Raw genomic sequence first — 72,089 nt, 5'->3', positions numbered from 1 at the left:
AGTTGCTTTAAAAGTAGTCATTGGAGTTGATATTTTCACTCCTTAGTTTGAATTTAAGTATAAAATGTATATTCCAACTGCTGTTCTGCCATTGATAAAACTCCTTATTTTACCGAAAAAACATGAACGAAACATTCATACGCTGCGTCATGTAAACGTTTCTAAATTTACCTATATTGAACTCCACCACTGGTTCTATGCTATCAAACATGACTTACACTGACTACCACTTATGTTATATACATGTGATCCATATCATTACTTTACATTAAAACTTGAAACTAGCCCAAAACGATCATTCACATTATTACTGGCCCAAAACTTTTATACATGTGCTCCTTAAACGAAACGGCATTCAGAACATATTGCCTCTTCTTCACAACAGTTAACACCTATCTTCGCCTGAACATCCTAAGCTGACTCTTATTATAATTATAAGATTATTCTTACCGGTTATACATTGAACCATCATACAATGAGACACCATCCAGGACAATTCTTCCTTCCTTTCCCATGCTGAACATCACTCCTCTCCTAAAAGCCGCCTTTAACATCCTACTTAGCAGCATCTCCTCATTGCCAAAATACAAATATCCTTTGAACGTGTCGCCTTTATACGAGCATACCGGGGACGGATGGTGCGCCTGCGAGAAGGGAAGACAAACGTTGTGTTAGACGTGATTGAATGGCTATAACGTCTAAGAACACATTTACCATACAATGCATTGAATTGGAACATTAATTTGACAGGAAAATATATTGCCAGAACAACGAAACAATTCTGATTTTAATATCAGCCTCCATGATATTTCTGTTCTAAAAGTATGCTTTTCGGCATATAATAATCCCTAAAGTGTACAATTAAGACGGGAGGATAAAAGGAAAAATATAAATGATGACATTAAAAGCAAAAGTACGGGCAGGGTTAGATACATTAAAATATATTTTGCGTATGTGGAATACATTACGATATCTACAGGTTAAAGAGTTTTAAGAAAAGTAAACGCAAAACAATCATATAACGTTACTGCATATAGGTTACACTTATTTATTTTAATTACCGAAAACAAAGAAAATTGCCATTATGAATTATAAAGCTAATTCGTGTATATAATAGATGCGTAGAGGGAAATACCCATTCCGTGATCATAGCTTATTATTTGGTTCTACGGAGAAATGAAATGATTAATTCCCGACTTAATAATATATTCTTACTAAAGTTAGAAAATAAAATTTCGATGATGTAATAAGTATGTTGGTGTTTAATTTATTTTTAAGTAAAATAAAACATATATCGAGTAACATCTATACAGCAATAGATTGGACTGTAATACATGATCATGTGTATTTAAAAAATAAACTCGATTGCGATCTTATATTTTGAAATGAGCATACTGAAATCACGGAATCCAAATTGGTACATTTATATTAGTACGGAATATGATAAATGATTTTAATGAATTTTAGTAATTTGGTAAATTTGCGTAAATATGATATTTTTTCTGCCCAAAAATATAGCGACGAAATTTGTTGTAGATTTAATCTTATTTATACTGCAACAAATGATTATACATTATTAAGGTACATTAAATCCTATTTTCCTTTGTTATATTTATGAAGTTACATTTTAATCATTTAACCAAAATTATTTGATATTTATTTGATATTCATTTAACAAGGACAGCTAACAGCTATCTGATTGACATTTAATTAATTACAGTTATTGCGAAAATATATCAATATTTATTAAACTAAACATAGGCGCAAAACTGAACAGGGTATATTTCCATATTATTTTTCCAATTTATATTTTTATCTTCCTTGTTTGGATGTGTTTTTGAGGTTTGTTTATTAAGGAACAATATTTTATAATTTTATCCAGATCAAGATTTGTTTTAAATTCAATAAACAGCTACTACCGACAAATAGTTGCAACAAAAACATATTATCACGCATGGGACAACAATTCATTTTTCCTACAATATATCGAAATGTTCAACTAAATAGGAACAATTTCATTCATTCAGTGTGTGCATCATCATTTCCCGAGGCAAAACAGTCGTATTGCAGGTCGATTTTATCAATGTATATTTCCCTTAAAAGTTTTTTTGGCATAGCAATAAAATATTGGCATTTCTGATGACATCAACAAATATGACGTACGAGGTAAAGGCGTATACTTGTGACATATATTTTTCTTAGTGTGTTGTGCCTTCTTCTGTCTTCTTAGTGTTATCTTCCACAGTTTTCTAAATATCTTGATTTATGATTATTCAATCAGAATTAGTTAATTGTAACACATCTTTTCCCTTTATGCTTTCAATATAATCAAATTATCCACTTAGTATTAATGCTAATTTTCTGTATACCACAACAATACACTTGACAAACATAGAAATTCGTTTGAGGATCATAAAGATTGTTTTAATTTATAAGTCCCCATTTCTTAAAAACAAATATTTTCGGAAGGCTCCGACTCCATACTCGACATAAAGCGCTTTAACATTAGCCATTTAAAAATAATACGATGTATGATGTTTGCGTGTCATCACATTAAGATAAAAACAATACGTATTTTAGCTTATAATTTAAAAACTTTTTTCTGTATGTTTAGCCAATGAAATACGTACTTTTGCGTTCAGTGTATTGTATTATGTATATATTTCTGTTTGAATGCACTTAATGTTTTAAATGGAAACAAACAAACATTTAATAACGATATTGCAAACACGTTATATAATTGTCTACGTGTGAGTTAAATGAATTAGAAGAAAATTAGTTTCTCTTGTTTATAAAGGAAACATCTCCAGGTGGGGCTTTATAAACACGAGTGATTCATGCGCATGAGTATTTCGTGCGAATATGGATGTAAAGGCAATCAGCTTTGGGGTACCGATACGTTCAAATCGATAACATTGATTGTTAAAGTTGAGGTCGTACCGGGCAGTAGGCGGAAGTCCGTTTTTATTGCAGTGACCGGACAAAGCATGATTTTAATCCTCTTACAGAGGGTAAGTCGAATTAAAACATGTTTGTTGTATGTATTTGAAACGACGCGTACATGTATTACAAGAAGATTCAGAGTATGCAGTGGAAATATGGGACATGTAGAACTTATGAATTAAGTCAGTTTAAACTCCTTTTGTAACCAGGGAGAATTTGTTGCATCTGTTTTTAGAGGCATCAATAAATGAGTGTTAGAGGATTTTTTACGCCATTTTAATATCAAGTACTTCTAGTTTTACTTAGAAAGTGAGTGTTTCGTTGACATACTATTAAAGAATAATTAGGTGACTTTTTTTATTTTTCGGGGGGAGAAACAAGTAGGAGAACAATGCAACAAAATGAAGTCGGGGCGACACGGATCCCGCAGTTCTACCACGTGGCTGTGAACAGATGAGCTGTTTCACCTCATCGCAGCTGTTTTTCGTTGACGTCACTTCCTGTTCAAGTGCCGCGCTCCGATGGTGTTCCCCCGCCTATTGTGGTTTTCTGGTATAATATTACCTGTCAGCGTCAGCCGTAGTTTTGGCCATATAGTCAACGCATAAAAATAAGTATTATACATGAAATTTTGTCTTCTCTGAATCGAATGAGAAAGATTTGAAGCAATGCCGAATATTTCTGGATTTTTTGGTTTAGAAGATTTTAAATTCAGAATGTTGGCATTAAAGCTGCAATCTCACAGTAATACCTTTTTACAACTTTTTTTTTATTTTTTGTCTTGGAAAGAGCAAGTGTTTGCATAAATAACTGCTAACCAATAAAATAAGATTACTGACAAACAAATGAGATCGTATATTATCATATTTCCGTTCGAAAATTAATGTTTTGTGGCAAAAAATTGGATCGCAGATTTATATATCTAATTTCTAAAAATGATGTTTTATGCATATTTCTTAAACCATAAGTAATCCATTTTTTGTCAGCAGTCTTATATAACTGGTTTCCATCGATGTTTGCAAAACTTGGCTCGTTCCAAGACAAAAAAAATAATAAAAATTGTCAATACGTGTAATCTTTGAGAGAGCAGCTTTAAAAAAAATAAAAAAAACTTATTTAATTTTATTAAAAGTTGAGTTGTTAACAAACTGAGATAAAAGTTAGAATGTTTTATGTAAGTTTCAGGGGTTTGTTCTGTGTTCGCTAATTAATACAAATATTGTTTCTTTACTTGTTTTTGTAATTGACTAATTACATCTGGCTTGGCTGCCATTATATAAATGCTAGACAGATGAGTTGCTAATCTTGGCTGACACGCTATTATAATATGTTTTCCTTAGACAAAAATGGGATGTATTGATTGTGTTTAGTTCTGAAACAGTTTGAATGCATCTGATCATTTCTTAGGATATTCACATTCATTGGCTGTGAATTTAATTGATTGGTTTGTTTTGACAACAGTGATCTTTTTAACACACCTTGCGGAAATAATTCTGGATTTTTTGGTTTAGAAGATTTTAAAATTCAGAGTGTTGGAATTAAAATCAGTATTTTAAAGACTATTAATTTAATAATATCATTAAAGTCGAGTTGCTAATAAACTTTTAGATAAGTAAAACTGTTTCATGTAAGATTCAGTGATTTGTGCTTTATTTGCTTATAAATACAGATATTGGTCGTTTTATAATCAAGCATTTAGCTTGGCTGCCATTATAGTTGCTAGACAGATAGTTGCCTGTCTTGGCTGACAAGCCCTTATGATAAGTTTTCCTTAGAAAAGAAACTTGGATTTGTGGATTGTGTTTAGTTCTGTAACAATTTGAATCCGTCTGATCATTTCTTAGGGTATTGTAAAGATGTATTATTGAAAGATTGTTGTACACAATTATGATACGTTTAATGTTACTGCACTACAGAAAGATTGCATTATTAAGGAAGATAACCTGAATATCATATGAGCGGTATCGCTGATTTACGGCGGTACCTCCAGAGATGTAAAAGTAATACATGAAGACAAGAAGTAAATAATCAATGAATAATAAGGGGCAGAGAGAGTTTCAACCTCAGTGGTTTACCTATTGTCAATGATGAAGGGAGTGACTATTGAATCAGTGGCAAAAGGCGGACTTTTAAACACGCGCAAAGGTTAAAATTCTTAATGGTTCATTTTAGCACTTAATAATTGCTTATCAACAGTTTCGTTTGCTTAAAATCAAGGCTGCATTCTTATTATTGTATATGGTGGTTTATAAAGTTATAAAAGTCGACGTTGACGATTCGTGGTAAAATCGCCAGAGATAAAGCATATTGTACACTGTACACGGTGGAATCACCAGTGCTAGTTTATATATAAATATTGTTATAAAGTGAAGTTATAAAAAGCGGCATCGCTGATTGAAGGCTGAATCGCCAGAGATGAATTGCTAAAGAATACGGTGACGTCACCAGTAAAAGTTTAAAAGTAAAATTGTTGTTTTATTGATTTATACGAATGTAATAGTTCTAAGTTATAAGCCATGTTTGGTAACCGAATTAATTTATCTGAATACGTTATTAATTATGTTTTAGAAACAGTTTCTCCCGGACCTTAAACAGAAGCGGATGGCCTTGAGTATTATTCATCAATACGGAAGTTTTTCTTTCAGTTAGAAAGTTTGATTTAACTTACGGTCTAGGCAGAAGGGATATTTTGCCAGCTAAACTTTTAACTTTTGCATTATATTTATTTTCATTAATACGAAGTGCTAAAATAGCAAGTATTAAGTGACTTTGCTGGTTTCATCTGTAATGGCTGTAGTACAGAATTTTTGAATGGTATGTATTTGTTTACTTTATAAAATAAAAACAATGTGTACACATATAAAAACCTTTAGAAGATTATTATAGCTATAACTTGTTCCATGTTGGGTCAAGTTTTACTAACGATTCATTGATCTAAAATAAAGGATGAGTGTATCCAGATATATATTGGCTATACATGATTATGCTGTTTATCTATATGTTACACGAAATTGTGAAATGTATTTATTCCGGCACTTGCTGCTGAAGTTCACAATATTAAGAAATATAGTGATCATATATTAAAAAAAGCTGTTGAAACGTATGTTATCATCTATCGTTTTAAGGAGAGGATGTCGAAAAACATGGATGTTATTTTAAGTGAATCTAGTAAAAATAGATATGTGTTAAGGTTTCTTTAATATTTGTCTTCGGCATTAAGTTTGTAAACAGAGGTTTAAAATGTCATTGCCAATCAACAATGGGTATATTTGAAAAAGATCATCAAATTAAAAATAAATGATTATTTTTATCAGATTTTTCGTTCTTTTAATTCCATCGGTTTCCTAAGTGCTTCTCTGAAACTTCCAACATAATAACATTGAAAAAAGTATTAATTTTGCTGTTTTTAAGGAAAATAGAAATTTCTACGTTTGAGTAAAACAAATAAGAAGAAAACGAATTTCCCTTGTTTTTGTTTTTAATGGATTAACCACCAGGTGACGTTTTGTAAGCACGAGTGATTCATACGCACGCGTATTTCGTGCGCATATACATGTAAAAGCATCGATTCAATTGCTTGATCAATTTTATAAGAAATGTTTATGGTAAAAGTTTTCTGTTATTATGCAAATTCATTATATAAATGATCTATTCGTTTTCAATTGTCTACAAAAAACATAGCGATGTAATATACACTTGTACAACTTGATAGTACGTACACATGAATCATGTAGATGATATGTTTATTATACATCATTGTTAAGGAGCTTATGGGTAATGAGGCCCGACATCTAGTGGTACAAGAAAAATCCTGTATATCTGGATCCTAATCGGGCAGTTTCTGAGTTTTCCTAAGAAGAATGGTTTTATTTCAGTTTTTCCTCGGCCAGTCGACCACGTATGTAAGCTCCATTTTTGTCAAGCATGTTGTTATATAGGCATTCTTTGCTCAAGTTGCAAGTTCATGATGTATGCATTAATCGGTTACACAAGTTCTTCCAAGAATATTCCAAAATCATATCATTGAAATAAAATTGATTATTTCTAGAGAAGGTAATAGAATAGTTTAAGGGAATTGATTTTTCGATTATTGGGCTTGTTTCAACTGAATTATTGTAGCACACGATAGTCCTTAATTTTAATTTATGTTTTTATCTTACTGAAGATTAATGTCACTTTTACAGAAAATACATTTATTGCTTCATGTTACGCGGCTACTAACACATTATACATATCCCATACATGCACCGGTGGCTGTCAACAGGTGTGATTAAATAGATTCTAATGTTGTGTCTAATGGTTTTTTATAATAATCGACTTATGCTTTGAAATAAAACGACACATTTAGACGTGGCATTTTAACAACAATTAATTATATTTTTCTACTTTACAACTAAATAACATTACGGTACACAGAGCAGTTTGGTAATGTTTACAGGACATTTGATAATTTCAGTGTAAGATCATTTTTAATTTCATAGAAAAGCATCTGATTACGAGTGAAATAAAATACTGTCTTACAGTCTGTTTTAAACCCCAAGTAAATTTACATGTTATTGACAGTTCCACGGCGGTACCTGACAATCCCTAATAAACATACTTAGTTTTTTTAATATAGTATATATGCACTGTGCTGTTTGTGGAGTTTTGTGCTGTTGTTACATGTTTCTTGTTTGTGATTTATTTGTTTTTGTGTTCTATGACTTTGGCGTTTACCCTGTGCCATTATACGGAAGTTTTGTTCAAACTTTTGGCTACTTAGCTTGTTTCTGTATTTTTTCACAGTATTAACACTGAACTCAAAAGAAAATATGTTAGTTTTTATTTTATGCGTATTTGTTTGGTTTAATTCTTATTTAATATTTGATTTTTAACATGGGGTGAGCACCAAGCTTCATAATTGTCATGACGTGTGTGGGTATTTCAGTAGATCAGCTAACTTTCCCCGGAAGCTCGCATTATAAAGTCAGACATTTTTAAAGCATAGTTAATACGTGCTAGATCAAATTTATGCTCGAACACAGGGTTTCGTCAAATGTTTCGTACAGAAGGAAATATTTGAGCATTTCAGCTACAAAAAAACCGTTCGAAACATGGGATTGCCCTTATCCATTTTAACGGCAGGTTGAGTGTATTTACAAAATAAACATTATATTTAAACGTATGCGATTTTTTAAGATTAATTTATTATTTAGGCTTAATTCAATAGTTACCATCTCATATTCTGTTTTGTTAAAAAGGAAGTAAGATTTAAAAAGTAGTTCTAAAGTTGATTTTTTCACTCAATATAAATCAATATGTTATTGTTACTACATTTATTATTGTTAATACTATAATCCACGCTGTTAAATAATCGAAAAACAAAGTTTATTACCAGTCTCTTAAGGTGTTTATATTTCTATCGCATAATTTGTTCGATGGCGCATAGTCGACTTTATTTTGGAAACGACAACAATTGGTTTGTTAAACATCACAGCATGTGTTTAATATTTATATGGTTGTAAACAAGTCGTACATAAACCATTAATGCATACACTTACGCGATGTGTTTTGATACCGTAACTGTAAGTATCAGAAACCATATAAGTAGCATTTTACTGTAGCTACTCGGTTTGTCATTTATGCGATTTTGTCTCAGGATTTAGGGTACATGGTGGAAAGAGTATCAATGTTGATAACATTTATCTTTATAGACGGGTATACGTAAGTCTGACCACTTAGTCAAATGACATATTTCAATTTTCATAATTCATGATTGCTTATTTGTTCGTTATTATACACTTATTATCTTTTCAAGTTTGTGCACGCTATTTGTTGTTTCAAAAGGACTGTTAGATCGTTATAACTTAACACAAGTTTGACAAAAATATAATATTGTATTATTCCCCTTCCAGATGCACCTTGAGCTAGCTATTTTAAGACATTATTTTTAAGATCGTAACAAACAGTACTACTGTCCAGATTATTTGTAATAAGGACACATGCTGCTCAAAACCATTCATGTATATAACCGTGTCTTTAGTTTAAATATTGATATCTCAATTTAAGGGGCAAACCATTCTTTTCATTTGGATCTTGGCGTGGTGGGGGCAATATTGATAAAAAGAAATTTAATGCAGTATTTACCATTAATACACACAACGTAGGTTAACGTAAATACTTTCATGTTGCTATATGGTAAGAATATCAAACTGTTGTTTTTGTAAGTATACGATTGCTTGATATACTAACATGGTAAAGTAAAGAAATCAAACAAAAATATTACCGTTTGAATGCCATCCGGAAATGTAAAATCCAACAACAAGATAGGCAAATCTATACCACCACACTTTTTTGTGCTTGTTTTGATATTTGCTGTCCCAGTGGGCTGAGTCCCTTTAAACAAAAAAGGAGTAGTTACTATCATCTCAATAACGTCTTTAGACTGGCATTATCACTGTGACAATGTTTTGTTAATAGCAACACAATCCCTTCTACAACATACTAAACGGCTAAAAGGCAACGCATCTCTCTTTGCTTTAAATATATATATATATCATTATTCAATTAACGAACACACGTACCAGCTTACCTTTACCTAGTAAATATTAAAACAAGTTAACTACTTCAAGCATAATAATGCAATGTAATTTAATTCATTTTACAATTATTAAGATGGAAATGTTACAGTTCCTTGTCAGTTACTGATGATAACGAACCTGTATAGTACGTAGTCATTAACGGTTAACTTAAGTTTAAGTTTTCCTGAATGTGTGGAAACCTCGCCTGGATTATTGCTCTTTCCTAAAAATGTAATTCATCCACGACTTATTCACAGTTGGTATATCAGCTCATTTCGAGTAACATGTAAACAATATAACAAACAGAGTATGGCTACATACTTATTCAAAAGCTGTTTCGTGGAGAAATACATCAATCAACCGTAAACAAAATCTGTTTCTTTTCGTCCTTGCATTACAATTTAGCTATCTCTGCCTACCCTTTTAACTGGATGTAAGTCTTTTTTCGTTCCTTGTAACTCCGCTTCGATATCCAGTCGTGCCTAAACAGATTATAAAACAACATAAGCCATTTCAAACAGGTAAGACTAAGTATATGTGTGTATGTACATACAATCCTTGGAGTTGGTACCAGCTTCAGTGCAGCAGCTTTATGTTTGCTTTATTATTACAATGATATAATGCAACACTTCTGAAATATTTTGTTTTAAATAAGTGTTAGGGTGAATTTTTCAATCTTGTATTGTTTAGATTGGGTTACAATATATTCAAATATAATACATATAATAAAGATAACGCTCGTCAATTACATATTACAACTGTCTCCTCCGTTAATCAGAAGACACAAAACGTTGGACTTCTCAGTGTTTGATACTTTTATCATTGGTTTTCATGTTTCAAGGCAAAGGAAAACTGTGTTATATCTTTATGTTTTGTAATACAACACATTCGCACGAATACCCGGTATAAAATCACAAGGCTGATATCAAACAGACTCTTAAATAGAGATAACCACCATACCAAATAACACAGAGAGACAACAACTGTTTTAGATTACTTTACGGAGGGTTCATATTTACATTCAATCGAAAGTTCAAAGCTGTACAGACCTTTTCTGATTCGTCTAATTCATTTCTGGTCCTTTTCAACAATGCAGTGAGCTCTCGCCGTGTCTAAAATATGCAAACATAGAACATAATATGATACACGTTTTTAAAAATGATTATAGCATCGGTTACATGTGGTCAAATTTGATATTTTTATAAATAAGTGGTGGTTTTACCATTAGTACGACCTACAGTAATAGAACGGTGTTTGTGACGACGGACAATATTTGTTCGTTAACGGATCAATTCAAAACTAAAACACATAATACCTTTACCTTCTTTTATCAATATTTTACGGGATGGGACATTTTAAAAAGGGTTACCATTAATCCAGTCGAACTTCTTAAATTTCTATACCGGGTAAACGATGTGTATACACTTGGGCACGATGTTTTATTGTATTAGCCTAAGGTTGGATTACATGTGAACACATGTGAACACAGTACATTTTAAAACAAATATCAGGCAAATTAGTACATTAATAACATTCATACGATGTGTATCAAGATATATTTTGGTTACCGAAAAGTATAGAATCCCAAGCAAAATGAGATTTTTCTCCATTACTGAAAGAAGTGATATATCAAATGATATGTAAGAAAACGTGTTTTCGTTAATTATGTTTCTCCTTGGAAAATCGAACATCGTTAACTAACCTAAATATCCAGTAAGCTAAGTATCACGCCCATTTCGATACCCTAAAACAAGGAATATACCACGGCTCTGTGAACTATAAATGTGCATCTGTTTAAGCGAATTGTGCTAAACCTTTCATTTATTGATAACAACTTAAATATGGGGGTATACTGTACTGATTTGCTTCCCATGTCCCACACGTATTTGCGCCAGAAGAAAAAAAAACGAACCTTTTATGGCTCAATAAAATGTTTGAAAAAATAACAACAAACGAGCATTTATTTTTAGATGAAACATGACTAATTATGGTCGTTATGATATGTGCAATTTTCCTTTTATGTAAAGATAATTTTGTACAACAACTTACCTTTTCTGAATTATCTAGGTCTTGTTTCACTTGTTGTGCCTCATCACGTAGTGACTGTTTTGTCTGTAAACATGTTTTGAGTTTGTTACATTAGTTATCAGAACACATTACGATAAAACATATTATATGTTACCATCCATTTCGTGCAACACCTTACCGTTTCTGATTTATACAGGTCTTGTTTCACTTGTTGAAGCTCACCACGCAGTGATTTTCTTGTCTGTAAACATATATGGGTTTTGTTGCATTATTAATTAGTATAAATAGCGATAATACATGTTACATAACAATATCCTGTTTGTACAACATCTCACCTTTTCTGAATTATCCAGGTCTTGTTGTACTTGTTTCAGCTCATCACGCAGTGACTGTCTTGTCTGTAAACAAATATGGAGTTTGTTACATAATTGATCAGTATAAATTAAGATAATGCATATTATTCATATTAACATTAAATCGAAAGTTCAAACTTGTACAAATCTTTTCTGATTTGTCTAATTAATTTCTTGCCTTTTTCAGAAATGCAGTTAGCTCTCGCCGTGTCTAAAATATGCAAACATATAACATAATATGATACTCGTTTTTAAAAATGATTATTGCATCGGTCAGATGTGTCACACATTTGATATTCTTATTAATAAAAACAATGCAATCAGATACACTTCGAAAAACCATATCATAATTTAAATTTCAGTAAATTTCAGTTTTATTTAGTAAAATATAAAGTCCAGAGTAATTAATTGAATGAACAATCGACACTCTTGTTGATGGTGAGCTTGTAAATGAGTTGGAATTATGCTATCGAGCGTCTAAGCAACAAACACAGTAAGCGATACCTTGTTAACTTCTGTGACGAATGCGACAACGTCGTTGGCATGTCCATCGTCGCTTCCTGTAACTTCTTCGTGTTGTTCACAAACATCTTCCAAGTCTTCAAACACACATTTCAGAACTACTTTGTTTTCTTTAAAGTCAATCCCTTTAAACGTGTGTTTGTGTTTGATTTCTTTAAGGTGGGATCTAGCGTCCGAAACCTCTTTCTCAAAATGTCTACTCACGAGGTACAAATGCCCAGCCATTTTATTGTCAACAAAATCATCAATTTTACTTTCTTCATTGTCACACCACTTGGTTTTCTCATTACAAGTCTTAGTTATGTTGGAATAGGTGTTCACATTTTCTTCATTTATCATTCTTATTCCGTCTTTAATGTTTCTTGTCAATTCATCTACACGTTGTTTTATTTTATTTCCTAATGCCATACATTCTTCCACGCATTTATCAGCATTATTCTTGTAGCTCTCCTCACAGAGTTCTGCTTCATTTTTAATAAACACAATTTCTGCTTTTAGCTCATTGAACAGTGATTTCATCGTGTTGACTTTTTCGCAATCAATGCTTACATCTTCATGCAGCAAGTCAACGACCTCTTTCAGGCAAGAAGGATGTTCCGAATGGAAGCATCTGCCACAAAGCATGGAATCATGAATTTTACAAAGAAATATCGTTCTCTCTGTCGGATGCTGCTTACATCTCTCTTCGGTGATGTCCCGCTTAATGACCTTTGTGTTATCATTTTTTTCTTCACCCATACTGACCATGTGAGTTTGAAACACCTTTACTGTCTTGTGAACATCTATACAACTTTCTCCAACATTTCCGCAGGTTTTGCAATATCCAACTGCAATTTCGTTACAGCATATTTCACACTGAATCTGTATTGATGCCATTGGTATTTGCTAATGCAGTTTACGATAAAAGAAAGAAAAAAGTCAAAACTTTACTTCAATACGCAAGTTTGATTTGTGGGATGAAGGGACGATTATTTGTCAATTAATATATCACTTTAATCACTTTATCTTTATTTGGGTCCATGTACCACTGAAAATATAAGTACATTTATGATAAGCAAGATCACGAGAACAACAAGGTAATAGCGAGTGTTATAAAGCTAAGGAGAAGTAAGTCTGTCAAAAACAATCACGTTTAATCAGATTGTTAACCAATTGACCCAGTATCAATCGCTTTTATAATCGCGATTCAGGTTTAATATGCGTTCCTGCTTTTTTGAAACAAGTTAATAGCGAGTGTTCAATAAATCTAAGGGCAAGTAATTTTGTCAATGAAATCAAGTTTACCCTGAGTCATTAAACCGGGTTTCATTAAACTTTTGGCTAATGGGCTTGTGTTTGTCGCTTTTCATTTAATATTTAGCAGCTTATTAATTTACTTGCGCTTTAATTGCAAATAACTCAGACGTAATAAGCATTTAGACGTTTTTGAAATTGGACTGATTATCGATATTAAAGCATTTTATGAATAATGGTGCGTGTTTTTCTTCTTGTCAAAAAATAAAAAGTAAACATACAACATTGTTATATAAACATTAAATTTTCCCCTACATTTGTCACATTACACTTACAGCAAACTGATTATATGACAATGTCGTTCTATCAAAAGACAGGAAATATTCAACATGATTCTAGCCTTCTGAACTGATCAGGAACAGGTATCATACTTATACTTCTATATTTTATTTTTTATATGAATAAGTCCAGTTCATGTGCAGAAACCAGTTATTCGTCATTCGGAAGATGCATAGAAAACGTTACTATTCTGATCGTCGAACCAACGATATAGGCAGTGAAACTCGCACATATTCTACAACATTTTATTAAACTCTTACGTTGCCATCCGTAGTACCAGAACGAAAAACAATTGTTAGGCTTGGTGACCACAGACAAGACTCTTATACGCCCCGGCCAAAACTTAAAATCTGATAATTCAGATGAGAAGCAAATACGCTAACTACTGTGCTAGCCGTAGTTCTTTTGTAATTTATATAATTGTGTATTAGTATTGCATGTTATCATTACGTAAATACTTTTAAAAGTAGTCTTTACTACACCTACTACACGAGATATTTAAATCGTATTCAACGAGCCCGAAGCACGTGCGGGGCACTCATTATACTTCTCTAGGGCGTAGAGTGCAATAACCTAGTTACGTCTCATTTCGAAGAGGTCCCGTGTCCGATCCCTTGTCGGGGAAAGTCACATGGACACTCAGTACGAGTGAATTTAACCCAGAGAGCGGATTCAAGAGTGTTTAAAATAAGTTGTTAGATATCGTCACAACCGAGCAAAATAATTGTATAACTTAACCAACCTGCGTTATGTTTAGAATCGAATAACTTCATTGTTTAAGAAAAATCTACTTTTAAGCTTAAAATACTTATATGTCATCCTTTAAAAAACATTTATCTAAATATTGAACAAATCCAGTCATATTCCCCGTTCTTAACCTGTCGACAATTATGATAACGGTTAAAAACAAAACAAAACAGCAATTTAAAAATACTTCACCGAAACCAATGCTTCTGCATCTATCTTATTATATATAAAAATACTATCACTAAAATCCAAACAGTTTGCACAAGTCATTTAGTTGTCACAGCTAGCGAAGTATATTTAAGTTTTAATTTAAAATGTTAAAATGTTAACAAAATCTTATTTATCAATAGAAAAGAGTGGATCTCAAAGTTGTAATAACCCTTTAACCTCTGAAGACCGGGGAAAACTAACCTGCTTTATATTCAGAAGTAAATTACTTCCTTGATTTAAGACATATCTTCTTGATAGAATAATCCGCTTAAAACACTTATTTGATATCGTTTAAACACATATGTATCCAACCATATGCACAAACACTAAAATATTATCTTTTTAAAACATATTGACAATCATCTTACGGTTTAACACATCGATATAAACAACTGAGGTCAATTGCTGAGGGAACAGTCAACAGTTTTGTAACAGGGAATAATCAGTGTCTACATGACATTAAAGGAATGCTTTTAGATATTTTACAAAGGCTTTGGATAGTAGACTGCATTTGTATCGTTAGTGAGTTTAGTGTATCTAAATAATTTTAGATCATAGAAAGCATGAACTTTAGATGTATTATTTGTTTAAATTGAAGGATTTTTGTGTTCGATACTTTTAAATTTAGTTTTGTGAGTACACGTCTGAAGAGAAACAGAATGAAACAAGAAATAGCACATGACTCCGATGAAAGAGGGTAGAGTCGAATATTAATTAATATGTGTCTGGCGGATACAACTACACTGCTGTTTTTGAGGACAATAAAACATTGAAGGTTGAATTTCAGTCATTCGAGCTTCAAAATTACTCATTTAACTGTCGGAACACAGTGCTATGGACTGTCCAATGTAGATTTTACATACTAACCTTGATGTCAATGGTCCCGGCATTTGATCCAGTTTGCAACGTTTGACTATACTTTGCATTTGTTCTCAAAATAAAAGGAAATAAAAACCTCGTTCCTGTTCCTTGAGTGCGGAGAAGGAGTTTGTCCCGAACGAAATGTTTATTCGTGTGTGTTTTCTTACTTGGTCCGCCATAATAAATGTAGAAGATTTCCTCTGAGAACAATTCCCATAACATTATCACAAGTTATGGTCAAACAGTCATATACATAAAACGATATTCAAACGTCTTGAAATATAGACAGTCATGAACATCGGACACGTAAATAATCTTACAAGTTTACATTTTGTCAGTTCGACAAGTTTAAATAATCATGAGTTTTATACTTGTCACACAGCAGAAATGCCTTTTATACGCTTCTACAATATTGATCGAACAGCTCCCCGCAAAGGGAAGTAATAATTGCTCATACGTAAACAAATGTGTTGTCTGCTTCACTTCTATCCTGCTGTTAATATTGACTTGTTTTTCGTAATATGTTTAGTGTTTGATAGTACGGTATTGCTAGTTATAGTTTGTACTATACATGTTTGTTTGAGTAACACAAATGTTATGAATTGTTGACAAATTTGTAACCGGTATATCGAAAGTGTAACTTTCATTTACAGTAAAAAGCCAAGTATATTAACCGAAAGTAGGCTTTTTTCTGAAAGTCGACAATAAAAAAGGGTCTCTAATGGATTTAACATATTGGCCCATGAATGTAGTTTATTGAACAATAAAAACTGCGGGAGCTTTGTTACTTTTTTTACTTCTGATAACATTATGTTCCCTCAGTTTGGGCTCTTCATTTTTCTGCAGAACGTTAAACATATACATTATACAGTACATAGAGGATTTTGAATAAATCATATAACGCGCTTAATCTGGAGGCATTGGCGTCTACAACATAGCACGTACAATCAAGTGTAGACATCAAAGTCAATGCACTTTAAAACAAAGAATTATTTTTCTAGGATATATTAGTTTCATGTATTGAATCATTATACACCCCCACTGTCTTACACAATTGTTAAACTATACAATGATATGCGTTATACAATATACATAATTAAAATTACGTTATAAACGTACAATTAACGCATGTTTTCTGTCGTTAACGTCATATACGCTTTCGATTTGATTCAACAATCTTTAATCTGTTCGCAAAACTAAAGTTTTAGAATGTTACGAAGTCATGTTCATAGAACTGAGGGTTTGAAAACCCCACGCAGGAAAGGTTTATAAAACTGAGGCTTAAAAACAGCACGCAAGAGAGTTTGGAAGAATGAAAGCTTTAAAATGTTAAGCAGAGATGTTTCATATTACTTATGCTTTAGAAAGAGACGACGATTCAATGGTTTAATGTGTTTGTGGTTTAGTAAGTAACGTCATGTAAAATATTATACTGATACTTTGAAACGGTATGTATGAACAGTTTAAAGAACAGGTACTTTACTACCTAATGCAGCAATATAGCTTTATTTCGTGTGAAATGAGGCTTTAAAAAGCAAAGCAGGAAAGTAATTCATGGATAAAGACTCCTAGATGTGGAACTTTGTAACCCTACACATTCCATTGTCATCAAAGACTAGCTTTAAAACGTCAAACGTGACTGATGCTTTGGAATATTACGAAAGAGATGTTTGTAGAAACTTTGCGAAATGTTTTATAAAACTGAGACTTAACACAGTTACGCAAGAAAGTTTCATATAACAGAGGTTTTAGAACACCACCCAAGAAGTGAGGCTTTAAAATGTTACAAGAACATTAAACTATGGATTTTAAGTTCTTTCTGTACGATTTGAATATCAAAGATATATTGTAAAAAGGTGCATCACTTTTACTTTTTAAAAATAATAATTTAAACTATTCAAACAAGCACATATAATTAATGTCTACAGTGTAAAAAATTATCTCCGCATTTATAAAGAAAGCCTCATTTACACGATTCACCTAACTGCGAGACGGCTTTCATTCTAAGATAAATCTCTATTAAGTGTGTGACTTTCAAAACAAATACTTGATCTATTAAATAGAAAGGATATAATCGCTCGGCTGTGCTGTCACAAACTCAATAATTTGAAAGACAGTCGACCTGGGTGAACGCTTCAGTACATTGAATTAAAGTCAGTGCAGATTTTTACAATGACTATTTAAGAGCAGGGAACAATATAAAGTACATAAGCAAATCGCACAATCATTTAATTACAGCAAGATGTCTTACAGCGTAAAGTAATTAAAGGCGTCAAGATTACCTATAATTCATGATAAATAGTTCCCTTTAATTATATTAATTTATACATATTAACAGCAAAATGTTTATTGACATTGACTTTTCCGATTAACTAAATTGATTTCTGTTTGAAACACTCGTGTAATACTCTATGTCAAAATCCCAGGTAAATGAGAGCAGTAATGTTATATTATACCGTTCTCTTTGAGTGTCTGTAACTCCAACAATATCTCAAGTTCATGTTCTTTTCTGCAATATATAATTAAAATAATACTGATGAAATACCTGACGGTTATATTTGCAATCTCAATTTCTCTTTAAACATTTGATTGAATTAAAAAAAAATGATTAATAAAATAATATCATTATTAGAATGATATATAAAACTACCGGGCTTAGTTGTTTGATTGATGACAATGTTACCGGCAATCGATGAATTGCACAATTCAATGATCACGAAATATTCAATGATCACGAAATATTCAATGCATAAAAATACAAACTCGAGCATAAAAACACTCAATTATATTGCAAATAATAAGATATGGACGGATGTATAATTAACAGTTTTACATGTAAAACTAATTATCATAATTTATAACAAAGAATATTAAAGAATGTTTTATATTTATCATACATGTGAATACAAGTAAATAACATTTGCTTTACTTCTATAGTGATATTATAGTAGTTCTGCTTACAATTTGAAACCTTATTAGAAAAATACAAACATTTGTAAAAAATCTATGCTAGGAAATATACTAGAAAAGTTTAATGAAACGCGTTTTGATTATCATTTTATGAACTGTCATTAAAGTCATATTCCTATGCTTAAATTATTTTAAACATATCAGTGCATGGACCTTTTAGAACGGTAGCAAAATTAAGCCAATTATGTTAATTAAATCGCTTAAATACCAAACCTCAAAACACACGCTTCATACAATAGTATTCAGTCTGATTGGTCGCGTCGAGTTTGAGCCAACGGGATTCAACTGTACATTTTAACGAATTTTGCAGAAGTGATGTACCATACTTAACAGAGTCATTCAGATTCATGGTAGCCACCGATAATCCCGGTGATGTATGCAATTGATGTGTTTATATTTACCATTATCATAATCTGTCCCGCCAGTCCTGAACACGTGCATTACTTATAATATGACATTATGAAAAGTACATGGCTGACGAAATCAACATGACGCTTGCGTTCCTAGGTTAACTAAATTAATGAATTTCATGTTTAAAAAAATGCAGAATTTACGTAATTTATGCTCCAGAGATTTGACTTGTTGCTGAATGGCCAACTGTGTTGCTGCTGATGGAAATATACATTTGAGGCTTATTATCTGAACATGGCCATATAAGTGATACGCCTCCTATCAATCCCTCCCCCCACCCACAAAAAAACGACCAGTTCTGTTTTATAATGTCCAATGTACTCAAACTTTTTTTACAATATCATTTCACCAACACTACCTAAAAAAACAAAGTAAACAATGTACGAAAGGTAATTGGCCACTAAATTCCAAACACTACGAAACTCCCTTCTCTTCTTCTTTGAATGTATTTTCAAATTTCAAGCTCTAACCAGCACGCTGGCCTTGTTATCATTAAATTGCACAGCGCAAAGTAAGTCGATATGGCCTAATATATATCAATAACCGACATAACAAAACTAGGTAAGTCTGTATGGCGTAATATAGTTCAATTACCGACATAACATTACTAAGGTTAGTCGGTATGGCCTAGTACAGTTCAATAACCGGCATGAAAATTCTAAGGATAGTCGGTATGGCCCAGTACAGCTCAGTAACCGACAAAACCAAACCAAGGTAGGTCGGTATTGCCCAGTACAGCTCAGTAACCGACAAAACCAAACCAAGGATAGTCGGTTTGGCCTAATACAGTTCAATAACCTGCATGAAAAAATAAGGTAAGTTAGTTTGGCCTAATACAGTTCAATAACCGGCATGGACAAACTAAGGTAAGTCGGTTTGACCTAATACAGTTCAGTAACCGACATGACAAAACTAAGGTTAGTCATTATGGCCTAATACAGTTCAATAACCGACATAACACAACCAAGGTAGGTCGGTATTGCTCAATACAGTTCATTAACACACATATCAATACAAAGTTAAGTCGGTATGCCTCACTTCATTCAAGTAATTCAATAACCGATACAATAAAACTAAGTTAAGAATTTCTACAAACCAAGTACATGATCTAGCATTGAATATTTTAAATGAAGCGGTACTATCAAAGTCAGTGTTTAATATAAGACACCGTTTGTAACATAACTCGAATATATATAACTTTACAAATATAAACATTAAAAAGTCATACCGCAGTTTAAGCTAAATCACATAAACTTGTAATGTAACACTCTAGAACGTAAATGGGAATGTAAAATGTACAAATAAGGTAAATATTTACCTGTTCTCCCCATCCTCAATATTTGCACAAGATAAGCGGTTAAGGTATAACCCAAGGGTAAACATATCATATCATCTCGATAGAGTGCATGTAACTAGGTCAGTAATAAACTCATAGGAGAAAACTAGGGTGTTTGTAATGAAATGGATATCTTCAGTTATCTGCCCTGTAATCATTTTAATATTTTCAATTTTCGTTTTCACCTTAGATCAGAAAAAAAAAGTTTTTGTGGAGTTGTAAGTGAATCTTTTTTGTTCAATGCGTCCTAACAAACATAATGACTGATATATTGACTTATTTCTGACATGCACATTTTACTTCGCGAAAGAACATATGACTTATAACGAAGTATGTCAACTTGAGCATAAATAAAAGCATTATATACAAATGATAACAATCCAGAAACACAGCACGTAAAAAAATGTTTTTTAAACTTAAGTGTCGTATGAATTACTTCATGAATTAAAAGGCAAAATCTGCCACATTTACTTCTGATCAAATTTATATCATGCATACAATTAGCAGTCATCGCATTTTGAAATGGGTCATTCATCTTTTTTTCTTACATTCATTTATTTTTAGCATTTATGATAACTTGACAAGGAAAACTTTTTTTTTATGTTTTGCCTCAATTTCTTTAACTTAATCTGAACAACTTAAGTAGCTAACTTTCTTAATTTATCCTTATTTGACAATATGAAAATATGTTTATCTTGTTTCCAAAAAAGAATGTCGTTTAAAGTCAAGTATGTGAATCTTGCACATATGAAACCAAACCATAAACAGTTAGCTTACTTTATTCCTGTTAGAAACTTACGATGTTTCGAGAACTGGGGTCATGGTTATACGAGGCTACCATCTGCTAACGTATTATAATACTGATGCCGGCATTAATATATACATTTCTACAATAACTGATTGGATGTTACATGTGCCCATGTACTTTGAATGTTCAGCATACATACGTTGAAAAGCACCTGTTTGTGATTATATGTTTTACACGGTATATCCGTAGTTCCAAGTTTATCAAAGATGGTGGCAGTGATTGCAAGAATTAAACTTGGCGACAATAATATGATCAGGCACGGCTGAATGAGTTTTCTTTGACAAAACATACGTGTTTGTTTAAGGAATGAAATGCAGGGTTGGTGTCATTATCAGGGTATGAACGCAATTAGGCTGGTCAAAGTGTGTTGAGTCCGAAGGACTGCACGCGTACTTTGACCAGCCCAATTGCGTTCGTATTCCCGATAATGACATCAAGCCCGCAATTCATTACTTATATGTACACTAACTGTTCATTTTTCATTCAATAATTGTTAAAAAAATACTAAATCACCTCAGGCAATACAAAATCAAACAACGCTTTCAGTTATCCACGCATTTTGCCAAGATAAGTACGCGAATAAGAGGTGTGTTGTTAGTTAACATTGCCAACACTGTGTACTGGCGATGAGACAAAACAATGACAAGAGAAAGGTTATCTTTATCAGTGTCCATTTGAATGTCATTTAATCCTTACTTAATACCACAAAAAGCGCCCAAGAATGGCAAACAGGTTTTCTTTTTTAAATACAACAATGAGCATCCCATTTAGACAAAATGAAAGATTTAAAACAAATGCATTTGTCACATATCACACATATTTGTGTGCAACAACTCTACTGATGAAATGTGGCCATACACGCGTTGACCCTCAATAGCAATCGTTGTGAAACACTGACGGTTATTTATGTGTAAAATGCAATGAAATTGACTCAGAATAATGCTTTCGATATGGTCAAAAATGGTACGTTTATAGCCTGTATGCTGCTGATAGTTGAGGACATTGTGACAGCCCATATCTGATCGCTTGCATGTATTCGTAAAACGATATCACAGTTGTTAAGTTTATATCAGTTTTTCCTGAATCTTGTTACTTATGCGTTCAATTATGGAACTAATACGGAGATTGCCGAATATTTACGAAAGTCCAAAACTTTTCCTAAGCATATACACGGACTTTTAAATCTAACCCAACTAACACGTAACAATACCAATTTCCAGTTAACGAAACGGTTTTTTTTAATCAAAATTACTTTTCATGAAAACTTGTGTCCAACATATGTTTCTATGATTAAATCAAGATCTGGTGAAAAGTGGTATTTTAAAGAAAAGATAGGACAAGTTAATATCTCTAAAGATAATATACTAATAATGTATCATGGTTAGTTTTCTTTCACTGAATTAACATCTCCTCAACCTTTTATCAAATTCAGTTCGTTTTTGCACACATACGCGAGATGAAATATATGTTTATCGAATGAGGACCGATAGTATTACGATTTTACTCTAAAATGGATTGCATATGCACTTTAAAGTTAAAATATATTGAAATGATTTCATTCACGTTTGTAAAACTGACTATATTAGGATATAGTGCAGGACGCTTGCTCTGGTCAATGCCAATGACGAATGCATGAGAATGCATTTAACCAAAATGACACGGGCGTATGGTACATACACCGTGAAGACATTTCTGCAAAACCGATAGGCGCACATAACTAAAACAAAGATTTATTTAAAAACAATTGCCTTAGAGACATGCCAAGGCATTTTTGTAATCGTATAGTAGTATTGATATTAAGTAATTGTGTTATCATATTAAGACATAGTGGCATCAAATACATATTTTAGTTATTTTTTATTTAAAGATTGTGTTTAGATAATGCTTAGCAAAATATCCAATATAGCGGCTCAGGAATTCTATGATGAAATGAATACCACAAAAACAATGTAAACAATAGAGTTTGCATAATAATTTATATATAAACATATATATCTAAAGCCATGTATTATAAAACGAACGCAATATAACTGCGAATAAACAAAATCCAGATAATGCAAGCATAACAAAATATACGATTGTATTGTTATTCCACCAAGTTTAAGATTGATAGAACGCATTACCTTTTGGATGAGTGCCATATATGCTCAAATGGAAATTCCAGATCAGACTAGCGATCATGTAACTATACACGAAGCGAAATTATCAGGAAACTTACACATTACATCCGCTAATAGTCGTAGGAAATGGTATAAAGATGATATAACTAAGCTTTAAAATAAATGTATGATAATTCTTGTTGCCAAAATATTCGTAAAAAAATATACGTGTATGTATACTAAGGACTAACGATATTCTTCTTCAAGACAAGTGATATAATATTAACGGAACGATTTATTTTTGAGCCGTGGGATGGATGATGTAAAATTAGAGGGACGCCAATATTATTGTACAAATTAATGACATACTTTATGAAATTATTAACTTACATGTGGTGTTTAAAAATGATGGTATTGTCACCATAAAGTATGAACGTAGCGAACCAATACAGATTGGCGGCTTTAGTGATCAGAATTCGTTTCTTGATACCTTTGACATAAGTTTGTTTAATATATGTAAGGATTTTTGGTCCTTATGTGACCAAATTGTAACTAATTTAAACAAAAAAAAACACTCGAAAACCATGCTTTCTTTATTACTTTCGAGCTTTACAGTAAACGGTTATTTAAATGTAAACCATCTGGTGAAGACAATGACGCAGCAGTACAAAAGATTCAACCCCCGCGAAAGGCTTTGTCGCTTCCAAAGACGTTCACAATCAAAATGCGAAGTACTTGGCATATCAAAGTTTCTGGTTGGACACTATTGCGAGGCATTTTCAGGACAAATTGATCCACCATTGACTGACCTGTTCACATCGTTCACTCTCACCGTTTACCCCTCTCATTATTCATATTATGTCCATATTATCACCTACTGTATATCACCATTGATTTGCCACATATCCCCAATTTATTCATCATATCTCATTTTTATAAAATTTGAACGTATGTGTGAACGTAATAATGCACACAAGTAGAAAGATGAAGATGGTATTTCTTTGAAATAAATTAAGATTTACACATAATAAAACCGTTATATCGTTCAATTACATAAAAATATTATCTGAAGTAAAATCGAAGAGCTGTGTAACACTTGAAGTAAAACAGAATTTCAGCAAAGTAAAGAAGCTGAATTGTAGGCAGGTTTCATGGAAACTTAACCGACATTGAGAGAGTATGACAACACATAGGCTTACAACTAAAATTGCAATAATTTATAAAAGAATACAAATTTATTACAACGTTTGCTTCCATGCTTCCATACTGGTTATCTCATAAAAATCGAAAAGCAGATAAATATTTTAAGAGAAAGCACAATGACAAAAATATAAATATTTCTAAGATTACAGCTGAAAAATGTCCGTGGTAACGCAATAGCAGATTCGAAGAAGCATCGGAGTAATAAGTAAAAACGAAATGTTTCACGTTTGTAACAAACAATCGCATTTAACTAAGATTTCAAATAATCGAGTTGGTAATTGTATTTTCAGCAGTAATGAACGTCGAACATTCCGAGGATGCATTATTTTTGTGGATATGCTATATATTTACATGAAATGCAAATGTCAATTATTGTTTTATCAAACACTCGTCAACCTAGAAGTTCATAAATGGAGAGACTTAACCTAAAGATGAAAACATGCCATAATTTAGGCTAAACTTGATGTTGTGAAAACAGAGTTACACATATATTTGCAGCAATTAAACAACTTCACAAACATCTGTGCTAATATAAATATGACGATTCGCTGTTCATCAAAATAAGCACCCTCACCTGAACAAACACACTACATCAAACGGAGAAATTCTAAGAAATGGCAAAGCAGATGCCCTGCTGTTGTTTGTTTTCTTTTGACGTTTAGTGAACAAATTATTTTAGAACAATATCAGAGAAGATATTCTAAAAACATGCATTGTTGTTTTTCCTAAGATTTATTAATGAGCAAATAAATTAAATGAGACACACGTGTTTCATTATATTAGATCTATAATGATATTGTGCTTACCTACCTTATCCAGCGTTGTAACTTCATACTATGATATTTACAATTTAAGATGTTTATTTCGAAAACATCCGACTATTAAGATAAACGTGACTATGGATTATCGTCACTTACATTGCCTTTTATTCAAACTTTTGCTGTATAGTCTATAACTTCATAACAAAGTAATTGTATAGTGCTACGCATATTTTTTTAATGTTTTATGAGCACTCATACATTTCCCATTGTATAGTACTTACTGCTCCAGATTGTTAAGCGACTTTGTTTTATGAATTGTCTAATAATATATGAGTATGCTTTGTGAGTGAATGCATACAACTTTTAAGATAACACAATTTAAACGAGTTATTTTAATGTATTCAAATCACGCTATTATAGTTTAAGATAATACATTTCTTTCAATTAAAAGCGCTTATACACCATAGTCCTATTGACTTTTTGTACAAATTTTGGTCTTCAGAATTTTTTTTATTTATCTTTCTTCAACCACATCACTATGATTTTTAGGACAAATTCAAATACTACTTTGTTTATCTTACCTTATCTATTACTCGCACTATTTTTTTTATTTTTCTTCTGTAGGGCTGGTCAGTTTGTCTTCGGGGATTTCCCGTTGTTATTCTACGTCGAAGGTATCACATGACAATTGACTAAGGGACATATAGAATACGAGTAGGCCTTTATTTTACTTTACAGCTACAGAGTATGGCACAAGGGACTTTCAAATAAACTCGAATCAAAGGGCATTTCTGGTTCTCTACTTCGTTGGTTTTCAATTGACTTATATGATCGCTCCCAACGAGTTGTTATAAATGGCTCAGAGTCAACTCTATTGAAACTCGAAGCAGGTGTTCCACAAGGATCCCTCTTCGGTCCACTGCTATTTATTGTTTTTATTAACGACATTGTTAAACAGATTCAGTCAGCAATACGTCTCTTCGCGGACGATATAGGTTTATATGTCATAGTCGACGATCCTGTTACCGCCTTGGCATCTCTAAATATGGACATTCTCAAAATATCCCAATTTGCAGAAAAATGGTTAGTTTTTTTTCAATCCACTAAAAAGAGTCACTTATTATATCAAGAAAACCAAAAAAAAAAAAAAAACAATTTATCCTCAAGTTTCCATGGATAACACACAAATACAAGAGGTCACCTCACACAAACACCTCGGTCTCACTTTTTCGGCACCGGGCACGAACATATTCGTATTATAACATAAACGGCATGGAAAAGGGTTCATGCCTTAAGATCACTGAAATTTACACTCGACAGAAAGTCACTTGAAATAATGTATAAGTCATACATCAGACCCACCTTGGAATACAGTGATGTTGTCTTGGGAAATCTTACCCAACGAGATGAACATCTACTAGAACAAGTTCAACTCGAAGCACTCAGAATAATTACGGGAACTACAAAACTTGTCTCCCTCGAAAAACTTTATGAATAATCTGGGTTTGAATCACTTAAAGATACGACGAGAACACCATAGACTTACATTGTTTTACAAGATTGTAATATCATTGACACCTACATATCTTTCATATCTTGTCCCAGAACTAGTATATAATGGTTCTTCCTATAACCTCCTGAATTCTTGTTCTACAAGGAACTATTTTCGCAATACACACCTTTTTGCATCCTCTTTTATCCCTTCAACAATTACTCGTCGGAACGAACTCCCTGTACACGTCAGGGATTCCGATACACTTCCCATTTTCAAACGTAAACTTTCTTCTCTTTATAATAAACCGGATGTTCCGTCATTTTATTACGAAGGCACCCGCAAGGACACAATTAATCGCTCACGCATTCGGAGTCACTGTAGCAACCTTCGAAAGCATTTGTTTTCAAAGAATATTGTTCCAGATCCATCCTGTCAATGTGGCCAAATCGAATCAACAGAACATTATTTCTTTCATTGTCAACTCTACCATCAGCAGAGACAAGTCCTTTTCAAAGTTTCAAGCCCAAAGAACATATAATCATTTTCTATTTGGAAACACTCAATTAAACGAACATTTAAATAGAACCATATTCAAACATGTTCATAAATCTCCGACACGAAAAGATGTTTTTAGATACAAAAGGCCTACTCGGGATTTCCCCCTAAATTCGGACATGACAGGTCTAAAATTGATTCTTTCTTACTCTTCTTCCAATCAACATATCTAATTCGTTTCTAATACCTTTGTGCCAATTTAAAAAAGAAGAATGTTACTGAAAATATAATTTTCCTGCCTCAGATGTTTGCATTCATTAGAACATCAAACATATTGTTTTCTTTTACAACAGACGCAACTATTATAACCTTTGAACAACTTTGCCCTGTATTTAATTTTGGTAAAATGTTGTCTACAAGTTTGCTTCTATAAAATGACAGATAAGGAGAGAGGTAAAAATATTAGCTCTAAGCTATCTCCTAAATCCTTAATTATTATGTGTGTAATGTATGTATTTGCTAAATGTACTTATATAGAATAACAACTGTTTAAACCAAATAAATTAACTCTATGTGCTTTACCTGCCATTGTTTAAAATCAGGTCGATGTCAAACCAACAATACAATACAGAGCTTAAACACAAAACAGTTAGAGTTAAGAACATACTCCTTTTGAAAATGATTAACAATGAAATGTATGGGATAACCAGCTCAATGGGTTTTCCGTACAAAAAGGCGTATCCAGCTTCAAAGCTCAAATTAGGGGATTTAACCTTTATGCACACAAGTTCAAAGCGAATGATCATTATGAAGATTTTCCATGGGTAGTTGTACTTCGAGCAGTATAAGTTGAAATATTTATATTGGTGCTGCTACAAGTAGGAATGGAGAAAAACCACGATACAAATAAAATTAATATTAGCAGATATACAAGACCATTTACCTTATTGATGACCTGATAATGATAAAATAAAACAAAAAATACAGGTAACATTCCTGCATGTCCCTTGAAACTCTTTTTATAAACATGTTCACGATAATCGTGTCGTAAAAATGCACGGTTTTCAATTATCCTCCGTTTTGTTTATTTAAATTAGGTTCGTCCAATCCACCTATAATGGTAAACAAAATATTGTACTTGTATTGTCCAAATAAAAGATGCATCTAAAAACTCTATATTATCTATTTCATTTAGTCAAGGACCAATCATCATGCCAAGCACAACAGGAATAGTTTAGTCCACCGAAATTATTTTGATTATTATTTTGTTCGGGCTTGAGTCTTTTCAATCACTTCGGGCTTATGTTTTTTTCCAATCACTTGTTATGAACTGGTATTACCAAGTTGTCATGACAAATATATTGTACAAACTGTGTAGTATGTAATGTACCTACATATCTTCGGTAGAAATACGCACAAGCCCACCAGCACTACACTGTTGGGATGTAATCTGGGCTTGTTTATATTCTGGAGTTTAAAAAGCAACGCTTGTGAAATATTTTGATGCCAACTTCTTATGCAAGACGTGTAAGGGTTGTTTACCCAACAATCTAATTTCAAAACTGATATTTTAAAAAATGACATTATGTCAATTTGTGTATGTGATTTGGCAATGGCAATATTCCAGATGGCTGCTCTATCACTTCCTCGTACATAATAACAGTCGGTTTGTATACTCTATTTATTTCAATCATGAATTGTAATTACAATAAAAGTATAACATAATGAAAATCCCGAATCGATACAAGTCAAGTCAATATTGGTTCATTGTCGGATTTCATATAACATTTGACCATTTGCACATTGAAAGGACAGCTTCGATTTGCAATAAAGAACACTGACTATGGAGCAAACCGTTTTGTGAATTGGGATAAATTCAAGTTCCATTATTTCTTTACAGTCATTTTGTTATTATTTGTTTAAACTAGTGTTTTTGAGGTTATTCACAGTCGTGTCTGATCAAAACTATCAAAAGTTTGTCCAATGTTTACTGCATAAAAATTATGCAAACACAAAACATTTGTTGTATCCAATATGAACACATTTCCTTTCATACTTTCCGGATATATATATATGGAGTTCTGTCAGTGAAATACGGTAAGGGTGTTTTTTTCATAGTTTTACCTTAAACTAAAATGTGTAAGCATCTACTTTAAAAACTACTTTTAAAATAAACTGTAATTACTTCCCTTTGATATAAACTGTTGATCCAACTTATGAAAGGGAAATTCTTGTAAAAATATTTTATATTTTATTTGATATTAAGTAACGATTGCATATGATAAAACAGTTTTTGCTGCTTATACATCTACATAACATACCGCTAATTTAGGAAATTGACATCCAATTTTATCTGATAAAAATAAAAGTTTCATGCTGTGTCATATCAGTTCATATACAAGGATTAATATTAATATCCCATTTATCAATTTGACCAAAACTTGCAATTTATATAATGTTTTTATTTTGAAATGCATGTTGCTAACATTAATTCTATCATTAAAATAAACGAAACCAGTCATTTTCGCATAAGTAAATTTGAGCGCTGTACATTTGTTATATAAAATTACATTATTCATCGTTTTTTCACATATTCATTATTATGTTATATTACAGGTCTTGTAATTTAAAAAGCGAAAAAAAAATGTAAAACGTAAATGCAAATTAATAACTCTACTTCATCAGGATTCAAATGTTTTGTCTTTCATTATTTAGTAATGAAATTGAACTATAAAACTTTTAATTGGCACAGATTGTATTGGAGGAAATGCTTATTTTATTTAACAAGCAGGAAATTATGTTCTAACCTTATGACATTGTATAGTACATGTATTAAGAAATGTCAAGTACATCATCGAATTTGTCCTTATACATTATTTGTCAGAATTAAAAGAGTTTGATATACGTGGAAGTAACTTAATACAAAAATCATTTGGAACATGTTTTTTTTTTAATTTGGAGTTACTCAGATTTGTTTAAACCTTAGTGTACCTATTTAATTGGACCATTAGCGACATGAATGCGACATTTTTCCAGATCTAGTTGATATCGCAAACAGAGAACGGGCCACCGAAACTATTCCTGCACTTGTTTATACCGCTGTTGTGGCTTTAATTGGTATAGTTGGAAACTTAGCGGTAATTTCGTTTTATGGCTTAATAAATATTAAGCCGACGTCAACATACCTGATGATTCTGCTAACAGGCAATGATCTTTTGGTCTCAATAATTCAATTAGCCAGCATTACGTTTTGTCTGAATGAATTGAACTTCCAGTATACCTGGATATTTCGGTTGTATTTCGTCACTACATTTGCATTTAGCATGGGTTCTTTGCTTCTAATTCTGATCATAGCAATATATACCTATAGACAAGTACTTTAAGAAAAACAATTTAGTATAAAGGCATTCGTAATCATTGTGACAGGAGTGTACATGTATCCATTCATGACAGCGAGTAAATACTTCTTTTTTCTTGGCACAATTCCAGTCAATAAAACGGTCACAACGTATCATTTGATGTTACCGAAAGTGGAATTTTGACTGAAAAATACCCATTTTGGCATTGGTTTACTTTCGTTACGGATTCACTGACGTTTGTCATGGTGTTTACAGTATCCGCAGTGATATACTGGATGCTTTTCAAGAAACAGAAGGTCAGGTATGAAATGACCATGCATTCCTTCCCTACTGGTAGAACAGAATTTTCAATTAAGACAGCTACAAATTCAGAGCTTAGGATGGACAAAACGATACCGAAACGCTATGACAACACAATGCAATTAGATACGTCCACACTGGACATGAACAAACAGACCACAGATGAGCTACCACAGTAAAATAGTCAATAGTAAGTTGAAGAAAAAACGACCAAAACGAACAGGAACAGGAACATTCAACTGTTGATTACCAGAATGATGTGCAGGATAACAGTTGTCTCTGTTATATCATACGTTCCTTGCTTAACTCTATTGATTACAACATATGTTGTATCGTACGTTCCTTGCTTAACTCTATTGATTATAACAAATGTTGTGTCGTACGTTCCTTGCTAAACTCTATTGATTACAACAAATGTTGGATCGTACGTTCCTTGCTTAACTCTATTGATTACAACAAATGTTGTATCGTACGTTCCTTGCTTAACTCTATTGATTACAACACATGTTGGATCGTACGTTCCTTGCTTAACTCTATTGATTACAACAAATGTTGTATCGTACGTTCCTTGCTTTACTATATTGATTACAACAAATGTTGTGCAATCGAATGTGTTACCTCATTGGCAGAGCGTCATTTTTAGGTCATATATGGTTAATGCAAGTATCAACCCTTACATAATTGGATTATTCTAATACGGACTTCAGGCGTTTTCTGAAACGCAAGATATTTTGTTGCTGTCCAAGGTGAAAGTACTCGTTGAATTACCTTTAATGTATATCGATAAATAGTTTTTCGTATATCTATTTATATACAATATGTGCTCTGAAGTTCATTTACATTTCCTTGTGTTATTATATGTACATCATTCAAAAGTACGTGTTTTGCAATGTTATATTTTGTATGATATATTCTTAACTTCGAATCGGTTAAATATTGTCGTATTGCTTCGTGAAATTTTGAACAAAACACCACGACAAAATTTAGTCGGTTTCGAATTTGGATATTCCGATGATTTAAAGCCTTGATATCAAGAGAAAGAAAATCCATAACATAAAACTCACATCATTATCTGAGCAGGAACAATAAACATATTAATACTTCTAAATTGTGAAGACAGTTGAAAGCTAATATTGATCATCATCGAGTTCATTTCCTGTGAAGAGACTAGTAATGTGAATTTCTTAAGAGGCATAGAGAACGTTCCTGCAGTGGGTCTCGAACAAACGATATATTTGGTAAAAGTCGCAAATATTCCACTATAGCATTCCGACCCATCAGCTTCGAGTCTGATCCATATCTGATAGATTAGCGGCCTCCATCCCCACTTGCATGTACACAATTTTCCAAAATATTTTATTGCATTTATAGTGTTGTAAAGGATAGTTTATTCCTTATTGTTTATGTGTAAATGCGATATGCATTCGCTTCTACAATGGTAGTTTAATTTGCATAGTCCTTGAATAAACAGAGCAATAGAGATAAACGTAAATGCCTGAAAATGACTTAAACTATTTGTCAATATTTATTTCCAAACTGCAAAAGATATATCGACACATTGGGACCGAACTAGGATAAAAGGCCTAAAAGGTCACTATTAAATTTCATAAATCAGAATTCTTACATTTTGCGATAATGTCTTAGATACATTGACGAGATAGTTAGATTAAATAAATTAAGATTAAACTAAATTATTTTACAACAATTATGAAGTTACTTATAACAACATAATTTATTTATCTCTCTCGTTCACACGATTTTACGTGAGGGTGTGGTCTTTTGTTGCTGGGGAAAACCCGGAGAAAACCAAGTTGTCCAGCTTGGTGACCACAAGCCAATCTCACATGTGTCCCGGTCGGGAATCGAACCCTGTCGCCTACGTAAGATGAGATTGCGCTAACCACTGCGCTAGTAGGACAACATACACGCTAAAAGTTAAGATAACACATGCCTTGAAAATGCATATGTTAGAAATGAAGTTTTAACCATGTTGATGTTTGCTTTGTAGGTAGCATAGTAATGAAAGATAATTACCTATTTAACATGTTATCAATCTTTAAAAGTAAAAATAAATAAAGGCACACGACAAACCCAAGTTTGGATTAAATTATAATATTGTTCACAACAAACTTGGTAGTGTATGTCTTTATATCACATGCCACTGTTATGTTTATACTTTCTATATGTTGCAAGTACTGCACCTACTGCCTATATTTTGACATAACACATTTCATACTAATAGTTCATTTTCTTCATGAATTAAAGTTATATGGTTTCTGTAGATACACGTCTTATCTTCTTAACAGTGTTAGTAGCAATACAACATTGCAGTATGTTTAATGCATATGTGCTGTGACAAACACCATCTCCAGATTAGGGATTTTCGCACTTTCTTATCATATATGTATATACTCATAGATAAAATAGGTTTATTAATTCCGATTAAAGCTAAAAAAAAATTTTCGATGTGGTTGCCACCTTTTCTTATAACAATTTAGTAAGAACAGATATATTTAAAGAAGAAAGCATATATTCGACATGTATTTTGATTAAGATGCGCTAATCAAATTGCCATCAATTTAAAATTAATTCTGCAAAAACGACGATACTAGCAACTAGATATATAAACGAACATGAATTTGAAGTTAATGTTCCGATTATAGCCCTCTTTACTGACGTGAGCTCAATCTGAATAAACAATATACTAACTGATTACCGGGGCAACTTACCGTTGTATTCAGTAGCCATCATTTTCCTTGACTGTGTAAGATGTTCGTTATTTATCATTATATAAAAACACTAATTCTTTATCATAATATCGAAAACACTCCAAACTATTCCCTCTCTTGAACCTATGGACAGTAATAAGTAGGATTAAACACAAACATCGTATGCGTACGTTACTAACGGAGCAGTCAACAGTTTTAATAAGCGAGGATATTCAGTGTCTACGTGACACAAAATAAATGCTTTAACAAATATATAAATTGTTTCCTGGATAAACAGCGTATATGAAAATGTTTACACATATTGTTGTAGTACGCATCTTTATTCCTATAATCCAAAATACCAGGACAAACCAAGTAGTCAAATCAATAACGAAGACCCTGTTAATCAATACAAGATTTAGACATAACATACCCTAAGAAAGACACAATGTCACCATCATCATCATCATCATCATAAACATCATACCGGCAAAAACATTTGACAGACAGCACATGTCATTATAAATTAATGTTGGTGTTACCTCCTTTAAATTGTCAGCTAACCATGGAATCATTTTGGGTTTAAACTTATTTATGAGCATCATAGTCCACGAGAATCCCAACATTTATCATTTATATAGACGATAAGAGTATCATCAACCTTATGACAATGGAAAATAACGTAAAATAAATCATTTCAAAAGAGGTAGGCTTACTGCAGGTTTCAACGACCTAAAACGTACATTACGCGAATCCAATCGCAGCAATAAGCCGACTCCATAAAGATACAGTCATACATAGAAATGTATTCAACATCGTTCTTCTAAAAAATGTGTAAGGTTTAAACGTTTGTTATCATAAGGTCTATTTTACAAACCAGGAGATCAAACAAATTAAAAAAAAATATAAAAATTCTGAAATCGTAACCAAAAGGCATGTAACATTGACGTCTGCAATATCATGTCTTTCCATATCTTTTAAATGTTAGTTTTGGGTACGTCTGCATCGAAAAGACATTGTTGATTTCGAGTCGCTTTAAGGACTTCTTCTCCGTTATTTAAGACAAACACGATAACAACTGCATAGGCAAGTCAAATGCAATGTAACCTAGCATGAACTCAAATATTGTTAGCATATTCGCTTTTTTTCAAAATAGGTTGTTCAAATATAATTAATACATTTATTATGTTGACATTTAATCAATTCAACACAAAGCATATTAATGACTATGAGTGACAATAACTACATTCTCGGAACTGTAATGGACCATATACACATCTGCGCTACCCGAACACACTTTCTTCAACGTGTACAGTTTTCCCTCGTTCATGTAATAAGATTTCTGTAGTTTTTGTTTTCTTATGTTTGCCCGTACATGTCTCTTTCTATTTAAACTGTGTCTTTGTACGATATGTGTCACAAACCTTGTCCTGTTATATTAGCATGTACCTTTGTTATATGCATTTTATAACGTTATCCTTTGTAACACTGAATTGCGATTTTGTGTGGTGTATGATGTGTGTGATAGGATGTTAGAGCCATAAATGCGAATGATTTTCGATATATGCGAGGCGTTTGGCGCTAGCGTAGGTATGACCCTTCTAACTTGTAACAATTGGTCACAGTCAATAAGCAAATTAGAAAAATCAAATAAACGGAGGGCGTGGCAAAATGTCATCGTGGTTTAAACTCTAAAATTAAATAGTTATAACATTAGCTCTATTGCAAAGTAATTAAAAGCATGACCTTCAAACGAGAATTCTGAACAAGGTTTTGACGGAAGAAGTAAATACAAAAGGAAAGTGGGAAAAAAACATGCATCAAAGTATTTTTTTATTAAAAAAGAGCATGGGTGTTGCAGACAGTCAACATTTACAGTGTACCAACACAAAGTGCTTATTTGTGGACCTAATTTGTGTGGTCTGCCGTGGACATCTCGCTTGTGATTCATCATGTATAAAGCGTCAACCCTCCGGCTACCGGCTAAGCTGTTTGAGAGAATGGTAATAGTTTTTTACAGTATATTACAAACATGCTGTAGAATGTTAAATAGTAACCATAATCAGGTTTAATAACACATTGATCGTTGCATGTACCACCAAAATGAAACATGAACAACATCTTAAAAAAACAATCAGCTGTTTAATGTTTTATGTTTCTGTTTTTAGGTTGCAGAACAACTTATCGGCGGGAATAGCACACACATAAGGAAATCCAAACAAACAAGCGACATTTTTTAACTTGACCTCTTTGGTTCAGCTTGCACGAGTATAATTCTAATGTCTATAAACTAAAACTCAAATGAAATGTTATTTTATTTAAGGGAATGTTTTATTTAGTATCGTGGCATTACCTCAAGAAAAGGCCAAATGTGGAGGTCAAGTCCAACAAGACTATGGCTCCAGAAACACAGATGAACGGAAAACAACAACTCATGTATGTTAAACATTTTCAAAAATATATGTTTTTTTTATATACAGTAGTTGCATTTTGAAAAGACCCTTCAATCGAAACAATGAACGGCCTCTGAAGTTCATGAAAATGCATACATTAAATTAGTTCTACTGTTTAATGGCACATCTTGAATTTCATAGTCTAGTACAAGAAAGCGCCGTTTAGATCAATCATGTATTTAAATAAATTTTCAATATAGTATTGATGAAATAATCATAACAAAATGTTGTTCAGGTGTCAACCTTTTCTTCCTGAAGGGACAAATAATGTTTGTTTTAATGTTTTTTTTATAGAATTAAACATTTCATGCTTAAAATGAGAACATATTTTTCGAAATTACACATATACGATGCAATTGTCGCTAACAACGTGTCTTTATAACAAATATTCATCAATATGTGATTTCTTTTTACAGACCGATGCTATTGCATTGCACCAGAAACTCCACTAGACTGTTGCCGTTTCATTAATCGCATGCTGTGATTACACTGGTGTTGTTTCCCGTGACAAATCTTGCGATATTTTTAGCAATATAATAGTTACAGTCAAAACTGATTTATATTTTGGTCTATATTTTTCTATTATATAATTATGTACATGTGTTCTTTGTTGATATGAGAAAAAAATATTATCATTATTGATTTTGGTCATGTTTGATTTTATCCCTATGTATTCCTCAAGTTCCTATGATGCAAATAAATGATAGATCTATACATTTTATAACCGTGATATATGAATGAATTATGAATCCGTATTTGGATTTTAGTCCTATAAGTATACATTTATATGGGAAATGAATGAACATGTGTGTAAAATATCATGATAGAGAATCGTTATTGTAATTCCTTTCTGATTTATTTGATAAAAAAAACATATTGTTTTGTAATCGCTCTATGCATGTGTAAATACTAGAATAAACAGAATATGTATAATATAATGAAAACAACAGGGACAAGACCATTTGTCAAACAGTAAAAAATAGGCCCTGTTAAGGGTTACACGTCAAGGACCCAAATAACGATGAACTAGAGACACAAATATTGTTACACCACTTCTTAAATCATAAGTTTCACTTTTTATTTTATTACTGAATTTTACATAGAATGAGACGTGCCTGAAAAACTGTGATAGTGTGATGTCTGCATTAAAATTAAGCAGGCTAAATTAGCGTATTCAAGCACACACATGCATGATATGATTGAAATAATAAAAAAAACATTTTGCAACGTTGCCTTACAAACATTTTTTTAAGCATTGTACTTTTGAAATACACAATGTATTTTGGAAAACCTTTTTCTACTGTAGTACAAAATTGCTGTTTTAGAAATATCATATACTAGCCATAGCGTATTTATGAGGAAAACGACAGACATAAATATCGAGTTACTACAAAAGTTAAAACTGCCATAGTGTATCTATGCATGCACATGTGGTATAATTCCAAGATTGATCATAACATTAAACGTCTCCGGCAATTTTGAAATACATTTACCTGAAAGGTTTGTACTAGAACTACCAGAGTGTATTAATGCATAATATTATCCTTTATGTTCTTAACAAATTGTTCAAATAAGTAATTCCTATCTACAAAACTCGCCTATAGTAGTTTTATAAACATTAAAAAGTAGCTTATACCGAAGATGAAAAATACCACAACCTACATATCACAGGATTACCATTGCGCTGTTTTGCATGTGCGTTTACCTACTGATGATTGTCTTCAGTCAAATTACTACAACACACGTCTACGGTTATTTCTACATTTGTTCAAAATTCATCATATCCGTAGTGTATTAATGAGAGTTTTGTATTTTTCCGAAGTCAGCCAGAGCGTAGTTATGCCGATATGTCATATTTATTAATAAGTGAATATTTTAGTTGCCATTACATAATAAAACCAATAAAATGCATTTTATTGTATTACTGTGTCTATTAAAGGGTTTAAGTATAAGGAAAAATGTACATTTTCACTAGAACATTACCTAATTAGGGATAATGTATATGTCACTAATTCGTGAAATGCAAACTTGATTTATAAGGGTGTTATGTTATATAATTTTATGTACTATATAATGTTTGTAATTAATTTCTTTAATTGTGTTATAAACTTGTACTGTTTCAAAATTGATGAACATTTTACCTTATTGCTAACGCATTTTAATCAGGAGATTTAAGTCTCTGCTTTTAGCAAAACATGTACAAGATTATAAAAATAAGCGGTATTCCCACGCTGTACGATAGCGGTAATCAGAAGCCGAAAATTTGAGTACGGTTTACACTGCTGTGGTAGTTCGCCGGTGTATGATAGAGGTAATGGGGACACCCAAATTTAGGGTGTGCATTAGGCGGCTATGGTAGCGGAAAGGATATCTGGTTTCCACCGAATTTCGCAAAACATGGCTCGTTCCGAGACAAAAAAAATAAAAAGTTGTCAAAACGTTCAATTTGTGAGAGTGCAGCTTTGAAATAAAAACAAATACTTATTTAATTTCATTATAAGTTGAGTTGTTAACAAACTGAGATATAAGTAAGAATGTTTTATATGGGTTTCAGTGGTTTGTTCTGTGTTCGCTAATAAATACAAATATTGTTTCTTTACTTGTTTTTGTAATTGAATAAATTCATCTGGCTTGGCTGCCATTATATAATTTCTAGACAGATGAGTTGCCAATCTTGACTGACAAGCTATTATGATACGTTTTCCTTAGACAAGAATGGGATGTGTGGATTGTGTTTAGTTCTGAAACAGTTTGAATGCATCTGATCATTTCTTAGGATATTCACATTCATTTGCTTTAAATTTTTAGATTGGTATATTTTGACAACAGTGATCTTTTTAACACAACTTGCGGAAATAATTCTGGATTATTTGGTTTAGAAGATTTAAAAAATCAGAATGTTGGAATTAAAATCAGTATTTTAAAAAATATTAATTTAATAATATCATATTAGTCGGGTTGCTAATAAACTGAGAGATAAGTAAAACTGTTTTGTGTAAGATTCAGTGATTTGCCCTGTGTTTGATTATAAATACAGATATTGTTTATAATTGAACATTTGGCTCGGCTGCCATTATAATTGCTAGACAAATGAGTTGCCTGTCTTGGCTGACTAGCCATTATTAAATGTGTTCCTTAGAAAAAAAGTTTTTTTTGGGATTATGTTTTGTTTTGTAAAAGTTTGAATGCATCTGATCATTTCTTAGGATATTGTTATGATGTGTTATTGAAAGATTGTTGTACGTAATTATGATACGCTTTATGTTACTACACTATAGAATGATTGCATTATTAAGGAAGATTATCTGAAGATCATATGAGTGGCATCGCTGATTCACGGCGAAAACGCCAGAGATGAATAAGTAATACTTAGATGTTATGAGGTAAATCATCAATGATTAAAAAAGGGTAGGAGTGAGTTTCAACCTCATTGGTTGACTAATTGTCAACGATGCAGGGAGTGTGTATTGAATGAGTGGCAGAAGGCGGACTTTTAAACACGCGCGAAAGTTGAAAATCTCAATAGTTAAGCGTAGCACTTAATGATTGCTTATCAACAATTCCTTTGATGAAAATCAAGGCTATATTCTAATCATAGTATACGGTGGCTTCACCAGTTAGTCAGTTAAGTACTAGTACATATGCAAACAGTGTTATAAAGTTGTTAAACTCGGCTTGGATGATTTATGGCAGACTCGCCAGAGATGAAACACAATGTACAATGTACACGGTGCAATCATAAGTGCTAGTTTATATGTAAATATTGTTATGAAGTGAAGTTATAACAGGCTGGCCCATAGCGGAATCACCAGAGATGAATTGTTAAAGTTTACGCTTTCGTCTCCAGTACTAGTTCAAATGTAAAATTGTTGTTTTATTGACTCATACGAATGTAAAAATTCTAAGTCATTAGCCATGAGTGTTAACCGAATGGATTTATGTGAATACGTTATAAATGATGTTCTTTGTAGACACATTTTGTGTATTCGTCTATTATTGCAGACGCACAGTGACCAGACAACAGACAGAAGGATTGGCGGTAGAAGCGGATCTTCTCCCGGACCTACTACAGAAATGGGTGGCCATCAATACTGAAGTAGTTCTTTCCGTTGGATTTAACTTGCAGTTTAGGAAGAGGAGATATCGTGCCTGCTAAAGTTTTTTACTTTTACAATATATATTTATTCCCATTGATACGAAGTGCTCAAACGGTAAGTGCTTTGTGACTTTGTTGGTTTTTCCTGTACTGGCTTTAGTACAGAAGTTTTGAATGTTATGTAATTGATACAAAGTTAAAAAAACAAAAAAAAACAACGTTTACACACATAGAGACAATTATATTATTACCATAGTTAGAACTTCCAGGATGTGTCAAGTTTTACTAACGATTCTTTGATCTAAAATGAAGGATGATTGTATCCTAATTCATATTGTCTATACATGATTATATATAAGTGTTCGCCTTACATTGTCAGCCAATCAGGGGCGCTTGATTTTTATAATGTTTCGTTTGCATATGCAAAGGCTCATTTTCAGTGCCAACGCTGATTTAAATGACGTCACAATATATTGAATTAATTGACAAGTCTTTTTGACAGGCGCACTGCTTAATTTTAAAGCTGATGCAATTTGGGAGGGGCTAACACTAAGTCGGTTAGAATTAATTAAGTAATCCGCTTCCATAGGTTACATATTCGCGAAGAAATTACTTAATAAACTCTAACCTATACATACATACAGTACAAGTTATTCTTCATATTGCATTAATACATACAGATTTATTAATAGAAAAATAGAAATATATTTTCCGAAAGATCAACTTTAGATTATTATCATGGCCTTTCTAAATACAATGTGTCGGCTAATGGGCTTACTCACAATGCTCGTGCACGGTGCCCTTACGAACCGCAAAAAGACTCTTTCTACATAATTGCTCTGTTGGGTGTAGAGTCGTATAAGCTGTTTATTTTGATACGAGCATGTGAGATGAATTTATTTATGATTCAGTAGATTCTAATAGTGTGTCTAATGTTATTTTTAAACTAATCGACATATGCAATAAAACGACACATTTAGACGTGGCATTTTAACAACAAATATTTCTATTTTTCAGCTTTACAACTACATAACATTACGGTTCAGAGTGCAGTTTGGTAATGTATACAGAGGATATTTCGTGATATCAGTGTCAGATAGTATTTTATTTCATAGTTTCATAGAAAATAATATTTTCACGACTACAATAAAATACACATACACTGAACAAAATTTGTTTGTAATACTGTTATCCTTATTTTTGTATTTGTATTTATATTTTATTTACATTTTTAAACAAATCGTTTTCGATTAACCGTTTCTTACACCAGAGGGACGTCCCCCGCACAAAGATTTGATCGCTTATGCCACAGACTGTCATTCCTTCATAAACATTTATTAAACCACTTTTTCATGCATGTACAATCCTTATTATAATTGTTCATGCACGAATAAAAAAAACATGGACACGTTAACGACATAACAGTGGTCACCATTTACTGAACAAATATTTTAAAGGTTAAAAGAGGAAACCAATTATGAGTGGATTAACATTAGATAAAAAGCCGTTCTACCAGTTGTAAAGTTTGTTTTATGATAGAGCATGGGTATATGATACGTGGATATCAAATCACAGTCATTTTTAGAGAAAATTCTTTTTCGTTTGTAGACTGGTCGTTTCCAAGATGGGGTTAAGACAACGCTTCTTTGTTAACATGACGTGTGTAGGCTATTTCAAAGTATTTGTTAATAGTTTTGTTAATTTCCCCTGAAGTTCGTATAACAAAGTCAGACAGTTTGAAAACATAGTAAAAACGTACTAAAACATCGAATTTATGTTCGAACAAATGTTTTCGTCCAATGTCTTGTACATAAACAAATATTCAAGGAACGTTTGGGAGAATGGGATTGCCGTTTTTCTTACAAACGTAGAGTTTATTTCCAAAACAAATCTTTTTTCAAACGTATGCGATATTTTTATAATCAATGCAGTATTTTGCATATTTGAATAGTAAAAAAAGAAATATATAGTTTTGGTCATAGTTTTGTTCAAACGGAAGTAACTACAACTGATTTTAAAGGCAGTTTTTATAGTTGTTTTTCCACGCAATGTAATTATTATTTATATATTTGTAATTCTTACTGCATATGGTAAAGTACAATTCACGCTGTTGAAATAAAAATATATACCATTTTTTAACTTAAAAATTGTATTGCTTTATATTTGTTATCTAGTGATATAAAGGCAACTTTATTTTAGAAAAGAAAGAAAAATACTTTGTAATAAGACATGTGTTACGTGTACATATACTTGTTAATCTATCGTACATACAATACAACCATGAATGCATATATACGCGATGTGTTTTTATAACTTTAACTGTAGATATAAGAAACTAAAGAAGTAGCATTTTACTGAAACTATTTGTTGTGTTATTCATCTCTCTATTTCTCAAGTTTAAGAGTTCATGGTTTGAGTGTTTTTAATGTACATACTGGTATTACTGTTATTAATTTGAACTCCTATCATCATTCAATATCCATATTTAATATAAGCTGTTCAGTTACGTCGTTTCCGAAACATTCCCTTTTATAGGGCAGGCCAGAGGTTGTAATTGTGGATTAGACTGCAGTCAATAACGGTCGCCAAGAAAATGTCCTTATACCTATGCAACAAAGACAGTAAGGAACGCACTGTATTTATATATTTAACACGCATGTTTATTAAAATATAATTTGTATATTTGCAAGTATTGTTATACGATTTACGTTTGTGCAAACATCAACGGGTGCTTTAAGATGTACTTTAATAGAGACAGGGCTGTTTAAGAGCCCTATGTGCTTAAGCTTAATAGAACATATCATTAACAATACAGCATTTCCATTTAGTAAGCGGATGACAGGCTAAAATTTTTCTTCCATACGATACAATGCATAAAAATGTACTTGATATATACAGCTATTTGTTATTTATATATTCATGTAACAATCCGTTTTGCCGAATATATATACGTATCACATGCCATACCTTGTTTTTCGTATCTTATAACTAGCATGTTCGTTCTGATTTAAAGCTATATGATTTAACATTGCTTTTATTTTTGATGGTCAAAATAATAAATACTCCACCACACACACTCACGTTTTATTAAATAAACATTAGAACTGCCTTCGCAAAATTGTCATTATTTCAGCAAATCATACGTTTATATCTCATTTTCTTATATGGTAAAGATTATTTCAATACAATAAACCATTTGTTATCTGTAAAGTGATATTTATTTTGATTTTGTGAACAAAGGTTTGAAGACTTTAGGTACTTAATATGCTTAAACAGGAAATGACGCCATGAACATATACAAATGTTTGTTGTCACACTCTAAATGAAAGCAAATTTCAATTGAGATTCTGACTGGATATCACTCAGTATGCATTATACTTAATACTTATAAACGGAGTAAAATGATTGGATGAATCTTATGTAAAATGTACATTTCTAAACATAACCAATCCGTGTATGTATACATTCAAACAACTTATCGAATGTACTCATATTACTTATCCCATAAAATTAGGAACATATTACATTAAGCTTTAAAATTAAGATCTAGTTAACGAAAATAAAATCACTTAGTTTGTTGTTAAATTATATTTCGTACTATGTTGCACTATGTTGACACTGTATATATGTGTACGTGTATTGACACCTTCTCCGTCTAATATAATGTGAACATTCACTTTTCAAAGTTCACGTTGTCTTTAATCATGTCCTTCCTTATCTGTATAAGGTATTCCAAAAATATCAAATTCTAAAAGCTTGTATCTTAAAATGCTCCACTTGCTTTGTTTATTTGTGTTTTTCGTTTTTCTCACGGGCAATGTGGCAAATTGAACCCGTCTTCAAAAATAAACTATCTAAGTATTCCGGGTACAATTTTTCAGTATTGCATTTAGCTAGAGCTTGATGTTTTAAATTCGACTTAAAATATGTTAGTAAGCTCGTCAATTCCTCAACTTGTTGAATGAAATATGCATTATATGATGTAACGTGACATAATCTTAAATTCGAAATCATTATCCCCGTACAAGGCGATTGTCTTTTAAGGTTTAAAATGTTCTGCAAAATTAAATATATTGAAGAAAAATGGAAATGCTATGCACATCGTTCTGTGTATAGATGCATTGCATTTACATACTGAAGTGTTAAAACAAATCATCTTACATGAAAAAGGTTTAACATTCACAAATCGTGAATGGGAATTTAAGTAGATTATTTGAAGAAGATGTCTTGAGCTATTATACTTATACAAAACGTTAATACTGTACGAGATGAGAAATTAAGAAAAATAAAAGGGTAGGTTAAAAAAGTTTTTTGAACAAAAGCTAGTATGGAATGATAAAATATATGACATGACCCTGATATGTACAAGCTTGTAACTTTAACTTAGTTTGGACTATGCCTCTTATTATTTAACGCCTGTCGTGTTAGTTGAACTGCTCCCACCGCCCGTCATTTCGCCTTGGAGCAAACCTTTGACCGATCTTGTTTTTCTATCAAAATAACGCTTTCCTTAGTTTAGGACTAATATGACTTTTAAAATATATAATTAAAATCATTTTTTTGCGTAGATAATTCGTCTGAATATGGAAGTATTTCAATACAACGTAGGTAATGTTCATTTGTACAATATAATGCATTTAACAGTATTAAACTGTTTTTCCAAATACTTGTTAGCTTTAAACACGTGATTATGAGTAATAAAAAACACAAATAATTACCGTCTGAATGCTATCCGGGAATGTAAAAACCAAGTTAATTATATGCCAACCGAAATCATCTGTGGTTTTCTCGACAACAACTGTTCCAGTTGGTTGAGTCCCTAAAAAACAAAATGACATAAAAAATGTTTGCTCAATAATGGATTTAAGCACATCTTGCTAGTACGGAAATGTTTTGTTAGTAGCAACACAATTCTTTCAACAATTCGTGTCGAGCGGGTAGATGCACCGCAAATCTTATGGCTTAAATCATTCATTTTAAAAATGACATAAAAACAGCGTAATACAACATTTACAACAGTTAACAACAGTTAATATTTTATAGATACTCGCAACAATTTACACCAATTCATGCAATAAATAATACATAACATTTTATTATTATTATTTTGCACTTACTATGAATATTTTAAAATGAATTGTCAAATCTTTAATGTTTTGTTACCTGCATAATACGTAGTTAATAAAAGATAACTTACACTTGATATTGTCTTTCAGGGATGAAAGCTGTGCCCTGACAACTGCCCTTCCCTTAAAGCAGACACAAAATGGATGACTTAAACTGTTTATTTATGGTATATGCTACGCATTTTAATCAATAGGTTCATAATATTAAAGGTATTCTAAACGAATTTGAGTATATACTTTATCAATAGAGCAACTTTTTACAAGACCAGTGCGCTTAACTTAACACCACGCCTATGTTTCTACTTTGGATTCGAAATGCAAACCTCCCTAAAATAACACGCACACCAGTGCAACTATTACATACACAATCCAACGCGATTAATCAAACATGTTCACCCTTAACAATTCTACAATTACAAAACGACCATTGCGCTTAATATAAAGCCTATTTAACCATTCTCGTGGATTCAAACACCAAACCTGCTAAAAGTACTTGCATCAGTGAGCTAACATAAACGCCTATTGTACCACTCGTTGGTTCAAACACTTTACCTTCATACAATAGCTTACACCGGTGAGCTAGCTGTCACGCCTTGTTAACCTCTCGGGGGTTGGAACACCTAACTTTCGTACAATTACTAACACCGGTGCACTAACTATCCTACCCTTTTAACATCTCGGGAGTTCAAACACCTAACATTCCTACGATAACACAAACTAGTGCGTTTCATCTCACGCCTATGTTCTCGCCCGGAGTTTCAACACCAAATACTCCTATACTTTCACAAACCAGTGCGTTTGTGATCACGCCCATGGTCCCGCTGGTGGATTCGAACCCCAACCTCCATTAATTACACAAAAAATACCGCGTTTTTTCACACCTTTTTCCACGCACTTGGCTGGAACGCAAGAAATTTCTATAAATATGGGACAAAAATAACAGAAGATAATGACAACATTGTTTGAGCTAGTTTACCATCTGGGGGGGGGGATATAAATATTTCATAAAAACGATTGAAAGTAAACCCATTGATTTGAAATTGAAAATATACATTGTCCATTTTTTTCATTTTTAAGAACAAGTTAAGCACCTGCCGTCATTTACCAATGAAGAAACAAATTGTCATATTTAATGTCAAAAGTATTGTAATAGTTAAGCTTTCCAATACAAATTACTAGTTATTACAAATAGTATAATGAGATTTGGTCGTTGAAAAGCCCAAGCCAATGAAAGACACTTAACGGACACATTACTATTATTTCTAGGTGTGTCTTTCTTTATGATATTGTTAAAATAATGAAACTTACAAGTAAGCAAAAAAACAAACATTGTCTTATATTGATTAATGTTGATAGAGACATTGTGTTTAATTGGCATGTAAAAATTTGTCTTTTTAATGTTGTTAGTAAAGTAGTTGTTTTACTAAATATCACAGTATTATGGCTATTTCATATGTACATTGAATTACTTTACATGTGTTATATATGTGAGGTTCATATTATAAGACAACTTATTGTTAAATGTATTGTTGTGGACTAATACCAGCACCTAAGGAATAGAAAAACACTATACAAATCTCTGTTACTTCCAGCTAAAACCACTACTAAACAGTTGTCCATACGACCCGCTTACAAGCACGCCTTAGGTCTCAATTAAATTATATATAATAGGGGCTTTAACCCCAACCTCAACACAATTGCACCACACAACTAGTACACCTAGGTTCCCGATCGGGAATGGAGCACCAAACCTTCAAATAATAACCCAAAATCAGTGTGTCGACTCACCCATTTATGTCCCACCGCTCTGGGAGTATCCCACTCAAACTCCCTCTGTCACACAAAACTCAGTGAGTTGACCATCTCGCCCATCCATTCATCTGGTTTAACTAAGTACCCTAACACAAGGACGTTACCTAGTTTAAAAGTTCACACATGCCTTCTGATTGTCGCAATAGCTCCAATGCTACGTCTGAATAGTCAAAGATCACTTGATACGGACAGCAATAGGATCCGTACGGTATGGAGAAAAGACCATGGTTTAGTCGTATATGCTTAATTTTATTGAAGTCTTATTATCGTACATACACAAAGGCAGTATTGTTAACATTCGTTGTCTTGTTGACTTTTGTAATGGGTTAGCAATTGTTGGAATGCTTAACAGATCATTCAGCTGCATTAATTTAGTGTTGTCACATATTTTCGTGACATTTGCACCGTTTTGTATTTGAATGAAAGTAGTAGTTATGTGATGATATGTCTACTGTCATAACTTACAGATGAGGGAATATGTTACTGTTGATAATCAGCATGGATATAATACAGCCACCATGAGAAAGCGATTCGGGACTTAAGAGCGTTCAATTCTTGACACCAGATGTTACACCAGTCGTCTTCACAGTAAGTCCAAATACGTATAAAATAGCTTCCGTGTAATTATCGACACTCATCTAGTGTCTTTTACATGCTAAATATGCAATTTTATGGCCTCCGAAAAAGGCAACTTGCCTAAAATGCCTTTCACACGTGAGTGTGTGCAAACGATCACGCGACCTGCAATGTGTTTTGAAAAAACAACATACTTAACAATTTTAAACGTGGAACCCATTCCGCACTATTTTTTAGACGAGGAAACTAATATGAGACAGCTTTAGAGTGACATTATTGTCTCTTTTTTTAAAAACGCATGTAAACATATGCATAATCGACCGCATACCAGCTCGTATTGACAATTTTGTGGTTCTTTTGAGGACATATTGTATTTGCCGATTTTTGATCATGTGGTGTCTAGTCGTTTAAAATTGGGATTATTAATATTGACGTGATGTTTTGTGTCATGTATATTTATTTTGGTAAAGCCATTAATTGAGAGTATTGACGATTTAAGAGTATGGACTGAATACACATAATCGCCGAACATATTTGTGTTGCATAGTCGTGTTTTTACATAATTGCAGCGATGGATGATACCCCAAACAAGATATGATCCCACACGTAGCTCAGGCGTTATCTTGATTTTCACATATGTAAAACATAAAACTGCGTTTGTGCATTGTTTTCGTTTAAAAACAACTATATCTTTGGATCCGTAACACTCTTCTTCTGAGTTGAAATAGCGAGAGAGCTAGATATCAAGCCATTCTGTCAAGCTAATTAGAAAAGCTTTAATTATATGACTTTCGAACGGACTAATGTCTCACCTTTTTCAATTCGTCAAGGTCATGTTTTACATTTATCAGCATATCACATAGCTCGTTCCCTGTTTGAATAAGTGTCGGAATGTTCTAACATCTCCGATTATTATATGTCAAATTTATTAGCCGGTTCTTTTCGTATTTGAGTTGACATTTGAAAAGATTGGATTGTTTTGCCCGTTCTCCTCAGGTTTCTATAATGTCATTGTTATGCAAATACTTTTACAACAACTGTTATGGATAACTGACATTTTCTGATTTATCTATGCCCGGTTTCACTTTAAGTAAATCTCGTTCAAATCTCTTCCTTATCTGAAAGCGGCAGAACGGCAGGAAAGAACGTATAAGGTTTTAGTTGGATTATAAGACCAAAAAGACATCACAACCGGTTTAACGAATTTTACATATAATAACTACATTCAATGATTTTTTAAACATTTGTTTGATAGTGAGGGTTTACAAATGCTAAAAGTTCACTATTCTCGCTTTCCCTTTAAATCCTTGTGAAAATATCCAAAACAAATGGTTGTAAGAGGTTTTACCTTCTCTGAATGATATAGGTCTTGTTTCACTCGGTTCAGCTCATCACGCAGTTCCTTCTGTGTCTGAAATAGTGAATGAATTTGTAACATTAAATATTAGTATGCATAAAGGTGACTATTTCTATTGAATACAATTAAAGCATAATACAAGGGCCAGTTTCACGACAAAAATAAGACGATAACATATCTGAACGCCTGAAATCACCAAATATCACAACTATAATACGAGTCCAATCAGTTGGCTAATAGGGCTTTAATTCTCGCTTCGTAAGTATTCATATGTCCTGCCGATTACAGCTTGAATTCATATTTGTCAATACGGTGTTCCCTGTTAATCATGTATGACAACTGATTTCCCCGTCAAACTTGTTTGACAACTGATTTCCCCGTCATTCTTGTCTGACAACTGGTTTCCCCGTCAATCTTGTTTGACACCAGGTTTCCCCGTCATTCTTGTCTGATAACTGTTTTCCCCGTCAATCTTGTTTGACAACTGGTTTTCCCGTCAATCTAGTTTGACAACTGGTTTCCCCATCAATCTTGATTGAAAACTGGTTTCCCCGTCTATCTTTTTTGACAACAGGTTTCCCTGTCAATCTTGTTTGACAACAGGTTTCTCTTGACAACTTGTTTCCCCGTCGATCTTGTTTGACAACTGGTTTCCCCGTCGATCTTGTTTGACAACTGGTTTCCCCGTCGATCGTATTTGACAACTGGTTTCCCCGTCAATCTTGTTTGACAACTGGTTACCTGTCGATCTGGTTTGACAACTGGTTTCCCCGTCGATCTTGTTTGACAACTGGTTTCCCCGTCGATCTTATTTGACAACTGGTTACCTGTCAATCTTGTTTGACAACTGGTTACCTGTCAATCTTGTTTGACAAATGGTTTCCCTGTCGATCTTGTATGACAACTGGTTTCCCCGTCGATCTTGTTTTACAACTGGTTACCTGTCAATTTTGTTTGACAACTGGTTTCACTGTCGATCTTGTTTGACAAATGGTTTCCCGTCGATCTTGTTCGACAACTAGTTTCCCCGTCGATCATGTTTGACAACTGGTTTCCCCGTCAATCTTGTTTGACAACTGGTTTCCCCGTCAATCTTGTTTGACAACTGGTTACCTGTCGATCATGTTTGACAACTGGTTTCCCCGTCAATCTTGTTTGACAACTAGTTTTCCCCGTCAATCTTGTTTGACAACTGGTTTCCCCTTCAATCTTGTTTGACAACTGGTTTCCCCGTCGATCTTGTTTGACAACAGGTTTCCCTTGACAACTGGTTTCCCCGTCGATCTTGTTTGACAACTGGTTTCCCAGTCATTCTTGTTTGACAACTGGTTTCCCCATCAATCTTGTTTAACAACTGGTTTCCCCGTCATTCTTGTTTGACAACTGGTTTCCCCGTCAATCTTGTTTGACAACTTGTTTTCCCGTCGATCTTTTTTGACAACTGGTTTCCCCGTCAATCTTGTTTGACAACTGGTTTCCCCGTCGATCATATTTTTTCCCTGGTAGTCAGAAGGGACTAAACAATGGCCTTTATAAAAAATAACGTTTAATATGTTTACTTCGTTTTTCCGCTTTTCAAGGTAAAAGCATGATTGTGTTTGTATGTTAGGTTGTATAATACAGGAAAAACAAGGCCAACAAACACTAAGTTCAAAGACTATAGACCAACAAAGGCTATGGACCTACACAGTTTAAGCCAGAGACACACACCGTGTGTAACACCACAGACCGGCCTTATATGCATACATAATTTGTTTTAAGATGAATCGCGGCGGGATTAAGTAGTTTATAATGATTAGGCGTCACTTGTGTTTCGACCTTATCAACAAATTGTTAAGATATTCGATTAAAAGGCCACGATCGAAGATACCACACTCATAAACGTAAAATAAATGTTTAACAATTTATGAAGTAAGCAACCATTGATACTCATTTAAGATGCTGTCTTCTGAAACATATTAGGGTACCGCCTTCAAACAAGCAAGCACAATTTTACACGGTGCTTAAAAAGACTTGTCATATCTCTATTCACCTACTTAACAAATAACTTATATTGAAAACGTACCTTTTCATATTTCTCTATGTCCTGTTTCGCTTTCAGTAAATCTTGCTCGAACTGCTTTCTTGTCTGATGCGGCAAAACGGACGGATATTATAACGTTAGCAGTTTAAATTGCACTATCAGAACAGAAAGGAAATGCAATGCGTCTATCGAATATTATATACAATGACTAAAAATAGTATGCATCCTAACAGTTGTTTTATCGTAAGGGTTTACTAATATAAGAGGTGCACTTCTCTGGCTTTCATTTTTGAAAAATAAAAAGGAAATCATAGTAAGGTATACATTAAATAGAAAATTATGATTTGACGCGCATTACTGGTGACCGGTAACACGTCTCCTTCGAGGAGTTAACACGTTTTCGACTCGACCTGCAATTTCCCGGATACGTGCTTACAAACCGAGCTCGACGTGAAACAGGTCACTAGAAAAGCGTCAAATAATGAATTCCCTTATGTCTGTTGTCAGATTGAATAGTTGCTGTACCTTAACATTGAAGTTTCATTCGTACTTTTCGATGAAATATGACGTTTTATCAGTAAAAAAACAGTGAAAATTTCACTGCAAAATAAAAAGTGAAAATATTATTTGTACCTTTACTTCTTGACATTTGAATAGCATGGTATTAACTTAGTTTGCCCGTTTTACTCAGACTTCTTAAGTGTCATACATTTATTCAACTTCTTTTCAAATAATTTTTAAAGATATAGTTAGTAAGCAGTTTAAATTGGACTATCAGAACAGAAAAACAATGCAAAGCGTCTATCGAATTTATTTGTTTTGGTTTTAACAATTTGTTTGTTTTGATTATGTATAACAACAAAATCTGATTGTTTTGCTCAATTATGTGAAATCTGTAACTTTTGACTTGTTTCGCTGGAGAAGCCTCCCTTGACTTTAATACACAAAAGTACGATACATCTTCATACGCACAAGTCATTACATATTTGGACATTGGACAAAGGTAAATTTAAATAATTGCATATTGAAACCGAAAAAATAAAACGCAATTCATAGTAAGGTATACATTTAATGATATTATGGTATTACGCATTACTGGTTATCGGCTATACGTCTCGTTCGGGAGTTAACACGTATTCGACTCGACCTGCAGTCTCGACGGATGCGTGTTTACACACCGAACTCGACGGGATACAGGTCACTAGAAAAGCGTCAAATTATAATTTCCCTTATGTCTGTTGTCAGTTTAAATAGTTGCTGTACCTTCATAACGGAGTTTCATTCCTTCTTTTCGATGAAATATGGCGTTTTATCAGTAACATAAACAACAGTGAACATTTCACTACAAAATAAGAAGTCAGTTTATATATTGTACCTTTTCTACTTGACAATTGGATAGAATGGATTTAATTAAGTTTGCCCGTTTTACTTCTAAACTGTCGTATCTGAATGCACCTACTTGTCGATAGCTTAAATATAAACTTACCTTTTCAGAGTTTTCTACGTCCTGTTTTGCTTTCAGTAACTCTTGTTCGAACTGCTCTCTTGTCTGAAAGCGGCAAAACGCCAGGATATTATCACGGTAGCAGTTTAAATTGGACTATCAGAACAGAAAGACAATGCAATGCGACTATCAATATTTATATACAATAAATAATTATAATATACATCTAAGCATATGTTTTTATACGGGTTAACTAACGTAAGAGGCTCAATGTTCTGGCTTTCCCTGAAAATCTTTGCGAAAATATTCAAAACAAATAGTTGTAAGAGAATTAACCTTTTCTGAATGATATAGGTCTTGTTTCACTCGTTCCAGCTCGTCACGCAGTTCCTTCTGTGTCTGGAATAGTGTAATAATTTGGAACATAACATATTAGTATGATTAACAATAACTATTGTATTGAATAAAAGTAAAGCTTAATACTGGGGCGAGTTTCACGACAAAACTAACATAAAAGCAAACCTTACCACTTGAAATCGTATTCCGATTTTAAAGAAACAATAAAAGTCCAATCAGGATGTATAAAGGGTTTCAATTCCTGTTTTGAAAGTATCCCTAGAACAGCTTAAATAATGTTTAATTTTAAACGTTTTACTCAGGTCATACTAGCGAGTTAATACTTTGGAAATAACGAAATATTAAACACAAACCTAAACTATTTATTCACATATACTCCAAAGATGTGTAGATAATAACACTTAAAGCAATAAATACCTAATCGGAGCTGACATCAACTTGATTACGCCGCAAATCGTTTTAACTCATGCAATGAATTACATACAAAAAAAACAAGCACTCAACGATCAGATACAGATCTCATTTTCCATTATCTTAAAGTAAAACCTTACTGTACAAACTGTAAATAAAGTTTGATGCAGTGTTGTTTGTACGTTATGTATCTGCCGTTTAGTGCATGGCTTGCCAAAGCATTGTGCCTTTACACAGGGCCTCTGTTAAACATTTAGCTATTTTCAGTGTAGCTTCCATTCAATAGTAGGACAATGAGGTATATTGGACAAAGGGCGAAACGATCACTAAGACCTTTTCTACAATTCAATTAAATGTATTTATATAGGCATCTTTCAAAAATGTACTATCATTAGTTTTTGATTCAGTTGAAACCATGAAATACATCTTAAAAGGTTAACGTAGTAATGCGATGGAATTAAGTTTTTGTTGATCGGCTTCAATTGCTTACGAGAGGAAACAAAACAGTGTAATTCTTACCCCAACATTTGTTTGACGATAATATTGGTGTGATATTTAACCACAACGTGCTATTCTGCGGCTGTTAACGTGATCTTGCGAATACAAAACGGCCCAGATGATACTTGATCATATTTGCTACGTTCTTTTGTTTCGTATTTAAAGACAATGTTGTGTAATGCTTTACACGATCGGATTTGTACAAACCTTTTCTGAGTTATCTAATTCGAGTTTTGCCTGATTCAAGAGTACAGTGAGCTCTCGCCGGGTCTGAAATCAAACATGTAAACCTTTAAAATTAAAAGTTCTTTAAAGAAATTACACGTTTGAAAAATGATATTTCTATCGGTCAAATATAGTCAAATTAGAATATTCTTTTACGTATTAGTACGATGCAATATGTTGTACATTGACAGGCCAAAATAAATGATAATTTAGATTTCATGCATGAGTTCATAGAACACTACATGTTTCAATAAGAAGACAATTTCGTGATGTAACGCTCAAAACATATTACCATGCAACTTAGATAAAATGCTGCTGGTAAGGAATGTAACATTTAATAGCAACCGACATCATACGAGATACCTTGTTTATTTTCGGGGTAGATGCGAAAACATCGTTTGCATTTCCATCGCCGCTCCCAGTAACTTCGTCTTGTTGTTCACAAACTTCATCCAAATCCTCAAACAGGCATTTAAGAATAACATTGTTTTCTTTGAAGTCAAACCCTTTAAAAGTATGCGTGTGTTTGATTTCTTTCAGGTGGGATCTGGCATCCGAAGCCTCTTTCTCAAAATGTCTGCTCATTAGGTACAAGTGTCCAGCCATAGTATTGTCAACAAAACTATCAATTTTACTTTCTACATCGTCACACCATTTGGTTTTCTCTTCACACATGTTAGTAATATGGGAATGAGTGGTCATGTTTTCGTTATGTTTCTTCGTTATTCCGTTTCTTATGTCACTTGTCAATTCATCTACACGTCGTTTAATTTTATTTCCTAATTCCATACATTGTTGCACGCATTTATCAGCATTAATTCTGTTGCACTCCTTACTGTGTTTTGCTTCATCTTTTAAAAGCATAACTTCAGTTTTTACCTCCTTCAATAATGACTTCATTGTGTTGACTTTCTCGCAGTCAATGTTAACTACTTCATGCAACAAGTCAACGACGTCTTTTGCACAAGGAATATGTTCCGAGTGAAGGCATCGGCCACAAATCATGGAATCATGAATATTACATAGAAATATAGCCTTCTCAGTCGGATGCTGCTTACATCTTTCTTCTGTGATGTCCCGCAATATGAGATTTTGATTTTCTGATCCATACCCATGCATTTCAACAGCCTCGTGTATAAAAACTGTATGCGTTTGAAAAACCTTTACTGTCTTGTGAATATCTATACAAGTTTCACCAACGTATCCGCAACTTTTGCAATTTCCAACTGCATTTTCATTACCGCACATTTCACACTGAATCTGCTTTGATGCCATGTCATATGATAAGGAAGGTTCAACATATAATGAGTTCAACCAAAACTTTCTTTAATGCGAAAGTTTAATTTGAGTTATTGTTATTGGTCGATCTGTTGTTTCATAGTCATCACTACATCTTTATTGAAGTACATGTATCACTGAAAATAAGAATATTGAAATGATACTCAAGATCATGAACATACAATTTTTTACAAAGTGTTTGTTACAATGCTGACTGAAAGCTACGTTATCTGTGAACACATTTGTCATTAAAGGGGCTATACACTGTATGATGAAATTGCGAAAAAAAAGAAAGTTGTCGAAAACTGACATAAACATGGTATCGATGTGTACAATGCTTCGAAACTCACTAACTCGAGTATCACATAGTTTACAATTAATTTATTTTTCGCAGTTTTTGTCGGATTTTTCAATTAAAAAATATTACTAGGTATGTTTACCTACTAGAATTAAGTCTTAAACGTGATTGGCTAGTCGATATTATCACGTGATATTACAAAGTTAGGTATAAAGCTAAAATATTCCAACGGCTTATAGTAAGCCTTCGTAACATAGTTGATACATCACTAAACTGCAATTTTGGCGACACCGGTGCGAACCCGGTCTCCGACTCGATTTACTTTTTACATTTTGGATATATATTTGCAATTATAATATCAAAGAGTAACAACATTTTATTAAATAATTGTAATGATATTCGTTAAGGAAATAAAATTGGTGTCAGTCTGGTGTATAGTTCCTTTAAGAGCTTTACGCCGTGCCAATCACTGTATACATCGCAAATTATAAATATGCGTTCTAGCAAAATATTGCGCTGTGTCATGAACGAATAATGTTTTTGTTATTTTCATGTATAACTTCACCCATGTTTAGATATTTAAATTATACGCATGAAAATGGCATGATGGAAGAATGTCGTTTATAGTTTGATTATACTTTGATCGAAAAGTACAGCTATGATTTTAATTTTATCCTGTCCCTAACATGTATCGCATAAACCAAATTTGCATCCTACTTATAGTAAGCTGATTGTATGTCAACGCCCCTTACAAATATTATATGTACCGTAAACATAGTATTTACAGCAAGCCGATTGTATGTCAATTCCTTGAGATCAAGGGACGGATAATCAATAACAGTATACCAAATTAACAAAGCAGCATTAGTTAACATACCTATACGTATATATCTAAGCTCGGTATTACCAATCGCGTTCTGGACCGAATGAAAACGCATCGTGCATGAAATTTCAATATGGCTGTCAAATATATTTGTTATGACGGGGAAATTTACCCGCTCCGTTTGGACCTTAATCAGTGCGTTAAATAAATAGTGCGTACGATTTTTAGTTATAATTACATATTACGCAAAATAGCATGTTAGTTTGAATGGTACGGGGTTTAGGGAGTAAAATGTTTTCAGACAAGGCGGCTACAAGTATTCTCAGCGGCGACTACAATGTAAATACTTTAACAATATATGCATTGTATGTGTGTGTTAACGTGCTGTCCATTAAGGCCATCGCGAGGTTATGGTAATTCGCATTTTTCTCGTGTCTATTTCTACATATTAAACATCCAATCAACATGACAGACTCCTTCTGCATTATAGGACATACAGTGACTACAAATATGAATCTGTGGGAACCACTGTATTCAGATTATAGAATAATACACTGACTTATTAGGCAAGCTAAATTTAATTAAACTGTGCTGGCACATTTATCGATATTGCTGAATGCACTGGTAATATATATCAACTCATAAGTAAATAATATATATATATATATATATTATATATATATATGTAATTTCAATCGATAAGATGATAATGTACATGTAACGACCTAGTTCTTATCATAAATATTCGGATAAGTCATTAGGTATCAATTATCAACATTTCAAGCACTCTGCGTCGGTCTTTTTTGATATAGCAATACTATGACTAAAATCAAAACGTTAGCAAAAGATATTTCAGTCGTCACGGTTTAATGAATCGTATTTTAATGACTGGATCAAAAACGTCAAAAAAGGAAAAAGAAATCGAATGAGTAGCTATGATTTCAAATCAGAATTCCAATTGCTCTCCCTATAGTATCTGAAGACCGCAGAAACGAAGCTGCATTTTATCAATAAAGCAAGTGACTTTCTTATTTAAATAAGATCGCCTCTTTAGCTTTTTTACACTTAAACTACTTGGAGTTCATCATTTAAAAACGCATTTATCCAAATATTCAACGCACTCCGAAATAAACATTTTAAACAAATTGAATGTAATTAAGAGTCTGAGACAAGTGAAAGCACATTAAAATAACAATAATAGTAAATCAGAACTTACACTTAAGTCTCGATCTTATTTAATGTTACATTACTTTGACTATAATCCCAACGTTAGCACTATAGGTAACATAAGCCATCAAACTTAGTAAATATAACTTAATAAATCTAAAACGTTCAGTGTGGATTTCAACATCATGAATAGGATTACATAAAAACGAGGCCAACCAACCTGCATTGTATTCAGAAGCAAATGACTTCCTTGTTTAAGTTAAATCTCCTTTATTGTTCTGATACGCTTACACACTTATTTGTCATCATTTAAAAAAACCATATCTATCCAAATATTGAACACACTCACAAATGACCTCGTTTTAGAAACCTATTTAAAATAATTATTAGGGATAAACACAAGCAGGTATATCAATGTAAACAACTGACGTAAGTTAGTACGGGAGCAGTCAACAGTTTAGTTAGATGACGATATTCACTGTCAACATGTAAGTGAAGGACACTTTTAAGAAATATATATCAACCATTTCCGATAGAAAACAGCTTTAATTAAGGGAATATCAATAAGGTGGTAGTATGGATTCTTTATTTATTTCATTAAGGAACACACCCAGAACTGTAATTAAGATTGTTGGTTTTCGATATAGATCGTGAAAAGCATAAAAAAACTTGTTTATTTGTTTGATTAAAGGATTCCTGTTATGATACTTCTTAGCACAATCTCGCTTTGTGAGAACACGGGTGAAAAAAAAACACAAGAAAAAGTAAAAGTCTCAGATGCAACAAAGTAGATCGAATATTGATGAATATGTGTCTGTTGGTCATAATAATGAAGTGTTTGAGGACATTAACTCAACAATTCTGAAGTTGAAACCTAGGACATCGAGCGACATTTAAAATAGCCTGAATAATTAAATCACGGTTTATTCTTGGTAGCATAACTCATATAAATGTCGGGACAAAGTGCTATTGAAGGCAAACATAGATGTTGCATACTAACTTTGAAGTCAATGGACCGTACATTTTGTTTGCAACGATTAACAATTATTTGCAAATGTTATGAAAATCAAATAAAAAAATAAAAACAACATTCTAAACACCATATTTTTTATCTATTATCTGTTGATTTTCGCTTTCACGTTTGTTTTTGCTTAGTCGAAACATCGCGTTATAACATCAATGGATATGAAGTATCTGATCACAAGTGTCCGATGGTCATTACTGGTATAGTCAACAATCATATACATACAATATTATACTTTTTACAAACGTGTAAACTTGCAAGCAAGACCAGTTAAAATAATCATGTGTTTTATACATTTCAGACAGCATGAACGACAGTTATGCAGTTAGTACAACATTAATCGAACAGCTCCCCTCAAAGGGAGGTTATCAATGCTCATACGTTAGCAGAAGTGTTGCCTGCTTCGAGAATATATTGATGTAAATATTGATTAAAAAGCGTTTTTCGTAATATTTCCGTAGTTTTAAAGTTATGTTTCCTAGTTATATCTTCATTTCTATATATTTGTTTTAGTAACACAATGTTGATGAGTTATTGACGAATTTATTGTTGCGAAAACACTGTTATCGCGATATCGAAAGTAGAATTCATTTACAGCAAAAAGCCATGAATATAAATCCGAAATCGAAAGTAGACGTATTTTCGGAAAGTCCACATCAAAAAGGTCTCTTTTTAAAGTTAATCTGTATTTAACAAATTAAACGTTTTTGCTTATGGGCTTAGTTTATTGAGATTGCTTTATTAATATTGCAATAAAAAGTACAGGGCGAATTGTTACTTCTCTAACTTCTTATAACATTTTGCAACCTCAGTTTGCTTTCACTAGACACTTAGAACTAGTGAATTTGACACAGGAAGCGGACTCGACAGTGTTTGAAAAAATTTGTTAGCTTTCTGAACAACAGAGCTTATAATGATATAAACGAACCGACCTGAATTATATTCAGAAGCAAATAACTTCCTTGTTGAAAAATCTACTTTCTCTTTTGAAGGCTTAAAACACTTATATTTCATCCTTTCAAGCACATCTATCTATACACTGAACACACCCAAACATATTTTCCTTTTTTAACCTATCGAAAAAAGTAATTACGTTAAATCACAAACAAAAGCAATTTAAAAATACTTCACTGAAACCAATGCTTCTGCATGGATCTTATTATATATATAAAATGTTTTTACTAAATTCCCAACGTTTGCACAAGTCATTTAGTTGTCACAGCTAGCATAACATATTTAATTAAATTAATTTAAAATGTAAACAAAATCTTATTTATCAATATAAAAGAGTGGATTTTAAAATTGTAATAACCCTTTAATCTCTGAAGACCGGGGAAAACCAACCTGCATTATATTAAGAAGTAAAATACTTTACATTGTAATGATACGCTTAAATCACTTATTTGATATTGATTAAACACACATGTATACAAACATTGCACAAAGTCTAAAATATCACCTTTTTAAAACTTATTGACAATCATTCTTACGGTTTAACACATCGATATAAACAACTGGGGTCAATTGCTGAGGGAGCAGTCAACAGTTTTGATAAGAGATAATAATCAGTGTCTACTTGACTTTAAATGAATGCTTTTAGATATTTTACAAAGGCTTTGTACATTAAACTTCATGAACTAAAGATTTAGTATTTGTTTGTATTGAAGGATTTCTGTTTTGATACTTTTAAGTACAATCTCGCCTTGTGAGAACACGTCTGAAGAGCAACATAATGAAACAATAAATAGCAAATGCCTCCGATGAAGGAAAGTAGAAAACAATTATAATTAATATGTGTCTAGATATAACTATAATGCCGTTCTTGAGGACAATAAATCGAAACATTAAAAGTTGAAATTCAGGCAATCGAGCTTCAAAATAGCCATAATCATGAATCACGATTTCATCCTTGGTAACATTAATCATTTAATTGTCAGTGCTATGGACGGCCATTGTAGATGTTACATACTTACCTTGAAGTCGATGGTCCTCGCATTTGATCCAGTTTGCAACGTTTGACAATAATTTACACTTGTTTTGAAAATAAAAGGAAATAAAAACACATTTAGTGTTTATACATATTTTTTTGTCGATTCTCGCTTTTGTCGCGTAATGCCAACGCTCACTTAACTTTCGTGATAGTTCGTTCAGTAACCAACCAACAACTGTTCAAGTGTTCTAAGTCTTTATTGTTCCACGTTCTTTCTAAGTATAATAATCAGTTTATAATACAGCATGACATTTAAGGTAATCCCGCATCCTAACTGCCGTCCATTAAGGACCAAAGCCGGTCTCCTTGCCGTGCCTAACCAACTCTGTTTTCACATCCCAAATCATCTCTTTTATACTGATTTGTTGTCTACATATGACAGCTTTACAACCACAGGAATACACGTTTGTGTAATTAACATGACCATTTTGTACATTTGTACCAGGTCGGCTGTCAACCATCTTCATATTCAAATGACAATCAAATATGCCCTACATTACTAAACATACAGTATGTAGACACATATTCATTTAATTAAATCTTAATTATATCTTAAATATAACGTATTACGTCACATTCTATAGTAACTCTGTTACGTGACACTTTCACGTTTGGTCTTTTGGGTGTTCGAAACACAAACATAAACGAATCTGAAGTAACTGATCACAAGTGTCCTATGAAGGACAACTCAACAGCAGTTGATATAATCTTGTATCTGACAAGGATACAACATTATTTTGCAATTCGCCTGTTCCTTGAGTGCAAAGAGAAGCAGTTTGTCCCAAACGAAAGGTTTATTTCTATGTGTTTATTCTTGGTCGGCCGTAATAAATGTAAACGATTTTCTCTGAGAACGTTATCATTATCACATTATCAAAAGTTAAGGTCAAACTGTCATATACACATAAAACGATGTTCAATAGTCTTAACATACGGACAGTCATGAAACTCAGACACGTAAAACATCTTACAAGTTTGCACTTTGTTAGTACGACAAGTTCAAATGATCATGAGTTTTATACTTGTCACACAGCAGTAACGCCGGTTATACGCAACTACAATATTGATAGAACAGCTCCCCGCAAAGGGAAGTAACAATTGCTGATACTTAAACAAAAGTGTTGTCTGCTTCTTGTTTATCCTGCTGTAAATATTGATTTGTTTTTTTTCGAAATTTATTTAGTGATTGAGAGTACAGTATTGCTTGTTATAGTCTGTACTTTATATGTTTGTTTGAGTAGCACAATGTTAATGCAATGTTCACGAATTTGTTACCGGTATATCGAAAAAGTAACTTTCATATATGTAGCAAAAAGCCAAGAATGTAAACCGAAAGGAGACATACTTTCTTTAAGTCGACAATGAAAAAGGTCGTTAATACATTTAGCATATTAGCTCATGGATGTAGTTTATTAAGCTTCCTTTAATAATATTACAATGAAAACGGCAGGAATAGTTGTTACTTCTTTTTACTTTTTGAAACATTATGTTCCCTCAGTTTGGGCTCTTCATTTTGGTGCAGAAAGTTAAACATATACATTATACTGTATATAGACGATCTTGAACAAATCATACAACGCGCTTAATCTGGAGATATTGGCGTCTACAACATAGCACGCACCATCAAGAGTAGGCATCAAACCAATGAACTTTAAATATAAGGATTATTTTTCTACGATATTGTAGTTTCGTGTACTGAATCATTTTACAGCCCCCACTGTCTTAAATATTTGTTAAACTTAACAAAAATATGCGTTGACTTATACATTATACATAATTAAAATTACGTTAAAAACATACAAATAACGTTCTATATCATTAACGCCATTTACGCTACCGACGTGAGTCGACAAACTACAATCTGTTATTAGAACTAAAGCTTTAGAATGTAACGAAGGTCATGTTCATAGAACTGAGGGTTTGAGAACTCCAAACAGGAAAAGAATATAAAACTGAGGCTGAAGAACAGCACTCAAGAGAGTTTGAAAGAACGGAAGCTCTAAAAATTTAAGCAGTGATGTTTCATATTACTTATGCTTTAGAAAGAGACGACGATAAGTTTAATGTGTCTGCGGTTTAGTAAGTAACGTCATTTTAAATATTATACTGATATTTTGAAACGTTATGAACATTTATAAACAGGTACTTTATTACCTAATGCAGCAATATAGCTTTATTTCGCGTGATTAGGCATCAATGAAATGAGGCTTTAAAATGCAAAGCAGGAGTGTGATTTATGGATTAAGACTCCTAGATGTGGGACTTTAGAACCTTACACATGGCATTGTCAACAAAGATTATTTTTAAAACGTCAAACGTGACGGTTAAATATGTCTGATGCTTTGGAAGGTTACGAAAAAGATGTCGGTAGAAACGTTGCGAAATGTTTTATAAAACTGCGGCTTAACACAGTTACGCAAGGAAGTTTTGTATAACTGAGTTTAAGAACACCACTCAAGATAACTTATTGAAGTGAGGCTTTAATATGTAATAAAGAATATTAAACTATGGAGTTTAAGTTATTTCTGTACGATTTGAATATCTTAAATATATTGTGAATAGGTACATCACTTTTACTTTTTAAAAATGATAATTTAAACTATTCAAACAAGAACATATAATCAATGTTTACAGTGTAAAAAATTATCGCCGCATTAATAAAGAAACCCTCATTTACACCATTCACCTAACTGATAGACGGTTTTTATTCTAAGATACATCTCTATTAAGTGTGTGACTTTCAATACAAATGCTTGCTTTATTAAAGATGCACTCTTACTTCCAAATAAGAATTAGGACAATTAATAATATGTTTTAATATTCCAAAAAGGATGAAATAATGTCCAAAACAAATGGTTCTTATGAAGGATACCGAGTTTAATTTGGAATGAGCATAAAACACGGCATATCTACCTTATGAGACTATAGTAGACTACAGTAAATATTTTAGCATATACCAGTCATTACATATTTTTGCGCTTTCTGCTATTAAATACACGGTTACAATCTTGATATCAGTAATAAATATTTTCCATAAATACATTATTTAGTTAGAAGTTAAAGATTTAACACTCAAAATTGATGTTGGTTATACTTCTGTATGCATTGATTTTGAATAAGATTGTCACTTTAAATAAATAGGATGTAATCGCTCGGGTGTACTGCACATAAACTTAATAATTTAAAAGGCAGTCGACCTGGGTGAACGCTTGAGTACATTGAATTAAAGTCATAGCAGATTTTTACGATTGATATTTAAGAGCAGGAAATAATATAACAATATAGTACATGAGCAAATCGCACAACCATTTGATTACAGCAAGATGTCTTACAGCGTAAAGTAATTAAAGGCGTCAAGATTACCCATAATTCATGATAAATATTTCCCTTAAATTGTATTAATTTATACATATTAACAGCAAAATGTTTATTGACATTGACATTTTCCGATTAACTAAATTGATTTCTGTTGGAAGCACTCGTGTAATACTCTATGTCCAAATCACAGGTAAATGAGAGCAGAAATGTAATATTATACCGTTCTTTTTAAGTGTATGTAACTCAAACTATATCTCAAGCTCATGTGTTTATATATAATTAATATAATTAAAATAATACTGATGAAATACCTGACGGTTTTATTTCCAAACTCAATTTATCTTGAAACATTTGATTGAATTAAAAAAAAAAATGATTAATAAAATAATATCATTATTAGAATAATGTATATAACTACCTGGCTTACTTGTTTGATTGATGACAATGTGACGGCAATCGAACTATTCAATGATCACGAAATATGCAATGATCACGAAATATTCAATGCAAAAAAATACAAACTCGAGCATAAAAACACTCAATTATATTGCAAATAATAATATATGGACGGATGTATAATTAACAGTTTTACATGTAAATAATGATAACTTATTATCATAATTTATAACAAAGAATATTAAAAAATGTTTAATATTTATCATACATGTGAATTCAAGTAAATAACATTTGCTTTACTTCTATAGTGATATAATAGTAGTTCTGCTTACAATTTGAAACCTCATTAGAAAAATACAAACCTTTAAAAAAATCTATGCTAGGAATTATACTAGAAAAGTTTAATGAAACGCGTTTTGATTATCATTTTATGAACTGTCATTAAAGTCATATTCCTATACTTAAATTAATTTTAAACATATCAGTGCATGGACCTTTTTGTAGCAAAATTAAGCCAATTATGTTAATTATATCGCTTAAATACCAAACCTCAAAACACACGCATCATACAATAGTCTACAGACTGATTGGTCGCGTCGAGTTTGAGCCAACGGGATTCAACTGTACATTTTAACGAATCTTGTAACTAGCCAACGACAATCCCGGTGATGTATGCAATTGATGTGCTTAGGATTACCATTACTTACATTATGGCATCATGAAAAGTACATGGCTGACAAAATCAACATGACGCGTGCGTTCCCAACAAGTAAACAAAATTGATCAAATTGAAAAAATGCAGAATTTACGTCATTTATGCTCCAGAGATTTGACTTGTTGCTGAATGGGCAACTGTGTTGCTGCTGATGGAAATATACATTTGAGGCTTATTATCTGAACATGGCCATATAAGTGATTCGTCTCCTATTAATCCCCCACACACAAAAAACGACCAGTTCTGTTTTATAATGTCCAGTGTACTCAAACTTTGATTATTTACAATATTATTTCAATTTAATTCAACACTACCTAAAAAAACAAAGTGAACAATGTACGAAAGGTAATTGCCTTCTCTTCTTCTTTGAATGTATTTTCAAATTTCAAGCTCCAACCAGCACGCTGGCCTTGTTTTCATTAAATTGCACAGCGCAGCCATTCATTAATCAAATGTTAACTTAGTTATTAGTGAGTTTGTGTTTAGTTTTCCTTTACATGTTACATTGCCGATTTATCAGTATTTATATTAAAGAGTTTAAAATCAATATAATGTTTATTATTATCTTGGTTTTTATTTTCTTATTTGCCCGGTAGGTCAGTTGAATACCTGACGCTTAACATACAATGAAATCAGTATTGCCTTATATAGTTCAATAACCGACATAACAAAACTAAGGAAAGTCGGTATGGCCTAATATATATCAATAACCGACATAACAAAACTAAGGTAAGTCGGTATGGCGTAATATTGTTCAATTACCGACATAACGTTACTAAGGTTAGTCGGTATGGCCTAGTACAGTTCAATAACCGGTATGAAAATTCTAAGGATAGTCGGTATGGCTTAAGACAGTTCAATAACCGTCGTAAAACAGCCAAAGTAAGTCGGTATGGCCCAGTACAGCTCAGTAACCGACAAAACCAAACCAAGGATAGTCAGTTTGGCCTAATACAGTTCACTAACCGGCATGGACAAACTAAGGTAAGTCGGTATGACCTAATACAGTTCAGTAACCGACGTGACAAAACTAAGGAAAGTCGATATGGCCTAATACAATTCAATATCAGGCATGAAAAAACTAAGGAAAGTCGATATGGCCTAATACAATTCAATATCAGGCATAACAAACTAAGGAAAGTCGATATGGCCTAATACAATTCAATAACCGGCATGGACAAACTACGGTAAGTCGGTATGACCTAATACAGTTCAGTAGCCGACATGACAAAACTAAGGTTAGTCGATATGGCCTAATACAGTTCGATTACCGACATAAAACAACTAAGGTAAGTCGGTATGGCCTAATATATTTCAATAATCGACATAACATAACTAAGGTAAGTCGGTATGGCCTAGAACAGCGCAGTAAACGACATAACAAAACTTAGGATTGTCGATTTGGCCTAAAACAGTCCAATAACCGACATAACACAACCAAGGTAAGTCGGTATTGCTCAATACAGTTCATTAACATACATATCAATACAAACGTAAGTCGGTATGCCTCACTTCATTCAAGTAATTCAATAACCGATACAATAAAAATAAGTTAAGAATTTCTACAAACCAAGTACGTGATCTAGCATTAAATATTTTAAATGAAGCGGTACTATCAAAGTCAGTGTTAAATATAAGACACCGTTTGTAACATAGCTCGAATATATATAATTTTACAAATATAAACGTAAAGAAATCATACCGCAGTTTAAGCTAAATCACATTAACTTGTAATGTAACACTCTAGAACGTAATTGTGAATGTAAAATGTACAAATAAGGTAGATATTTAACTGTTCCCTCCATCCTCAATATTTGCACAAGATAAGCGGTTAAGGTATAACCCAAGGGTAAACATAGCATATCACCTCGATAGATAACATGTAACTAGGTCAGTAATTAACTCATGGGAGAAAATTTTGGTGATTGTAATGAAATGGATATCTTCAGTTATCTGCCCTGTAATCATTTTGATATTTTCAATTTTTAGTTTTCACGTTAGGATATGGATCAGAAAAAAAAACGTTTTTGTGGAATTGTAAGACTGTTAATCTTTTCAATGCGTCCTAAAAAACATACAGACTAATATACTGATTGACAGTTTATTTCTGACATGCACATTTTACTCCGCGAAAGAACATATGACTTACAACGAAGTTTTTCAACGTGAACATATATAAAATCATTTTATACAAATGATAACAATCTAGAAACACAGTACGTAAAAAATGTTTTTTAAACTTAAGTTTCGTATGGATTACTTCACGCAATAAAAGGCAAATCTGCCACATTTACTTTTGATCAGATTTATTTCATGCATATAATTAGCAGTCTTCGCATATTGAAATGGGTCATTCATCTTTTTTTCTTATATTCATTTATTTTCAGCATTTATGATAACTTGACAAGGAAAAGGTTTTTTTTTTATTTTATTCCTCAATTTTTTAACTTAAGCTTAACAACTAAAGTAGCTAAATTTCTTAATTTATCCTTATTTGACAAAATGAAAATATGTTTATCTTGTTACCAAAAAGAATGTCCTTTAAAGGCAAGATAGTATGTGAATCTTGCACATATGAAACCAAACCATAAACAGTTAGCTTACTTTATTCCTGTTAGAAACTTAAGATGTTTCGAGAATTGGGATGTAACATGTGCCCATGTACAAAGAATGTTCAGCATACATACGTTGAAAAGCACCTGTTTGTGCTTATATTTACACGTGTTTTACACGGTATATCCGTAGTTCCAAGTTTATCAAAGATGGTGGCAGTGATTGCAAGAATTAAACTTGGCAACAATAATATGATCAGACACGGCTGAATGAGTTTTCTTTGACGAAACATACGTGTTTATTTAAGGAATAAATTTGCGGGGTTGATGTCATTATCGGGGTATGAACGCAATTGGGCTGGTCAAAATGTGTGGAGTCCGAAGGACTTCACGCGTACTTTGACCAGCCCAATTTCGTTCATATCCCCGATTCGGACTCCACACTTTTTGACCAGCCCAATTGCCTTCATACCCCCGATATTGATATCAAGCCCGCAATTCCTTACTTATATTTACACTAACAGTTCATTATTTCATTCAATAATTGTTAAAAAAAATATTAATTTCATTTAAAAAAAAAACCTTCAGTAACCCTTTCCTTCCCATTCTGTAAATAGAACGACCAGACTGTAACCGGAAGCATTTTTTTCAAATGACGTCACAATATCGTGGGAAAAGATCATCCACTTAAAATCACTTTTTAAAGTAAAATTCAGACAGTTATGGCAACTATACATTACAATTTTAAAAAATAAACACTTTCTAAAATGTTGATTTATATTTTACGGGACCTTCTTCCACAATACTAACAATAAAAAGATAAATATATTTCATGTATATTGTTATGCAATGAATTGCGATCCGAACATATCCGAAGATGTTGCGTTCATCGATTGATGAACGCAATTGCCGAAAGGCAGTTCATTTAAGGAATGGAAGTTGAGGTGTAAATATTATATAATATTTGAAGTTACTTGTAACCTTAATAAGATGAGATATGAATTATGAATCAAAATAAAACATCGAACTATTACTACATAGGTATTACCCTTATAGTGCATATAGATTGATTATTTCAGTCAATAGTCATCGTTCGATCAATGTTCTGTATTATTTTAGAGATCTAATCTCAATTTGTTTTTCATTGTTCATGTCTTGTCCTGTATAACTCCTGAAAAGGAATCAGACCCATCATAAAGCTACCTGTAGCCCTTTTGTAACCCCGTCATACTAAATGTTTAGTTCCGATGTATGACGGCATAAACAATTGGTATCATTTGAATGGTGTGTGCTCATCTATATATTTTTTTCTTTTGGTAAAAAACACATTTTATTTTCCTACTCGAAAATAGCGTTAAAACAATCTTTAGCAGGTCAAAATGCATCTTTAATTCACATATTTGTCAATCGGATAGCTTTGTAATTGTAAAACAGACGTGATAGATTTAAAACAGAAACACTATGTTTGCCAGAAATAAAATTAATTCAGAGTCCTGAGAAAATAAATAAGCAAATTATAAACATTAAGTTGATTATTTCAACTTAAAAATAATATCATAGACTTTTACACATCTTGAGGGCACAACCGGTGAGTATTCAAAACGGAAGTAAAATAAAGTATGAACTGTCTGAACAGTTGAAGGATTAGGCAATACAAACTCAAACAACGCTTTCAGATATCCACGCATTTTGCGAAGATAAGTACGCGAATAAGAGGTGTGTTGTTAGTTAACATTGCATACACTGTGTACTGGCGATGAGACAAAACAATGACAAGAGAAAGGTTATCTTTGAATGTCCATTTGAATGTCATTTAATCCTTGCTTAATACCACAGAAAATCGCCCAAGAATGTTTTTCGTTTTTAAATATAACAATGAGCATGCCATTTAAACAAAATGAAAGATTTAAAACAAATGCATTTTTCACATATCACACATATTTGTGTGCAACAACTATGCTGATGAAATGTGGCCATACACGCGTTGACTCTCAATAGCAATGACAGTTATTTATGTGTAAAATGCAATGAAATTGACTCAGAATATTGCTTTCGATATGGTAAAAAATGATCGTTTATAGCCTGTATGCTGCTGATAGTTGAGGACATTGTGGCAGCCCATATCCGATCGCTTGCATGTATTCGTAAAACGATATCACAGTTGTTATAGTTTAAATTAGTGTTTCCTGAATCTTGTTACTTATGCGTTCAATTATGGAACTAATACGGAGATTGCCGAATATTTACGAAAGTCCAATACTTTTTCAAAGCATATACACGGACTTTTAAATCTAACCCAACTAACACGTAACAATACCAATTTCCAGTTAAAGACTCGAACATTTTTTTTCTGGGATAGATTCGTCTGCCGTATTTTGCAATTTTCAGAATTAGTTCAGTAGACGAAACGGTTTTTTTTAATCAAAATGACTTTTCATGAAAACTTGAGTCCAACATATGTTGTATGATTAAATCAAGATCTGAAGAAAAGTGGTATTTTGAAGAAAAGATACGACCAGTTAATATCTCTAGAGATAATATACTAATAATGTATCATGGTTAGTTTTCTTTCACTGCATTAACATCTCACATTTTGCACACATACGCGAGATGAAATATATGTTTATCGAATGAGGACAGATGGTATTACGATTTTACTCTAAAATGGATTGCATATTCACTTTAAAATTAAAATATATTGAAATGATTTCATTCACGTTTGTATAACTAACTACATTAGGATGCAGTGCAGGACGAGTGCTCTGGTAAATGCCAATGACGAGACAAGCATGATAATGCATTTCACCAAAATGACACGAGCGTTTGGTACATAAACCGTGAAGACATTTTTGCAAATCGATAGGAGCACATAACTAAAACAAAGATTTATTTCAAAAGATTTGCCTTAGAGACATGCCAAGACATTTTGTAATCGTATAGTAGTATTGGTATTAAGTAATTGTGTTATCATATTAAGAAATAGTGTCATAAAATACATATTTTAGTTGTTTTTTATTTAAAGATTGTTTTTAGATAATGCTTAGAAAAATATCCAATATAGCGGCTCAGGAATCCTACGATGAAATGAATACCACAAAAAACAATGTAAACAATAGAGTTTGCATAACAATTTATATCTAAACGGATATATCTAAAGCTATATATTTTATATAGAACGTAATATAACTGCGAATAAAGCAAATCTAGATAATGCAAACATGAAGAAATATAAGATTGTATTGTTATTCCACCAAGTTTAAGATTGATAGAACGCATTACTTTTTGTATGAGTGCCATAAATGTTCAAATGGAAATTCCAGATCAGACTAATGATCATGTAATTATACACGAAGCGCAATTATCAGGAAACTTACATATTACATCGGTTAATAGTCGTAGGAAATGGTATAAAGATGATATAACTAAGCTTTGAAATAAATGTATGATATTTCTGGTAGCCAAAATATTGGTAAAATGTACGTGCATGTATACTAAGGAATAGCGATTTTCTCCTTTAAGACAAGTGATATAATATCAACGGAACGATTTATTCTTGAGTCGTGGGATGGATGATGTAAAATTAGAGGGACGCCAATATTATTGTACGAATAAATGACCAACTTTACGGATTTATAAACTTACATGTGGTGTTTAAAAATGAAGGCATTGTCACGATAAAGTATGAACGCAACGAACCAATACAGCTTGGCGGCTTTAGTGATCACAATTTGTATTTTGATACCTTTGATATAAGTTTGTTTAATATATGTAAGGATTTTTGGTCCTTATGTGACTAAATTGTAACTAATTTAAACAAAAAAACACTCGAAAACCATGCTTTCTTTATTACTTTCGAGCTTTACAGTAAAGGGGTATTTAAATATAAACCATCTGGTGAAGACAATGACGCAGCAATACAAAAGATTCAACCCCCACGAAAGGCTTTGTCGCTTCCAAAGACGTTCACAATCAAAAAGCGAAGTACTTGGCATATCAAAGTTTCTGGTTGGACACTATTGCGAGGCATTTTCAGGACAAATTGATCCACCATTGACTGACCTGTTCACATCGTTCACTCTCACCGTTTACCCCTCTCATTATTCATATAATGTCCGTATTATCACCTACTGTATATCACCATTGATTTGCCACATATCCCCCATTTATTCATCATATCTCATTTTTATAAAATTTGAACGTATGTGTGAACGTAATAATGCACACAAGTAGAAAGATGAAGATGGTATTTCTTTGAAATAAATCGAGCTCTGCAAAGATTAACACCTAATAAAACCGTTATATCGTTCCATTACATAAACAAATTATCTGAACTAAAATCGAAGAGCTGTGTAACACTTGAAGTAAAACAGAATTTCAGCAAAGTGAAGAAGCTGAATTGTAGGCAGGTT

General features: G+C 32.6%; 2 protein-coding genes across 4 annotated transcripts; both read right to left on the bottom strand.

Annotated features, from left to right (window-relative positions):
- Window positions 1-12,036: 12,036 nt before the first annotated feature.
- LOC128241780 (uncharacterized) lies at window positions 12,037-15,305 on the bottom strand. The gene is made up of 3 exons (XM_052958862.1): window positions 15,137-15,305; window positions 12,389-13,433; window positions 12,037-12,095 (listed from the first exon to the last, which is right to left on the bottom strand). The coding sequence occupies exons 2-3, from the start codon at window positions 13,280-13,282 to the stop codon at window positions 12,051-12,053; spliced, it is 939 nt and encodes a 312-aa protein (XP_052814822.1). The 5' UTR covers window positions 13,283-13,433; window positions 15,137-15,305; the 3' UTR covers window positions 12,037-12,050.
- Window positions 15,306-35,298: 19,993 nt separating this feature from the next.
- On the bottom strand, window positions 35,299-60,224 carry LOC128241414 (uncharacterized). Of its 3 annotated transcripts, none has more exons than XM_052958334.1 (9): window positions 60,169-60,224; window positions 54,483-55,534; window positions 54,102-54,164; window positions 52,965-53,027; window positions 52,671-52,733; window positions 49,153-49,215; window positions 45,488-45,539; window positions 45,009-45,109; window positions 35,299-35,729 (listed from the first exon to the last, which is right to left on the bottom strand). In XM_052958334.1, the coding sequence occupies exons 2-9, from the start codon at window positions 55,392-55,394 to the stop codon at window positions 35,718-35,720; spliced, it is 1,329 nt and encodes a 442-aa protein (XP_052814294.1). In that variant the 5' UTR covers window positions 55,395-55,534; window positions 60,169-60,224; the 3' UTR covers window positions 35,299-35,717. The 3 variants fall into 3 exon arrangements, with proteins under 3 accessions (XP_052814294.1, XP_052814292.1, XP_052814293.1); XM_052958332.1 differs by lacking the exon at window positions 35,299-35,729 and adding an exon at window positions 44,240-44,780; XM_052958333.1 differs by lacking the exons at window positions 35,299-35,729; window positions 60,169-60,224 and adding exons at window positions 44,240-44,780; window positions 59,642-59,819.
- Between the last annotated feature and the right edge of the window lie 11,865 nt (window positions 60,225-72,089).

The sequence above is a fragment of the Mya arenaria genome, chromosome 7 (genome assembly GCF_026914265.1).
Source record: "Mya arenaria isolate MELC-2E11 chromosome 7, ASM2691426v1".
Taxonomy (NCBI): domain Eukaryota; kingdom Metazoa; phylum Mollusca; class Bivalvia; order Myida; family Myidae; genus Mya; species Mya arenaria.
This window is presented reverse-complemented; position numbering and strand designations above follow the sequence as displayed.

What these genes read in the sequence shown, in the direction of transcription:
- LOC128241780 (XM_052958862.1), bottom strand. Translation starts at nt 13,282, where the DNA reads ATGGCATCAATACAGATTCAGTGTGAAATATGCTGTAACGAAATTGCA. An exon ending in TCGTCACAGAAGTTAACAAG is followed by an intron (nt 12,096 to 12,388) that starts GTATCGCTTACT and finishes TGCATATTTTAG; the next exon opens with ACACGGCGAGAGCTAACTGC.
- LOC128241414 (XM_052958332.1), bottom strand. Translation starts at nt 55,394, where the DNA reads ATGGCATCAAAGCAGATTCAGTGTGAAATGTGCGGTAATGAAAATGCA. An exon ending in CTACCCCGAAAATAAACAAG is followed by an intron (nt 54,165 to 54,482) that starts GTATCTCGTATG and finishes GTTTGATTTCAG; the next exon opens with ACCCGGCGAGAGCTCACTGT. An exon ending in ACCTATATCATTCAGAGAAG is followed by an intron (nt 45,540 to 49,152) that starts GTAAAACCTCTT and finishes GTCTGCTTTAAG; the next exon opens with GGAAGGGCAGTTGTCAGGGC.